A 72,089-nucleotide genomic window follows, 5' to 3' on the forward strand; every position below is an offset into this window, starting at 1 on the left:
TGTCATATATAGGACTGCACAATGACCTCATGCTGGTGGCAGAACAGCAGTATTCAGCCATCAGCAAGAACAAGACATTTGCAACATGGTCATAGCCAACAATTCCATCAGGCTAAGAGAGATTTGTATTTATTTTATTTTTTATTTAACCTTTATTTATCTTGGCAATTCAGTTAAGAAAAAATTCTTATTTACAATGACGGCCTACCAAAAGGCAAAAGGCCTCCTGCGGGGACGGGGACCTTGGATTAAAATAAATAAATACAATATAAATATAGGACAAAAAGACATCACAACAAGAGAGACAACAGAACACTACATAAAGAGAGACCTAAAGACAACTACATAACATGGTAGCAACACATGACAACACAGCATGGTAGCAACACAACATAACAACAACATGGCAGCAACACAACATGGTAGCAGCACAAAACATGGTACAAACATGATTGGGCACAGACAACAGCACAAAGGGCAAGACGGTAGAGACAACAATACGTCACACAAAGCAGCCACAACTATCAGTAAGAGTGTCCATGATTGAGTCTTTGAATGAAGAGATTGAGATAGAACTGTCCAGTTTGAGTGTTTGTTGCAGCTCGTTCCAGTCGCCAGCTGCAGCGAACTGAAAAGAGGAGCCACCCAGGGATGTGTTTGCTTTGGGGACCTTTAACAGAATGTGACAGATTTTTTTTTTTTAAATGACTATGAAACAATTCTACAAGGTGCCATTTGAGAGGAATAGTGACAGAATGAAGGAGCTGTGGTACCAGTATGTCCAGGTAAAACATTGGTGTCAACATGGTATATTGTAATGGGAGTTCTATTGTACTTCAATGATGCCTGTATATACTTCTTGAAGTTGTAGATACCCATAAGAGAAGAAAACATTTATTCTTCACTAAACTGTCTGATTCTAGAATAGACTATGCAAAACTAACTTTATATTTTATTTCTGTGTTACTATATAGAGAATAATGGAGCTGGAAGAACATGAAATGACTCGCATTCTTGTTTTTGTGGAGAGGCTGGGTTCAATCTGGCCAAAGGCAGGAGATGTGGCCGCAATCTCATTGGACACCAAGCCACAATTGCCACACCAGGCCAACGTGGGGACAATATTACAATGTGTGCTGCCGTTTCTGAGAATGGTGTGAGCACACATATTCCACACATTGGGCCCTATAACACTCAACTTATCCTGGCCTTCCTAAATACACTTTACAGAGACCTAATAACAGAACACGAAAGAGGTTTAGTTAGACCAGGTTTGACAAATTATGTAATTGTGTGGGGTAATGTCAGCTTCCACCAAACCAACATTGTTAGGGAATGGTTTGCTGCGTATGAAAGGATAACAGCGGAGTTCCTTCCACTATACTCCCCATTCCTGAATCCAATAAAAGAGTTTTGTTTAGCATAGAGGTGGAAAGTATATGACTATCGGGCACACTTCATTTTAATTTTGGTGGCATTGGCCAATTTACTGACACAATAACTAGGTTTTGAAGCATGAATTAAATGTTTCGGGTGAGTTACTACATTTTGCAGACATGCAATAGAGTTGTGATGTCCCATAAAACAGTTGTGACAATTGCACTTACAGTTTAGAGAATGTTAAGAAAAATGAACCAAAGTGATTGAGAAAAACTGTAAATCCCCTTCCCCTCAATTTCCCTTCTCTCTTTCTCCAACCCTCTTCTCTCCTTTCTGCTGATCGTCTTGCGCCGAGCCAGATTCTGTACTGCAGCTGAATGAGCCGAACATACACCTGGATGCAACCACAGCAAAGTGAGGGACTGACTACTAGTAATGAAGTCATGTCTTCTGTGGCACACACACAGTCACCTGCGCCAGTGAGACAGACACTCAGCAGCGAGACAGCCTGATGGTTGGAACAAGGAGGCTTTTAAAAATAGTGAGCTCAGAGATCAGATGAACTAGTGGTACTAATATTCTGGGAAACTCAGAGCTCTGAGAAATAGCTTCTGGAGAATGTGTGTTTGTGTGTGTGCGTGTCAATTCTTGGGCTGGGACCTGCAGAATGTGACCCATGTGTACAATGTGTGTGTGTATGTTTCCCTCTTCTCCCTATAACATGTTTTTCAGTGTGGAGTTTACATTGAACCGTCAAATGTCAAGGCACCGTCATGAAATAAATGATTATACTATATTAGCCCCCATCTCTCTCCATGGCCATTCAATCAGCCAGATAACTGATTCCAAATGTCAACGTCTGCCATTATCACGCACGCCCGTAGAAATTCCTACTCCTCTTCAGTGAAAGAGCGCATTGTGAATCAAACAAACACTGCCTACTCGCCGAGTTGAGAAAAAAAAGAAGGGGAAAAAGGATAGGAGAAAGTGGGTGGTTGAGTCAGTGGCTGAGCGCTCCCGTCCCACTCCGTAGATATCACCGTGCTCTACCGACTCCCGCCGGATCAGTGACTGATCGCGCGCTGGACCAAAGAAGTGAGGCGCGAGAGGCGGGGTTTATGCAAATGAGGCGCAGTGAGGAGACGCTCGAGCTTCAGTGAGGCACTTTGTGAACACCACTTCTTATGATCTTTCGTCGATATAAAATCATCGCAACATGGCCTCAAAGTGCCCCAAGTGTGACAAGACTGTGTATTTTGGTAAGTTACTTGGATTTCCTGACTCTACTCTAGTTTGTGCACATGGTTCGTTGAGATTTATTCGCGAAATGACACCCGTGGGAAAGGATGCAAAGACCGTAACCTGCCACAGCTAGGCTAGCCACGTTATTATGTAGGACATGTCCTTACCCAAAATCACGACATTTGTGTTTAGGCCTACAAGTTGGCACAGTTTGGCATTGTTTACAATAGCTAGCTAACGTTACTGTCGTCATTACTAATTATCAAGGAGGACCAGCTTATCTAAGTAGTAGTAAGTCTCTGCTTTGATGTCAAAAAATAACTAACGCTAGATAATATATCAAGTAAGTTAAATGGCTGGATTTGTAAATGTACTATACTCAATAGATGATTTTCTAAATCCTACATGGTCCTTTAGTGTTCAGCCTGGCACGTTCCTGACAATTCTAACGTTTAGAACAACAGTTTAATGGACAAATCCTATGCAGTGTAAATACTGGAATGATAGTAGAGGATTGGACTAGCTAACGTTAGTGTCTGAAGAACATCCATTCAATCTCACAATAACATCCTTGCCAAAATATGGGACATTTGTATGTATGCATTAAAAAATTTGTTACATTTTTTATCCCAAAATATTAGATGAATCGCTCAGTTGACACAGAACTAGGACATAGCAGTAGTACATTTGTTGTGCTTGGGATATATATGCCTATGGCAGCTTTGGAGGGTGCCGCTCAGTCAGTGTCCTTGCTCACTCACTCAGTGCCAAGTGTGTGATAATGCCATATGCTGAAAATACTCAATATGAAGGGAGGCAGTGTAGCCTAATTTGGTGGTCAAGCTGTTTCAGATGTACCAAACCTGCTGTTCTGTCAACCATATGCCCAGTCTGGACCACAAAGATATCAAACAACTACTTTGGTAGTGTAGAACTGTGATTTACACACACACACACACACACCCACAAGTTTGTCATGATTAAATCAATCACCTGATCGACGTGTGTGTGCTTGTGTTTTGCTGTCATCATGGAAAAACACAGTTATTCCTGGCTAGTTCACATCCTATCTCTAACTACATCACACACACACGCGACATCTAGCACAGTGCTTGAAGTGGTCATGGGTTGCAAATCAATTAAGTGGACACGCCTGTTATATAATAACAGGCAGTGCACATGGCAGCTGCTCCTCATCCTATGGGCCAATAGGGCTGTGACGGGCATGGCATTTTGGATGACAGTTATTGGTCTACCAAATAACCGTGGTTATCGCAATTACCATTTGGATAACTAAACCAAAACAATTTGAAAGAAAAAAATAAATATTTTATAGACATTTTCTCTTCTCTTCTGCGCCTGACTGTATGTGCTGCTGCTGCAGGGAGGCATTTCCTAGGCAAGCAAAGACTGGTTTGCTAAAACACCTTGCTTGTTTCAGCAAGGTGCAACAAAGTTTCATCACGTTGTAGAGTCCATGTTACCTCAGAAATGGACTCAACAGCACAAACGCCCGGGCGTCCCGTCGTCAGTCAGTTGTGCGTTCCTCACAACAACAACAAAAAACGTTTTTTTTAAACCGTTAAGACTGTTATTTTATTTTCATGACGGTCTTCATCCAAAACCGTTGGTTATACGGTAATTGTGCCAGCCACACTCCCTCAAGTCAGACAACTAGAAGCATACAGGTGTAGGATCCTCATTTGAGCCAGTTTGCTGGAAATGTTCATTATTATGTGAATTGAAATTAATGGTCATTTTTGTAGGGCTGATACATTTTTTTGTAATTTGATTTTCCCTTCCAAACGTCTGAAGCCTTTTTTTAAACCTCAAATGCACTGGAACAGTGGTCACCAACTGGTCGTTCCCGATTGACTGGTCAATTTCCAAGGCATTCCTAGTCAATCGCCAAACATTTCTGTAAAAAAACAACAATGATAAAGCCTTGCTTTCCTTTTTGTTTTGTTTTTGTCTCGTGCTGTTGCCTGTAGGTGCATCCGATTCAGCTGTCCTGCGCGCCAGATCGGCAAATTCTTCCCATTTTTAATCATTTCATGTGTCTGAGGGTACAAACTCTGCCTTCCCGGCAGGCCCGGAGAGCAAATCAAGTGCACTATAGGCCTACCGCTGGCCAATCGGATGGCTCAGATTAACGTGTCTGCAGTAGCGTGCCAGGCTTGAAAGAAAGCTACAGCAAAGTTTATACTGTGATATTTCAAACCTTTTAAAACCCATGACTAGAGAGACTGTCAACGAACACAGCAAAGTGCTGCTGTTTTTAATGACTGAGTTCATGTTTAAGTTCTTACTCAACACTGTCAACATTTTTTATTCAACACTTTTCTAGGCTATTAAAATGTGCGTTCTTCCAACACTGCAGCAGTAATGAATGAGTAGGTAAGTGTAGCTATAGGCTTGCATTGTTATCATTAGAGGCTTGGGTCTTTATTAATATCGGGGAATATAGTTTGTAGGAGTAACAACATGAATTTGTGCATGAGGCAGGAATAATGCGGTGCGACTTGAGTTTCGCCATCAGCTGGAAGACGGTGACCCTTTTTGGTCAGCGGAGGAAAGGGAGTACGGAGGGACGTTGAGAGGCGGACCCTCAGTCTGCTGCTCTCTCCCTCCCTCCTCTGAGACTGAACATCAGATGAAGGCACCATCAGCCCAGTAAAGTATTTAAATGTATGCTCACTCAGCTGTGCCTCACAAGTAATACAACAACGGATATATTACCGGTGTGATCATATAGCCTAGCTCAAATTTTTACATATAAAAAAATAAAAATGCTCTGAACAACAATGCATTGGCAGCGCAATTCAAGCAAAGCCAATATGAGGGGCTAATATATTGGTCTTACAGCACAAACCTCATTGATACAGTACTGTTTTTAGTAGGTTAATGTTGCGTAGGCTTACATTTGTCTAAGTCATGTTAAAAAAATCTGAGCAGTACATCTCGGCTTGCATTTTGACTCAGAAAGTGATTTTGACTTAGAAAAGGTTGATGACTGCACTACAAACTTTAAATGTACTGCATTGCAGGAAGGTTCTTCTGCGAAAGTGTGAACAAATTAACATCTTACATCTGTACAGCAGGCAAATAAGATTTGAGATGAGCACCAAGTAATACATTAATACTGGCAATTTTCTAATCTCAGCAGTAATTGATTGCTCCGCATTTATTTATAATTTTTTAATGAAACACACAGAAACAGGGAAACAGACAGACACACACAATGCGAGCACACAGGGGAAGGGAAACAGCCTATTGAAGTTATTTTTACTGGGACTGCGTGTGGTGGGGTGAAGTGTTCACATCACAGTTGGGTGGAGTGCTGCCTCCTGCCTGGAGCATGCAAGTTTATCTGAAGTGCAGAATGGGGTTGGTGCTGGGGTTATGTGAACAGCTGATGCTGGGGTTATGTAAACAGCTGATGCTGGGGTTATGTAAACAGCTGATGCTGGGGTTATGTAAACAGCTGATGCTGGGGTTATGTAAACAGCTGATGCTGGGGTTATGTGAACAGCTGATGCTGGGGTTATGTGAACAGCTGATGCTGGGGTTATGTGAACAGTTGATGCTGGGGTTATGTGAACAGTTTGTTTTTTATTTATTTAACCTTTATTTAACTAGGCAAGTCAGTTAAGAACAAATTCTTATTTACAATGACTGCCTAGGAACAATGGGTTAACTGCCTTGTTCAGGGGAAAAACAATAGATTTCTACATTGTCAGCTTGGGGATTCGATCTAGCAACCTTTCAGTTACTGACCCAACACTCTAGGCTACCTGCCACCCCATGTAGAGGATATGTGAACACAACAGTTGATTCTGGGGATACAGTAGCTGTAACTGACAGCAGTCAGTCAGTGACTAGCCTCAGTGGTTTGCTTCAGAAGTCAGAATGGGAGAGTGGGTGAGTGAGTGAGTAACTAACTATAGCAGGGATGGGCAATGGGGGTGGGGGCCACAACAAATCTGAACTCACCATGAGGGTCTGCAGTGGCTTGCGGGTCTGTGTACCCATATCCATACTCACACATGCAGTCAGCCGGCCCCCCACCTTGCGAGCAGAACATTTTAGTGGCCCCCTTTTTGACAGCGGAAAGAAGAGATCTTTTCATGCAATTCTACTAATTTTGAGAACATGTTGCAGTTTTAAATCAAGTTTGCTGCAATTCCACACATTTTGCCATGGGGCAGAGATACATTGTTTTTATATATATATATATATCTAATTCCCTGCAATTCTGCTAATTTTGCCAAAGGGTGGAGAGAAATGTTGGCCCATGGTTATTACAAGTTTAGATAGCTGGCTAGACTAATTTACCTATTTAAAAAAAATGTTTGCTGACATGGGCTAATTGAGTGACTGTCAATTAACTGCTGATGCAAAACAACATTTATAAATTGCACCTTGTGTATTCTACTATTCTAACTCTCAACATCAAGTTAAGAACCCGACCTAATAACCTAACCCAAAACATTTTTGGATTGTTCTTATTTGGGAGCGGGGACAGGTAAAATTGATCCGCGGGCCTACAAAAGCTCCACGGGCCTATTGATCTGCGGGCCTACAAAAAGTAACAGTTTTACTGGGAATAGTTGACGCTGTGGCTAGTCAGAACAGTCAGTGATGAGACTTGTGTGGTTTTGTCTGCATCATAAGTGATTATTGGAGATTATACAACGGGTGGGTCTAATCCTGAATGCTGATTGGTTAAAACTGCATTCCAGCCAGTGTCTATTCCACAAGGTACCACCGGCTAAATCTATGACATTAAAATGCCTCTTTACTCTGTTCCATCTGACTGTGCAATCCACTGTCTAATCAGCCCAGTCAGGCAAGTTATAAACTTGATCTCCACTTTAAAAATCATCTAGACATGATCTCAATTTTCTTTTAGACTAACATTTAGTTTTCAACAGCAGAGATTTTTATGAACCTTGCAGTCTGTCTCCCCGACATTTGCGACATTGTTTCAGTATTCAAATTCGATCTCCAGCTGTCCCATAGTAATGAAAGAGTCGGGATGAGACAGAAAGGCAGGCAGAATTTCTCAGCCAGTTGAAGTAATGAATCAGCTAGCATCATTTTTATGGAAATATACAGTGCCTTCGGGAAGTATTCAGACCCCTTGACTTTTTCCACATTTTATTACGTTACAGCCTTTATTCTAAAATTGATTAGCAATCTACACACAATAACCCATAAAGACAAAGCGAACACAGGTTTTTAGAAAATGTATAAAATCAGAAATACCTTATTTACATAAGTATTCAGACCCTTGGCTATGAGACTTGAAATTGAGCTCAGGTGCATCCTGTTTCCTTTGATCCATCCTTGAGATGTTTCTACAACTTGATTGGAGACCAGCTGTGGTAAATTCAATTAATTGGACATGACACCTGTCTGTATAAGGTCCCACAGTTGACAGTGCATGTCAGAGCAAAAACCAAGCCATGAGGTAGAAGGAATTGTCCATAGAGCTCCGAGAGGCACAGATTGTGTTGATGTACAGATCTGGGGAAGGGTACCAAAACATTTCTGTAACATTGAAGGTCCCCAAGACCAAATGTTTGGAACCACCAAGACTCTTCCTAGGGCAGAAGGGCCTTGGTCAGGGAGGTGACCAACAACCCGATGGTCACTCTGACAGAGCTCTAGAGTTCCTCTGTGGAGATGGGAGAACCTTCCAGAAGGATAACCATCTCAGCAGCACTCCACCAATCAGGCCTTTATGGTAGAGTAGCCAGACGGAAGCCACTCCTCAGTAAAAGGCACATGACAACCCGCTTGGAGTTTGCTTAAAGGCACCTAAATACTCTCAGGACCATGAGAAACAAGATTCTCTGGTCTGATGAAACCAAGATTGAAGTCTTTGGCCTGAATGCCAAGTGTCAAGTCTTGAGGAAACCTGGCACCATCCCCATGGTGAAGCAAGGTGGTGGCAGCATTATGCTGTGGGGATGTTTTTCAGTGGCAGGGACTGGGAGACTAGTCAGGATCGAGGCAACGATGAACAGAGCAAAGGACAGAGATCCTTGATTAGAACTTGCTCCAGAGCGCTCTGGACCTCAGACTGGGGGCGACGGTTCACCTTCCAACAGGACAACAACCCTAAGCACACTGCCAACACAACGCAGGAGTGGCTTCGGAATGTCCTTGAGTTGCCCAGCCAGAGGCCGAACTTGAACCCAATCGAACATCCCTGGAGATACCTGAAAATAGTTGTGCAGCAACGCTCCCTATCCAACCTGACAGAGCTTGGGAGGATCTGCAGAGAAGAATGGGAGAAACTCAAATACAGGTGTGCCAATCTTGTAGTGTCATACCAAAGAAGACTCAAGGCTGTAATTGCTGCCAAAGGTGCTTTAACAAAGCACTGAGTAAAGGATCTGAATGCTTATGTAATGGTGATATTTCAGTTTTTTATTTTAATACATTTGCTAAAATTTCTAAAAAACCTATTTTTGCTTTGTCATTATGGGGTATTGTGTATAGATTGAGGGGAAAAAACGATTGAATCCATTTTAGAATAAGGCTGTAAAATAACCAAATGTGGAAAAAATCAAGGGATGTGAATACTTTCCGAAGGCACTGTACAAAGAAATGTAAATTGAAAAAGGGTAAAACGAAATGAAGTGCAACTAGTTTGTTGTCTTTCTTGCTGCAGTTTGAGGTGATTGTGTTAGCTGTGTTGTTGGCTACCTCCTCTGAACAACAGTGTCCTGATGACTGAGCACATTCTCAATGCCAGGCGAAATCACACCTCATTACCTCATTAGCTCATTGTTATGGATGTATCCAAATAAATTCCACTAGAAAACAGCTTTAACAAATTCAAATGTGGCTACGTTGCTGTTATTCTGGCTGCACTTTTTTGACATGACTGTAAGTTAGTCGTAAGAACATTGTCAGCCAGTATGGCAATTGACAATTTAGAATGAACGACTGGGTCGCGTCCATAGATACAGGACAAAAAGACTGAACATCTGGGTCGCGTCTCTGGCAACCAAACCGATAGAACGAACGACCAGCCAGCTTGAGTAGCAACCCTAGATTTGTGTCGGGACTGTATTTTGTGGAAGGATGAAATAGTATGAATAAATGAATCAAAATATGAAAATATGTTAATTATTGTTTAAATATTTTGGTAACCCATTGTATAAAAATGATAATGATCTCGAAGCCAGTGTTTGGAGGCTATATTGGCATCCTCCTAACAACACCCGTGCCTATATATCCTCCAAACAACAGCTACTCTGGCATTATCACTTAAGTGAGTAAGTGATGCAGTCTAGTCTGGGCGAGGCAGTTGGAACATCAGGTGGACTTCACAAAGGAATTCTAGAATGCAACTGTGTAGAACGAGCTGGACTTGCTGCCTGGTTACAATACCACCTAGACAACTCTCTTTAACCACCTTACCTGACTCACTTTAGCTGGAAGCGATTGCTGCTACTGAATGTGCTGCATGGATTCAAGCAGCATGGTGGTTGACATGCGCTTTATCAATTAGGCCTACTATGCACCTTGTGTCCTACTATGGAGAATGGCTATGCCAAAGAAAATTATAAAATCCATTTGGAAAAGCATCATCTTAGCTCAAGCATTTCTACATTGAATTCTATGTTTGCCAGTATATATTTGGCATTGCCATCTGTAGAAAAGGACCCGCCTTGCCTTAATTGGCATTGCCCAATATTGGAACAGCGGGCATTTTATCTATACCTATTTCTTTCTTTCATTCTTTTTTAAATTCTCTCTCTTTCTTGATACTATATAGACTGTCGTTTTAAACCCTTGGTGGTAAGCCACTGTCTGGAATGGAAACTTTTGCTTTGAAAGGAAGTGTTTTATTATTTTCCATTTGTTCTTTATTGGGCTGCTGTTGGCAGATGGTGACATTTAGTCGCCAGTAACTTAATACACATGTTGACTGTGTTAGTGCCGTTTTAAAGCCTTTACAATCATCTTATTTCAAATGTATTTTTGGTGTTAAATCTCTGCTTAGCTTGTGTCTCTACTTATTCATAGTGTTTCTATCCCATGAAGAGAATCTGTACCAGATTAAAGAATCAAGAGTATAAAGTAGAGTGTTGTTTAGCCTATATTTAGGATTCTCACGAATTTAAGCTAACTTAATGAAATCCAAATACATCCATAATAAAACCTTAGCACAAGTGTAGGCAGAGTAAGAATGCAGAATGTCCCTTGGGTTAGCCTAGGTCAGGTTGACTGCTTCTTCACTCGTTGCCGAGAACTCTTAACTCCCAGAGTGCATGGTGCACATCTGTCAGAAGAGAGTTCTAGTGTTCCAACTGCTGCAGCTCTACCGATGTAAAACTGTATTGGAAATGCACAGGGACTATTGATTGACGTGACTAGGACAGAGACCCACAGGGAATTGTGTGTGTGTGTTTGTGAGTGCGTGCATTGTGGCACGGCTCAGTAAACCAAATGTGGACCTGAAATAGGCTAAGTGGGCCAATATAATGGCAGGCAGCATCACTTGTGCACAGCATGATAAGTGAAAAACTAGGAAGTGAATGATGCTGTGCTGCCATGACTCTATTCTATGTTAAATCTCTCTCTCCATCCCGTAACAATGTGCATATTGCCAAAGCATATAATTCCACACACACAATTCCCTGTGGGTCTCTGTCCTTAAGTGATTCATTTACAATATTAACATAATTGAAATAATTATCATTAAGATTGTCAATGGGACAATCAGGAACAACAATAATCAAGGGTAAACAAATCCATACAATGGACAAAAGGAATGGCATAGAGGACATGCAGGTTGGTTGTTCTGTCAGACACTGACCCTTCTTTTATGGCAGGCTGCAATGTAGTGCGCTGCCAACCCACAGCTCTATGCGTCATCCACCAACAGGACGGGTAGCCTATCCTCATCAGAGAGGTCTTTGAGCCTCTCTCTCTCTATCCCTCTACATCTCTTTATCCCTCTCTTAAAAAAAAAATCATTCTCTTTCTAAACCCAGGCCTTAAATTCCTCTCCTGAATCTAAATGAGGGGGCAGGGGGAGCGAGGCGGGATGGGGCGAGTGGAGGGGAGTTGATTGACATGGCTTGGTCTTTATTTAAAGCGAGCCTCAAAGTGCCTCCTGCATTATAATGAGTAGCAACACCTCTATTCACACAAGTCTCTTTCTGTATTTTTCTGTGTATAGTAGCTACATGCATTTGTCCTTTCAGGTTGCTAGAATACCTTAGTCCTCCTCTTAGACAGGCTCTCAGGGCAGAAGAGAAGGATACCCTATTTCCCACACCGTAGGCTACACACTCATACACACACTGACAGACACACACTGAAACACACACACCGTACACACACAATCTGCTCTTTCTCCCTGTTCATGGTGGAGTACCCTGTTTACCACTTGGCTGCCCCTGGGGCTGACTGAATGCTCCACATTAGGCCTAGGCTACGTTATGTAATGTAATTTCTTGATTCGGTGCCTCATGTGGCATTGGGTTGCATAATAACCCTCAGAGCCCCTGTGAAACTATAGCTGGTCAAGGAAGGGCCCTGTTGTCTATCTGTTTGCCTCTTCCAGTCACAGTTTGATCTTCTAACAGAGATAACACTATTGCGTCCCAATGGCACCCGATTCCCTATGTATGCACTACTTTTGACCACTGCACATAGGGAAGTAGTGCACTGTATAGGGTGCCATTTGGGACACACTATGCTGTGCCCTTAAAATGTTGGTTCCCGAGTGGCACAGCGGTCTAAGGCACTGCACCTCAGTGCTAGAGGCGTCACTACAGACACCCTGGTTCAAATCCAAGCTGTATCACAACCGGCCATGATTGGGAGTCCCATAGGGCGGAGCACAATTCGTCCTGGTTTGGTCGGTGTAGGCCGTCATTGTAAATAAGAATTTGTTCTTAACTTACTTGCCTTGTTAAATAAAGGTTCAATAAAACAGACGGTCGGTGCCTTTCTCAGTTCTTAATAATCAAATGGGTCAGTCACAGACGGGTGCATGGGACTCAAGCAGAAAAATTTGATTATACTCCGTTAATCTGCAAAGGGAAATCTCTTTGGGATACTAACATGCATAGTAGAAAACCAAAATATAGAATAAATACCTTTTACAGTGCACACTGATACTCTCTAATCTCTATGGTTCCTTAGGATATGATCCTTAAATAGAACTGATGTTTAGGCCTAATTATTTTTTTAAATTATTATTATTATATATCTACACTACCGTTTAAAAGTTTGGGGTTATTTCGAAATGTCCTTGTTTTTGAAAGAAAAGCTATTTTTTTGTCCAAGAAAGTAAAAGTGCAATATGTGCTATGTAAAAAAGCTAACGTTTCAGTTCCTTGCTCAGAACATATGAAAGCTGGTGGTTCCTTTTAACATGAGTCTTCAATATTCCCAGGTAAGAAGTTTTAGGTTGTAGTTAGTATAGGACTATTTCCCTCCATACCATTTGTATTTCATTAACCTTTGACCATTGACTGTTCTTATTGGCACTTTAGTATTGCCAGTGTAACAGTATAGCTTCCGTCCCTCTCCTTGCTCCTCCCTGGGCTCGAACCAGCAACACAGCGACAACAGCCACCATCGAAGCAGCATTACCCATGCAGAGCAAGGGAAACAACCACCCCTTGGCTCAGAGCGAGTGAAGTTTGAAACGCTATTAGCGCGCGCCAACTAGCTAGCCATTTCACTTCGGTTACACCAGCCTCATCTCGGGAATTGATAGGCTTGAAGTCATAAACAGCGCAATGTTGACACTCAAGCAATGCTTGACACTCTGGCAAAACGCACAAAAGTGCTGTTTGAATGAATGTTTACGCGCCTGCTTCTGCCTACCACCGCTCAGTCAGATACTTAGATACTTGTATGCTTGTAGGCTCAGTCAGATTATGTGCAATGCAGGACACGCTAGATAATATCTAGTAATATCATCAACCATGTGTAGTTAACTAGTGATTATGATTGATTGTTTTTTATAAGATAAGTTTAATGCTAGCTAGCAACTTACCTTGGCTTACTGCATTCGCGTAACAGGCAGTCAGTCTCCTTGTGGAGTGCAACGAGAGAGAGGCAGGTCGTTATTGCATTGGACTAGTTAACTGTAAGGTTGCAAGTTTGGATCCCCCGAGCTGACAAGGTGAAAATCTGTCGTTCTGCCCCTGAACGAGGCAGTTAACCCACCGTTCCTAGGCCGTCATTGAAAATAAGAATGTGTTCTTCACTGACTTGCCTAGTTAAATAAAGGTATAAAAATACAAAAAAATCGGCAAATCGTCGCCCAAAAATACCGATTTCCGATTTTTATGTAAACTTGAAATCGGCCCTAATTTATCGGCCATTCCGATTAATCGGTCAACCTCTAGTCTCAGCGTCAGCTGTGAAGAGTCGACTCCGGGATGCTGGCCTTCTAGGCAGATTTCCTCTGTCCAGTGTCTGTGTTCTTTTGTCCATCTTTATCTTTTCTTTTTATTGGCCAGTCTGAGATATGGCTTTTTCTTTGCAACTCTGCCTAGAAGGCCAGCATCCCGGCGGCAGGTAGCCTAGTGATTAGAGCATTGTACTAGTAGCCACAAGGTTACAAGATCGAATCCCCGAGCTGACAAGGTAAACATCTGTCGTTCTGCCCCTGAACAAGGCAGTTAACCCACTGTTCCTAGGCCGTCATTGAAAATAAGAATTTGTTCTTAACTGACTTGCCTAAATTAAGGTAAAATCAAATCCCAGAGTCACCTCTTCACTTCTTTAATCAGCACAACAGTTTTCAGCTGTGCTAACATAATTGCAAAAGGATTCTCTAATGATCAATTAGCCTTTTATAATGACACATTTGAATTAGCTAACACAACGTACCATTGGTACATAGGAGTGAGGGTTGCTGATAATGGGCCTCTGTACGCCTATGTAGATATTCCATTCAAAATCTGCCGTTTCCACCATTAATAATGTCTACACTGTATTTATGATCAATTTGATGTTATTTTAATGGACCAAAAAATTGCTTTTCTTTCAAAAACAAGGACATTTTCTAAGTGAACCCAAACTTTTGAACGGTAGTGTATATTTTTTTATATTAAGACATCCAATCTGACTGCAGTGAAGCCGCTCTAATTTGGTTTTGGTCTAGGTGCAGAAAATCATTCATTTACACCCCCCTACCCCTTTTATCTTCCTTAGCCAATTCAGCTGAACACTACCAACTTGTGTAGTGAACTCAACGCGTCTGAGAGACCCTTTTATTTAAGCACTTACTGTGCTCGCTCTGTGACTCTGTGAAGGTGATGTGAATTACAAATAGCATTTGGTTCCACAAGTAAACAGCGGCCAGACCACAGGTGCAAAGTAACCTGCATACAGTACAATAGGCATCCCAAATGGCACCCTATTCCCTAAATAGCACCCTACTATTATCCAGAGCCCTATGGGCCCTGATCAAAAGTGGTGCACTATGTAGGAAACAGGTTGCCATTTGGGCCACATGCTACATCATTAGCAGTAAGTCACACAGTCCTGTACTAGGCATTTCAGCCTAGTACTTCTCTGAGAGCTATGTTGACCTACATGTAGCCTAGACTCTCCAGTTCAGAACACAATGTCCTGGCTGGTTAGTGGTTGCAGATGAGTTGGAGCTGAGGGTGAGAGGCTGTCTTCCATATTTAACCCAACCCCTCGGAATCAAAGAGGAGCGGAGGGCTGTCTTAATCGACATCCACATTATCGGGGTCAGCGGGTTAACTGCCTTGCTCAGGGGCAGAACGGCAGATTTTTACATTGTCAGCTCGTGGATACGATCCAGCAACCTATCAGTTACTGGCCCAACGCTCCTACCCGCCAGGCTACCTGCCACCCCGAAAGGTGAACAAGGCAAGGCAGAGAGGCTATGAAAATGGTGCTTTCCTCTTGACCAGTACAGACTAGTGTTGCACGGTACCACAGTAATATCACGGTACCAAGACATCATGATACTTATGATACCAACATCTTCAAGTACCGTTTCATATGATACTACCACATTTTTCAGCCCTACAGATCGAAAGAACCCGCTGGCGCCTGTTAGAGAATGTTGATATACTCAGTTTGGTTTATACATTCAGTTGAATTGAAACAACAGCCACTAGTCTCTTGTATGTATGGGTCCACTTCACTATCTACTTCACTTCCATGCCCACATCACATGTGGCATCTGTAATCAGCCAGCCCCATCCCCTACCAGCCCACTCTCACAGCTTCTCTCTGTCCACTCTTCATGTACATCTATTCCTCCCATCAGTGTAAAAATAAATAGAATTTAGCAGTGATGGCGAGCGGGGATGCAGACAGACCCTGATGAGTCTTCTGTTGTACATGAGTTATACATTTGTTACATTGGAACAGCACAGGGCAAAGCAAGCCGTGTTGATATATTGTATAATTTCATCACCTGTTATAACCAAGATCACAGGCCCAGAGTAGACTTTGCAAGTTGACTGACATGCAGCCTCTGTTTGTCAGAGGGGGAATATGGAGCACTGTTTCGCGACGGGCATGTTTACAGCTTTACAGCAAAGAAAACGTCTCGTCTCTAGTGGAAGCGGTAAAAACAATATGACCCATATTACCAGAGATGTCTTTTTTTACTTTCTATCGGGATTCGCACACATTTGATATAATTTCACAAACCATGTCGCCGGCCATTTTAAAATAATCCTGCAAATTTTTGGTTTGATAACAAACAACGTTGTTCAGTCATGTCACCTAGCTAGCTAACAACTTGGTAATGTAACTTGACAGTAGGTTTAGGCTCATTTGATTGGCACAGGAAGAAAGGAAAAGAGTCTGCTACTCGTGAGATGTGCTTCAAAGGTAGGATTCATATAGGCCTAATGTAAGCCTAAACTGTATCACAAATCAATTTCTTTCTGGTGCTCCTTAAATTTAGTTTGTGGCCTAACGTATTAAATGTTGGGAGCAATGTTTGTGGGAATCCCTACTGTTAACTAGTGACCGGCGAAGGGGCGTACACGTCGGCTTGCCTGAAGACCATTTTTTGGTGTGCACGAACAGCCAATAAAACCCTTGCCGAGGATCAAAACGAAAAACGCCACAAAATGTCATCATAATATATGCATCAACTGTTCTAAAATGTTGCGGATGGGAAGCATATTGATTTCTGTGCGTAAAAATGAGCACGGGACCGGAGTGATTTTTATCAGGATGGGACAGGAAACTTCCCGGGTTCTAGAACTGTTGCAGGATCAGGATATTTAGGGACAAAATTGGACAGGACAAGATGGGAAGAATGAATTTTCACTCCCGTGTCAACCTGAATATGATCCTATGTAGTAGCAGCACATCACATAATTTTGAACAAACAAAACACGTTATTGAATCACAGACTTTCGGACTTTCTGTATTGCTAGCAGTGTAGCACTTACCCCATCTTGACCCACTAATGAAAGGTCATCCCCATCACCCTCATGATGTGGTAGTTAACAAGATCAACACTGTTGATGATGTGTGAAATCCTAAAGGACAGCTAGCCTGTTAAAAACAATGGTAAGGTTTTACATTTAGGTATAGCCAGTGGGCAGTGTGAGTTCTGATGACAGCTGAACAAAACATATTTTGCTTCTACTGCTGAGAAGCAGACAGAGGTCAGAAAGCGATTGATATGCCTGATACTGTACCTGTCCTGTCCTGTATAAGCAGCTTAGCTGTGCTTTGAGCTCCTGTGGTGAGCTAAGCTCTCCTCTTCAGTCTGTGGTTCCTTTGATCTCCTCTGTATAGTAAATATGGTCTTATCTTTTATCTGGCTGAAATATGTGAAATAACTCTTGTGACGCTATCCCTTACGCTCTGTTGGCAACCTGGTTTAACCCTAGGATGGAGGTGTGCTTGTGTTAACCCTTTGTTAGTAGCCTGGTTTAACCCTAGGATGGAGGTGACGGAGGTGTTTAACCCCCTGTCGGCAGCCTGGCTTAACCCTAGGATGGAGGTGTGCTTGTGTTAACCCCTCCTATGTTACCTCATCCTTTTGACTCAGGACGACTACATCTGGATGAGCCATTTTTGTAACAAAGCAAACCTACAGTTGACAATGTTCACAGTGTGGGTAAAACTTGACTGTAAGGGGCTGTAAGGTGCATGTGAGGCCACAGCAACTGTTCACAGAACTGTTCTATCATAGACACACATCATTCACAACCTTCTCTCCCAGGGAACATGGGAGTCATAAGGATGGATCTAATAGAATCAGCGTTGAGGAAAAATTGTTTCTGAAAACATGACAAGCCCGATATGAGATTAGCCATGTGATAGACTATATCTCAAAGGGGAAGTGCTGTTTCTACGCTGCTATCAGTGATACAGGTTTAGCAGAAAGTCGTCTCTGTGATTCGGTTACGTATTTTGTTTGTTCAAAATGATGTGATGTGCTGCTACTTAGGATCATGTTCGGCAGGGAAGCCGTTAGGTCTACTGTGAGAGCGTTATTCTTTGGACAGTTAAGTTCTCTAGCCATAGTGGGGTCTCTGTCTGTCTCTGTGTCTGTGTTTCTGTGTGTGCGTGCGAGCAAGCCCAGGCGCTTATGGTCTGTGAAAACAGGGAGTGTAATTACGCCAGACATTAGCGGTGTGGGGAAATTATAAGAGGGAACTAGTAATTTAGCAAGGAGGTCTACAGGGGGAAGGCTTCTAATGGGCAAGTGTCCCAAACGGCTTAATTACAGCAGTTTAATTATCAACAACGAGCCAGAAGCACCAAAACACCATTACTCTCACATGTGACCCACACACAAACACAGCACACACATATTCAATGTTTTTTCTTTATTGTACTATTTTCTACATTGTAGAATAATAAACTAAATAACACATATCATGTAGTAGCCAAAACAGTGTTCAAATCACAATATATTTGAGATTCTTCAAATGGCCACCCTTTACCTTGATGACAGCTTTGCAAACTCTTGGCATTCTCACCACCAGCTTCACCTGAAATGCTTTTCCAACCATCTTGAAAGAGTTCCCACATATGCCGAGCACTTGTTGGCTGCTATTCCTTCACTCTGCGGTCCGACTCATCCCAAACCATCTCAATTTGGTTAAGGTCAGGGGATTGTGGAGGCCAGGTCATCTGATGGAGCACTCCATCACTCTCCTCTTTGGTAAAATAGCCCTGTCCTGTTGAAAAACAAATTATAGTTCCACTAAGCCCAAACCAGATGGGATGGCGTATTGCTGCAGAAGGGTGTGGTAGCCATGCTGGTTAAGTGTGCCTTGAATTTTTTTTTAATTAGACAGTGTCTAATTAATTAATCAGTGCTTTACGGTGGGAAATACACATGCAGAGATCATCCGTGTCTCACAAAGACACGGCGGTCGGAACCAAAAATCTCAAATTTAGACTCGAGGCCAAAGGACACATTTCCATTACTCGTGTATCTTGGCCCAAGCAAGTCTCTTCTTTTTATTGGTGTCCTTTTAGTACTGTTTTTTTTGCAGCAATTCAACCATGAAGGCCTGATTTACGCAGTCTCCTTTGATCAGTTGATGTTGAGATGTGTCTGTTACTTAAACTTTGTGAAGCATTTATTTGGGCTGCGATTTCTGAGGCTGGTAACTCTAATGAACTTCTCATCTGCAGCAGAGGTAACTCTGGGGCTTCCATTCCTGTGGCGGTCCTCATGAGAGCCAGTTTAATCATAGCGCTTGATGGTTTTTGCGACTGCACTTGAAGAAACTTTAAAAATTCTTGACATTTTTTGTATTGACTGACCTTCATGTTTTAAAGTAATGATGGGCTGTCGTTTCTCTTTGCTTATTTGAGCTGTTCTTGCCATAATATGGACTTGGTCTTTTACCAAATAGGCCTATCCTCTGTATACACCCCATTCCTTGTCACAACACAACTGATTAGCTAAAACGCATTAAGAAGGAAAGAAATTCCACAAATTAACTTTTAAGAAGGCACACCTGTTCATTGAAATGCATGTGGAGAGAATGCCAAGAGTGCAAAGCTGTCATCAAGGCAAAGGGTGGCTATTTGAAGAATCTCAAATATAAAATATATTTTGATTGAACACTTTTTTTGGTTACTACATGATTCCATGTGTGTTATTTCATAGTTTTGATGTCTTCACTATTATTGTACAATGTAGAAAATAGTACAAAATAAAGAAACACCCTTGAATGAGTAGCTTCATTCAAGGGTGTTGAGACAGGAAAAACTTTTGAGAACTTTTGACCGGTAGTGTATGCAATACGCATGCTGCACCCACACATCTCTGTGGCGGTTAAACAAAGTCTGAGAAGTCATCACAGACAAATAATCACTAGACTACTCCGCCTTGGACAACACTGACACAACTACCAGCATGCAACAGTACTGCCACAGGAACGGAAAGGAATGTCCAGTGGGACAGTGTTGCTACCTCGTATATAGACCTCTTATCATACTATAACTGGATTAAAATTGTACTGAAATCCACTCAGAAGGAAGACAACATATTGACTTCTGCCCTCACATATCTGATAGCGTTTACCTCAAACAACTATTACCATTTAACGACTGGTTAGATAGAAGCAATCTATGAAGGATTGTATGAGTGGATGTGTGTGTATGTGTTGCAATTTAGGTGTCATTTATGTAGGCCTACAGTAGCTGCCTTATATTGATAAAGCCTAACATAGGGCCCTTTACATGGTTTGCCTGATTCCATTTAGTTTTTTCTCAAATACTGTTTTCTCCGTTTCATTTTTCCAGGTTCCCGATAACAAAATGATGATAATGGTTTTCGCTCTCAAAATCACACTTTTTAAATATAAAAGCATGTTCTAAGTCCACAACAATGCTTAAACCACATCATGAGACTTTTGAGGTCTGGGAAAAATAGAAGAAATGTGGCTTTTGAGGTGTAGTTAGGCTACCCTTTAATCCAAGTTCGCACCAGCAAGAGACCATTGTTTGGTTAGCGATGTTTTTGTGGCGCTCATGTGATTGCATAGTTTGCAAAGCAAATGGCCACTGAATAGATGCATATAATCATGATATCATTCTGCCAGGTAGGCACAGGTTACTTTGTAGTTCACATTTAATTGAGAAGGTTTTTGGGAAAGCTTTTCCATCTCTGCTAGCAGAAGGTTGTCATTAGCATCATCGCTAACGGCTGTATAAAGTGTAGACATGCGCCTGCATCACATACAACACACAGAGACAGGTGCATTCCTGTGCCGTTTCTGGAAGTTTGCGGAAAACATGAATCACTGATGCATTTTGTTCATGTTTTATGATTAACTCGAGCAAATTAATGCGTTTTCTAATACGTTCAATACACTTAGTTGATGTCTTAAGTTCAATACATTTTTGAATTTTGTTAAATTCCGTTTTAATGTCTGGATTCCGTGACTTTGTTCGGGTTCTCTACAACGTGGATTTTATAGGGTCCTACTAATATTCCTGTCAGAAGTTATTAACCTCTATAACATAGACGTCAATATACTTGTAATACAGTCAGGTTTGGGGTAAAATCTATTTAAATTCAGTCAATTCCAAAAGTAAACTGACATTTCTATTTCAATTCAAATTTTCCTCATTAAAAAGCAATTGAATTGGAATTGACCCCAACCCTGAATACAGTATATAAATTGTGTTTTTCATTGAATGTAAAGTATTTACATTTGTACTGTAGGTTAAATATTTCAAAATTACGGTTGGTTGGTTGGACTAATTTCTACATCAGCTGTCATGTGGACCCATCTGTTCTTCAGCCCCTCAACACTGTAAGCCCCCACTCTCTCCTCCATTTCCCTTTCCTGTCCCATCCCCCCCATCCATCCCTTCTCCTTTCCCCTATCCACTCCAGCTGAGTACACACAGGCATTTGTAGTCTACTCCGTTGTAACTATTGCAACGCTCTTTTGATAATGGCATGTCCCATTAACCAACATGCACCTGACTCCTGAGGGCTGAGGGGCCTATAGGGGCAGTGATAACAGAGAGAGAGAGTTTGTTTGTGTGTAAGACAGAGACAAAGGGCACAAACATACCGCAAAACAAACAACCATCCTCCCACCTCCTCCCCTCTCCAGCAGCAGACAGGAAGGAACAACATTCAGCCTGTGTTCCCCCTCTGCATCCTCTCTCCATTCTGCTCTTTTTCAATTGAATACACACAACACCCCAAGGCCAAATGGCCTTTGCTGTGGTTAAGACAATGGCTATTCAACATTCACACAATCCCATGGCAAAGGTTGGCATTCTACATCTACATCCACTAACATCATTCACCGGACCCTGGCTTTGAATGTGGTTTGATTTGTGAGGTAGCAGTTACATTCAACACTAGGGTCAAAGTCACTCTCAGACACTTGGTTTCTTGTTGCACATACATTATAACATATTTTCAGCATCCAGCTCTTTAAAATCTGAATTCCAAATCTACCCTAGGACCACAGCCATTATGGTGATACTGTAGCTGTCTATCTTTATTTAATGCTTTCTGATTGGCTGTGTGGTATATACATGTTGTATATACAGCAGTTGGCTTCCACCCCTCTAATCTTCTCAGATCTACAGAAGTGGCTAGAGAGTAAAGGGTTGATTTGGCATTCAGCATTAGATGTGTCCCTCTGTGGGGTGTGATTGGTACAGCCTCTGGGACACATGTGTTTGGGTCAGCTCCTGCTCCCTCAGGCTGGCTGATGCAACACCAGTGAAACTATAGCCCAACTTCCCTTCAATTCCCTGGCTCTGGAGGTCGTCTGTCGCCTCAGTCAAGGCGAGGTTTCCTCTCTCGCTCTCTCCCGCTCTCTCTCTCTGTCCGTCTTTATCCTTGTCAGCGTCCCTCCCTGAATTTAACAACCTTGTGAATTGGGCTTGCTGACGTAAATGTTCTCTCCAGGCTGCAGCCTGGAGCAAAGTGGATAAGTTAAAATACTGGCATCCCGTCTGTCTGTATTAGTGTTGTCACGATACCAACATTTTACTAACAATACAATACCAGGTCAAGTATCACGGTGGGGAAAAAATCTGTGATCTTAGCGTCCTGTTCGCTCCGTCCCCCGGACACTTGTTCCCATTTTCTAAATGTTCTGCTCATGTGCTACGGAAATGTCTGTCACTGAAATTCACACTTCTACTCAATACAACGCATTGAATTTAACGTCACACTGTTCAGTGTACAATAGAATACTGCATAGAATGGCTGATTTGCTCATATTTGCTAAGGCCTACCTGTAGCCGATGTGAGCAAGACCTTTAAACAGGTCAACATTCACAAGGCTGCGGGCCAGACGGATTACCAGGAAGGTGTACTCAGAACATGCGCGGCATTGAGGGACCAACTGGCAAGTGTCATCACTGACATTTTCAACCTCTCCCTGACCAAGTCTGTAATACCTACATGTTTCAAGCAGACCACCATAGTCCCTGTGCCCAAGAAAGCGAAGGTAACCGGCCTGAATGACTACCGGCCCGTAGCACTCACGTCGGTAGCCATGAAGTGCTTTGAAAGCCTGGTCATGGCTCACATCAACACCATCATCCCGGAAACCCTAGACCCACTCCAATTCGAATACCGCCCCAACAGATCCATGGATGATGCAATCTCAATCGCACTCCACACTGACCTTTCCCACCTGGACAAAAGGTACACCTATGTGAGAATGCTGTTCATTGACTACAGCTCAGCGTTAAACACCATAGTGCCCACAAAGCTCATCACTAAGCTACGGACCCGGGGACTAAACAACTCCTTCAGCAACTGAATCCTGGACTTCCTGACGAGCCGCCCCCAAGTGGTAAGGTTAGGCAACAACACATCTGCCACGCTGATCCTCAACACCGGGGCCCCTCAGGGGTGCGTGCTTAGTCCCCTCCTGTACTCCCTGTTCACCCACAACACCATTATTAAGTTTGCTGACGACACAACAGTGGTAGGCCTGACCACTGACAACTATGTGACAGCCTATAGGGAGGAGATCAGAGACAACAACCTCTCCCTCAACGTGAGCATGACAAAGGAGCTGATTGTGCACTACAGGAAAAGGAGGGCAGAGCACGCCCCCATTCACATCGACAGGCTGTAGTGGAGCGTATTGAGAGATTCAAGTTTCTTGGTGTCCACATCATCAAAATACTATCATGGTCCAAACACACCAAAGACGCCTTTTTTTTCCCCTCAGGAGACTGAAAAGATTTGGCATGGGTCCCGAGATCATCAAAAAGTTCTACAGATGCACCATCGTGAGCATCCAGACCGGTTGCATCACCGTCTGGTATGGCAACTGCTTGGCATCCGACTGTAAGGCGCTACAGAGGGTAGTGCGTACAGCTCAGTACATCACTGGGGCCTATGCTTCCTGCCATCCAGGACCTATATACTAAGCGGTGTCAGAAATTGTCAAAGACTCCAGTCACGCAAGCCACTGTTCTCTCTGCTACCGCACAGCAAGCGGTACTGGAGCGCAAAGTCTAGATCTAAAAGGCTCCTTAAAGGCTTTTACCCCTCAGCCATAAGACTGCTGAACAGTTAATCAAATGGCCACCCGGACTATTTGCATTGACCCCCCCCCCTTATTTTCTTGTGTAATTTAATGTTTTTTATTTATTTTTTACTTTAGTTTATTTTGGAAATATTTTCTTAACTCTATTTTAATTCAACTGCATTGTTGGCTAAGGGATTGTAAGTAAGCATTTCACGGTAAGGTCTACACCTGTTGTATTCAGCACATGTGACAAATAAAATTTGATTTGGCTGGAGGAATGGGAGGAAGGAATATACACTGCTCAAAGAAATAAAGGGAACACTAAAATAACACATCCTAGATCTGAATGAATTAAATATTCTTATTAAATACTTTTTTCTTTACATAGTTGAATGTGCTGACAACAAAATCACACAAAAATGATCAATGGAAATCAAAATTTACCAACCCATGGAGGTCTGGATTTGGAGTCACACTCAAAATTAAAGTGGAATACCACACTACTTAAAACAAGTCAAACTGAGGCTCAGTAGTGTGTGTGGCCTCCACGTGCCTGTATGACCTCCCTACAACGCCTGGGTATACTCCTGATAAGGTGGCGGATGGTCTCCTGAGGGATCTCCTCCCAGACCTGGACTAAAGCATGGATGGGAGCGAGACATGATGACCCAGATGTGCTCAATTGGATTCAGGTTTAGGGAACGGGCGGGCCAGTCCATAGCATCAATGCCTTCCTCTTACAGGAACTGCTGACACACTCCAGCCACATGAGGTCTAGCATTGTCTTGCATTAGGAGGAACCCAGGACCAACCACACCAGCATATGGTCTCACAAGGGGTCTGAGGATCTCATCTCGGTACCTAATGGCAGTCAGGCTACCTCTGGCGAGCACATGGAGGGCTATGCGGCCCCCCAAAGAAATGCCACCCCACACCATGACTGACCCACCGCCAAACCGGTCATGCTTCAGGATGTTGCAGGCAGCAGAACGTTATCCACGGCGTCTCCAGACTCTGTCACGTCTGTCACATGTGCTCAGTGTGTACCTGCTTTCATCAGTGACGAGCACATGGCGCCAGTGGCGAATTTGCCAATCTTGGTGTTCTCTGGCAAATGCCAAACGTCCTGCACGGTGTTGGGCTGTAAGCACAACCCTCACTTGTGGACGTCGGGCCCTCATTACCACCCTCATGGAGTCTGTTTCTGACCGTTTGAGCAGACACATGCACATTTGTGGCCTGCTCCAGGTCATTTTACAGGGCTCTCGCAGTGCTCCTCCTTGCACAAAGGCGGAGGTAGCGGTCCTGCTGCTGGGTTGTTGCCCTCCTACGGCCTCCTCCACGTCTCCTGATGTACTGGCCTGTCTCCTGGTAGAGCCTCCATGCTCTGGAAACTACGCTGACAGACACAGCAAACCGTCTTGCCACAGCTCGCATTGATGAGCCATCCTGGATGAGCTGCACTACCTGAGCCACTTGTGTGGGTTGTAGACTCCGTCTCATACTACCACTAGAGTGAAAGCACCGCCAGCATTCAAAAGTGACCAAAACATCAGCCAGGAAGCATAGGAACTGAGAAGTGGTCTGTGGTCCCCACCTGCAGAACCACTCCTTTATTGGGGGTGTCTTGCTAATTGCCTATCATTTCTATTCCATTTGCACAGCAGCATGTGAAATGTATTGTCAATCAGTGTTGCTTCCTATGTGGACAGTTTGATTTCACAGAAGTGTGATTGACTTGGAGTTGCATTGTGTTGTTTAAGTGTTCCCTTTATTTTTTTGAGCAGTGTACATGCATACTGATCTGCATGTCATTGTGTCAGTAAGGGAAAACACGGCATGAAACCTTCTACTCTTCAGTTAAAACACACACACACACTCTCCTTCCTTTCCTCACACACTCTGTCTCCCTCTCTCATACTAAACACACATTAATTTGTTGTCATTCAACGAAACACGACTCGTTTTCATGCAAATTTTTTCAAGTACTGCACCAAACATTTTAGTTAGATGTAAAATTGCGTGACTAAGATCTCCTCTGCAAAAATGTAAACTCAAGAAATCTGTCATTAATTTTAGCTGAATTAATGAATTCTGACTATTTTGAAGTGTATACAAGCTACGGCATCTTAAGATGGACAAACAGTACTGTTGCTGCTTTTTCTCATTTTTCAAGCGAAGATCTGTAAAGGGAGTACTCGAGCACACTCGTTCGATTCGGCTAGGCGATGCATGCGGAAGCCTTTAGCTGCTTCTCTGTCTGTCCCCGCTCTGCTGCAGCATCGCATTAGAGGAAACTAGGGGTGTACCGATGTCGGCATACTCATATTCGTAATCGTATCCGTTTTATCACAGTTGATACTCGTAATCGGATTTACTCATGATCAGAAAACCCGTAAGTGTGCTTTAAATGCCGGTAAAGACTATTTCTCAAGTGTGCAGGACACATGGCTTTCGACCTTCGTCTCTCCTGAGCCCATACGGGAGTTGTAGCGATGAGACAAGATAGTAACTACTAACAATTCACTGTGAGTGAGTGAAACAGCCATGCATGTGTCTGTCTGTGGAAATGAGAGCAGAGGAAGAGTGGCTTGTTCTAATCCAATCGCTGCAGCAAGCTCAACCGATTACCCCGCCCGTTTCAATACAGACAGACGAACTAGCCAATGGCTGTTTAGAGCTTCACACTGTTTGAGTGAAAGAGAAGCATGCTGGCAGCTGATTTAAAAAATTTTTTTTTACTGATGTCTTATTCGGAAAATTCTCCATATTCGTTATGATACTCGTTTTGTCCGAGTACTCGGCACACCAAGACTGTTCTCAGGGCAAGCCTGGTTGTAGGTTGATAATGTTTGCGTTGCATCAGGGACAATATTAGCATTTTACCCTAACCCTTTTCTTAACCTAATTATCCTAACCTCCCACGTTAATTATCCTAACCTGCTTCGAAAAGTCACTTCTGCTAGTCAAAATCGGCAGATTTGCCCTGAGAACAGTCTTGGTTTCCACTAATGCGATACAGCTGCTTTGTGTGTGAGTAGCCATAGCAACTGCTCCATTTGGCTGCTGCTCAGCGCTCATGAGACAGTTGCCTATACACAGCAGATAACAACCACATTAAGAGATTTTGGCAATGAAGGCAGCCCTTGTACTTTTCTAGAGTCGGATGAACTCATGGATATGGACATGTGTAATTGTGTACGCCTCTGCGTGCATCTGAGGTAAAGTCGTGACTGGCTACAACTGGAGCGAGTCAAGAGAGTGAACCGAAGAAAGGGGAGGGGGAAATGGCTATTTATTTTGTAAAGATTTTAATAAGGTATACTATATTAGGCCTACACAATTTTTTTGTATGAAATGCTCCACACATTACATATTTATAACCCCCCACCCCTTCTCCCCCCCCAAAAAGCTCATAACTATTCCTGTACTGCCCAATCCTGTAGACTGTCTATCCTGTCCTGTCCAGAACTTGACTATAGAACTTCACGGAATCCCACAGGAATGAGAGTCAGCCGTTACTGGGTGTTATTATTCAGAGTTACAGTTGCATTCAAATATATTGTAGGGCCCTATAGTTTTTGCGAAAAACTAAACGCAATCAGGTGAAAAAAAGAACCGATTTTTATAGGGCCAAAATATTGGCACCCTTGCACTTTTCTTAAATAATTCCCTATTTCTTCTCAAATAAGTTCAAATTGAAAAAAACATTTGGTCCCCACACCTTATTGGATTTTTAACATTGCAGAACCAATTTTAATTTTGTTGACTTAAGTTTAAACAATTTGTTTAGAAAATAAAGACATGGCATGGACAAAACTATTGGCACCCGGAGCTAGTACTTTGTTGCACAGCCTTTGGCCAATATAACTTTAGACAAACTCTTCTTGTAGCCATCAATGTGCTTGCTGCAACTTTCTACTCGCTGTCCACTCCAGAACAGTTGTCCAGTGTTTCTTCTTGAACCATTCCTAGATGTGTTTTGATATGTTTGGGATTGTTATCCTGCTGGAAGACCCACAACCTTCATTGGAGACCTGGTGTTTGGACACTTGGTTGAACATCAGACCCCAAAACACCTCATAATCTGCTGATTTCATGATGTCTTGCACACGTGCAAGGTCCCCAGTGCCAGAGGCAGCAAAGAAATGCCACAGAATTCAAAGAACATAACACCCTCACTACAATCAAACATGGGGGAGGTTGGATAATGCTGTGGGGTTGCTTTGCTGCCTCTGAAACTGGGGGGATTGAATGTGTGCAAGACATCATGAAATCAGATGATTATCAAGGTGTTATGGAGTGCAATGTTCAACCCAGTGTCTCTTTTGAAGGTTATGGGTCTTCCAGCAAGACAACAACCCAAAACACATCAAAAGCACCCTGGAATGGTTCAAGAAGAAACACTGGACTGTTCTGGAGTCGCCAGCGAAGAGTCCAGATGTGAATCGCATCCAGAACCAATGGCAAGATCAGAATCATAATAATAAATAACGCCTTTTAGCAGACGCTTTATCCAAATTGACTGTCATGCATGCATTCATTTTATGTATGGGTGGTGCCGGGAATCGAACCCACTACTGTGGCTTTACACGCGTCATGCTCTACCAACTGAGCTACAAAGGACCAAAACAGTAGTTAGTGGAGGGTACCCCTCAAACATTGATGAATTAGAGCAGTTTGATGCTGAAAAGTGGGCAAAATTCAAGCTCATTGGTGGCTCCAAGAAGCGATTGTTGGCAGTTATCTTCGCCAAAGGGTATGCAACCAAAAAAAATGTGTCTTTGTTTTCTGAATTAAAATTGGAAACTTAAGCTTACAAGAATTAAATTGTTTCTGCAATGTTGAAAATCCAATAACAGGTTCTGGAGAACCAAAGTATATATAATTGTTTTCTATTTATTTGAGAAGAAATAGAGAATTATTTAAGAAATGTGCAAGGGTGCCAATATTGTATGTTCTCTAGCCATAGTAGGAAAGGTTCACACTGTGTGTGTTTGTGCCTCCAGTCTCTCATGCTGGATAATGGTATGCGTGTGTGTGGTATCGTATAGGGGGAGTGGTTAGCTGGAGGATAGCCAGCGGATAGACAGCCGGACCATCCCCCTACACTGCAACACACACACACACACACTATAACTCACACACTCATAACCCAGACACCCCTTTTAACAACTTCTCTCCTCTTACAATAATAACATCCATTTAAACTGAAGAGCTGTTTATTTGTTCAGTTTATCACCTAACCCTCATACAATGACAGAGGGCTGGCCTACCCTTCTGTCCCTCTGCACGCACAACACGCACACACACAAACACACAATGACAGAGGACTGGCTGGCTGGCATTATAGCCTCTTCATGTCCCTCCTATCCCACTCATAAATTCTCTTTGGACACTGTCACTGTTCAGTCAGAAATCATTGATTTAGAGGCTAATCTGTGATTTGGGGGAATTTCCCCTGACCCCTGTAACTATTATCACTGGTGATATGTTCAGGTTAGGCCGTGTTATGTTGTGTTTGTGGGAGGTCCAACTGTAGTTACTGTCTATATCCTCCTTTTGTTTTAGTGCAGTTGACAGTGAAACTGTCTTGGAGACAAAATGAACAGCCTCGTCGGAAGTCAGTCGCTGAGCTGAGGGGGATCTGAAACAATCCTTCTGAAACAATCCTGCTCACTCCAGGTGGAGAAGCGAGGGAGGGAGAAATGGGGCGATAATGGAGGTACTGTAGGAAGCGGCCTGACGTCCGGCTGATTGTGGCCTGCCATGATTAGAGAAGGTTTTTCCTGTAGTGAAGTTAGCTGGACCATTGTCTGAGGGAGGGAGAGGGAGGTGGGTATAATTGGAAACTTGGCTATAATTAGGACCACTCCTGTCTGGGGAAGTGTCTGGTCTGGTCTGGGAGAGAGACTAAGACTGGTGAAAGGGGATAGAAATGGGGTGGATGAGGAGGAGTGGGGTTAGGGGGGAATCAGGGGGATGAGGGGGGTATAGAGAGAGAGGAAGGGGGAGGAGAGGAGGGATATTAAGGGATCTGGGCTAGCTGTTGACACCCTTCTGTCCAGCTGTACTCGGCCTCGTGCATATGCCATCTGTCTGTGTGATGATGACATTATTACAGCAGCGTCCTGTATAGTGCACTAGCACCCTCAGATATTATCCTAATGCTCCTTTCTCTGAGCTCTGAGGAGGCAAGAGAAGAATCAGTGGAGTGAACACAGAATCATTCTACTGTAAAGCAATGACCTACATTCTCTAAGGAAATTAAAGTTACAGCCTTCTGAGAGATAAGGATGCCTAGTCATTGATTTCAGTGAAATGCCTCATTATTTAAGCGTATTTACACTCTTGACGTCTTCTCGTCCTCGCTCGCACGCTCTCTCTCTCCTCTCACACTATCTCCTCTCTCTCATCTCTCTCTCTCTAGCTGAGAAGGTGTCATCTCTGGGGAAGGACTGGCATAAGTTCTGTCTGAAGTGTGGCCGCTGTAACAAAACCCTGAACGCAGGGGGACATGCTGAGGTGAGCGATAATCAATGATGTCTATAGGCTCACAGGCATAGGATCAATCCCTATAGGTCCACGAGGTATAACCTAATCAGGAAAACCAAGTTTTATATTGACTGATTGACACACACAGACACTCACTCACACACTCACACTACATCCAGATAAGGTTGAAGTCAGAGGTTTACGTACGCCTTAGCTAAATACATTTAAACTCAGTTTTTCACAATTCCTGACATTTAATCCTAGTAATAATTCCCTGTTATAGGTCAGGTAGGATCACCACTTTATTTTAAGAATGTGAAATGTCAGAATAATAGTAGAGAGTGATTTATTTCAGCTTTTATTCAATTCACCACATTCCCAGTGGGTCACAAGTTTACATACACTCAATTAGTATTTGGTAGCAGTGCCTTTAAATTGTTTTTTTTTGTAACAGTATTTTTATTGGAATTTCACAATTTTCACCCATATTAAGAGATACAACAACAGAGACAAAGCACACAGAACAAAAACAAGAAAAACAGCACCCACTTACACATATCTACGTGCATATATATATATACACACATACATACATACACATACATACACACACATACATATACCCATGCATATACACACACATACGCATACATACACGCACGCACACACACACATATACACACCCATACATACGTACACCATTTTCCTCTTCCCGCTCTGTGCTTCTCTCACCCCATCACCATCATTGCGTCTCTCAATACATACAATTTAAACAAACTTACAAACAGAAATTAAACAAAAAAGCTCAGTTTAAACCAAGAGGTTAGGTTCCACACATGGAACGTACAGTGTAGTTCTGAAATACATAGATCCCCGCCATTCTAAGAGAATCCTTACAGCATAATAGCTGATACCTCAGGTTCTAGGTAATTTAGATAAGGTTCCCATACTTTGTAGAACTGGTCTGTTTTAGAATGCAATGTACATGTCAGATATTCCAGAGGCACCCATTCAAATAGTATCTTATGCCAATCTTTAATAGAAGGAACCTTATCACTAATCCACTGTAAAAGGATGTTTTTCCTCGCTGCGAAGGTAAGGATGTTGTAAAGCCTCCTTTTACCGACAGAAGTAACATGCCTACTAGGGAGACCTAACAGTAAAGAAACTGGGTCCAATTCTAGATCAACCCCTAGGATCTTTTCAATTTCTTGCAGAACACCAGACCAGTATCTTTGTATTTTGGTACATGACCATAAACAATGTGTTAGGGTGCCTGTATGAGTTTTGCATTTAAGACACTGAGGGGAAGAGGAAGTGGGGCTAAAAGCATGTCTGCGATTTGGGGATATATGCAATCTGTGTATTATTCTTAATTGGATTGCTCTAGTACGGTTACATATATATATTGTTTTTGCATATCTCCAAATGTCCTCCCACATCTCTTCGTCAATAGTAACAGACAATTCTTTCTCCCACACTTGTTTCACCCTCTGTGTGTTGACAGCAGAAAAGGACCTTAAAGTATCATAAAACAGACTTACAGACATTTTCCTTTGTGGGAAAAAAAGCATTCTTTCAATGACAGACACATCAGGGTTACCAATTAAGGTGGTGCTCTTCAGAATATAATGTCTTACTTGTAGGAAGCTGAAAAAGTCCTGCTTTGGGAGTCGATATTTCTCGACCATCTGCTCAAATGACAACAAAATCTTATCAGCAAATAAGTCATTTAGCCTGCGTATGCCCTTATTAAGCCATAAGTTAAAGCCAGCATCCAGCAATCCTGGACTGAAATCTGGGTTGTTAAGAATTGGGGTAAGAGCAGAGGTTAGTTTGGACCTTCCCAGGAAGCGTTGAACTGACCTCCATACTTTGAGTGTGTTAAGTGTAACGGGATTATTGCAGTGATCTTCTACAGACTTGAAACTTCTGAAAAATAAAAGATCCTGTAAGGGGTATTTTGAAAGAGAAGTCTCAATGTCTAACCAAATAGAGGAGTCATCATTTGTGATCCAGTCAGAAATATAACAAAGGTGGGCACACCATTGATAGAACCTGATATTGGGCAGGTCCAAGCCGCCCATAGGACTTGGCAGCTGCAATATTGCCATCTTAAGTCTTGGCTTGCGTTTACTCCATATAAAGGAACTTAGCCATCCATTTACATCCTTTATTACCTTATTGGAGAGTAATACTGGGATCATTTGTATTGGGTAAAGTAGTCTAGGTAAAATGTTCATTTTCAAGAGGGATATTCTACCCAACCAAGAAATCGGGAGAGAGTTCCAGCGATCCAGATCCTGTCTTATTGTATCAAACAAGGGAACAAAATTGGCTTTGTACATTAGCTGGAATTTAGGAGTTACAAATATACCCAGATACATGAAACCTGAGGGAGACCATTTAAAAGGGAAGGGGGGAGAAGTATTAGGTACAGAGTGTAGGGTACCAAGTGGCATAGCCTCTGACTTAGTAAGGTTAATCTTGTAGCCTGAGAATTCGCTGAATAATTCAATAATATTAATAAGAGATGTAATTGAAGTCTCGGGACTAGAGATGAATATCAGGACATCATCAGCATGCAAGCTTATTTTATGGTGAACATCACCAATAAGCAGCCCCTGTATAGCAGGCGTTACCCTGATGGCCTCGGCTAGTGGTTCCATAACGAGTGCAAAGAGGAGGGGGATAAAGGACAGCCCTGTCTGGTACCTCTGTGTATAGAGAAGCTATTTGACCGTAGCCCATTAGTAAGGACAGCAGCCTGAGGATCATCATATAAAACTTTCACCCATTTTATAAAGTTGTCCCCCAGACCAAATTTATTTAGAGCAAATAATAGGTAAGACCACTCCACACGATCAAATGCTTTCTCAGCATCTAGGAGAGCACAAGACCATCCACAGCACTTTGTTGGTAGGCTTGAATTACATTAAGAAGCCGCCTGACATTGTTGCATGACTTACGGCCCCTAATGAAGCCAGTTTGGTCTCCTTTCACAATTAGTGGCAGTGAGTCCTCTAATCTTGTGGCTAGAATTTTAGAAAGCAATTTTCTATCCACATTCAGAAGGGAAATTGGTCTGTATGAGGAACAAGACTCTGGACATTTTCCCTTTTTGAGAATAAGTGAAATGTTGGCTTCTCTCAGCGTTTGAGGGAGTTGGTCATTTGAAAATGAGTGGTTAAACATATCACGCAATGGCTCAAGGATCAGGCCATGGAACTCTTTATAGAACTCACTACAAAACCCGTCTGGTCCTGGGGCCTTACCATTTTGCAGATTCTTAATTGCGAACATTATCTCTTCCTTGGTAATAGGGGCATTAAGGAGGGACCTCTGCTCTTCGGAGATAGTAGGGAGCTCAATCTTACAAAAGAAGTTCTCCATTAATTTGGGTGCATCCTTTGGCAGTTCTGAGGCATAAAGGTTTGTATAAAATTTCTTAAATGAGTCACTTATCAATTTATTTTCATATAAATGATTACCATCAGAATCAGTAATAGTAGCAATTGACTGAGAGTCAGCCCTCTTTTTAGATAGGTATGCCAAGTACTTTCCTGGCTTATCGCCATGTTCTAATAGCTTTTGCCTGACAAATCTCATTTTCTTTTCAGCGTCCTGTGTTAGGAGAGAGTCTAACGTTGATCTAATGACTGATATTTCCTTTAATAGGGCAGGAGTGGGCGTTTTAATGTAGTCCTTCTCTTTAGTTCCTAATTCAACCTCTAACATTTTTTGCTTTTCCCGCTTTTTCCGTCTCTTAGTAGCTGTGTATGACATAATCAGACCCCTGGCATACGCTTTACAGGTCTCCCAAAGGAGCAAGGGGTTATCTGTTGATTGAGAGTTAATAGAGAAAAATGCTTTAAACTCTGTTATAAAATATGATGTGAATGTATGGTCTTTAAGAATGGTTGTGTTCAACCTCCAATGTCTTGACCGATTGAATGCCCCGTTGAGTTTTATGTCCAGGATCACCTCAGCATGATCAGATATGACTATGCTTCCTATCCTAGCGGATAAAACAGACTGCAAAGACGTCTTGGGCATAAAAAAATAATCTATTCTAGTCTGACATCCATGAGGTGCAGAGAAAAAAGTGAACTCTCTGTTGGAGGGATGGAAAGCTCTCCAGACATCCGCTCCTTATCATCCAAATGAGTTTTTTGCAACAGGGCAATATCAATATTTTCTTTTTTCAAAAAAGACAGTACTTTCTTCCTTTTAATGGGGTTATGGCTCCCTCTAATGTTCCACGTACATACACGCAGTCTGTTATCTGCCATTGTATCTTGACCATTCAATATCCAGAATGGATCCTACTGTAAAAGTGGGGTGGCACCTTTTTCCATGTGTTGAACTCTCCTCTATCCCACTGAGCATAAACAAAAAATATGAACCCTGAACTCGAACTATACTAAACCCAAAAATTAAACATGTAAAAATCCAAAAGGGGGTTTTCCCACTAGCTAACATGCAGGGGATTTCAACTCTCCAATGTAGACTCTTAAGTCCGCATTGCCGCTCAATAGCCTCATCCTTTATATATATGGAAAAGAAAATCAATAGAAGAAGATTGAGGCTCTTCCACCTAAAACCAAGCCTGGGCACCAATATGGATTCACACATATCTCAGCCTGAGCTATAGCGGCTATTACTTTAGCAAGAAAAATAATAAAGATACGAATATTACTGAGCCGGAGTAGGTGAGGACTCACACCACTGTTTCATGATCAGATTCAACCAAAAATAAACAAAGTTATTCAATGCTGTGGAGGTGCAGCTTAAAGTTATTTACCCGAGAGAGTCAATAAACGCAGCAGCCTCTTCAGGTGTGTAGAGCTTTTAGGTGATCCGTTGACCATAATCTTCAATGTGGCCGGGTACAACAGTGCGTAGTCCATCTTCATTCTCCTGAGTCGAGCCTTCGCCTCATCAAACGCTTTGCGTCTTCGTACAACCGCTGTGGAATAATCATTGAAGAATGAGACCTTTGGACCTTTATGTTGACTACCATCAGAGCCGATGTTTCTAGCCGCATCCATGACGCGCTGCTTGTCGGTGAAGTTGTGGAACTTTATAACCACCGGCCGTGGGCGCTGATTGGGACCGGGTATCGGTGCTTGAGAGCGATGGGCTCTGTCCAGCTTCACACGACCAGCCTTAGTGTCCATTTGTAGGTAGCCAGGGATCCATTCCTCAAAGAATTTTACTGAACGTGTCCCTTCAGAATTTTCCGGGAGTCCCACAACACGAATATTGCATCTGCGTCCTCGATTATCCAAGTCGTCAATGTGCTCCGCCATTTCGCGCACCTGTTTCTCAAGTGCTTTTATCTTAGCGTCCATAGATGTAGTTGAAGTTTCCACTGCAGCAATTCTCCCTTCCGCCTCAACAACACGTTTCACAACGCTCTGTATTTCTGCTGAATGGCCTGCTATTGCTTCCAAGACCGTTCTTATCTTAGCATCGATCACTTTAGTAATGTTATCAGTCATCTTTTGAATCATCAGGTCCATTGTGCCTGGATCCGCAATGGTGTTAGCTTCGCTAACGTTAGCTAGCTCCTCATGCACATCCACAGGGGTGGTGGTTTTGGTCGACTTCTTAGTAGTTCTATTGGGCATGTTGTCGGAGATTTTTGCGAAATAGTCGTCAAGACTCATTATATGGTAACTTATTTAGCCAATTCTACCACTTTTTCAAGCTAGGAGATTAATGTAAGAATATAAATTTACGAATGCCACGATAGCTTGCTGAAACACCGTGTTCTCTCTACGGCGCCATTTTGTCCCCCCCCTTTAAATTGTTTAACTTGGGTCAAATGTTTCAGGTAGCCTTCCACAAGCTTCCCACAATAGGTTGGGTGAATTTTGGCCCATTCCTCCTGACAGAGCTGGTGTAACTGAGTCAGGTTTGTAGACCTTGCTCGCACATGCTTTTTCAGTTCTGCCCACACATTTTCTATAGGATTGAGGTCAGGTATTTGTGATGGCCACTCCAATACCTTGACTTTGTTGTCCTTAAAGCCATTTTGCCACAACTTTGGAAGTATGCTTGGAGTCATTGTCCATTTGGAAGACCCATTTGCAACCAAGCTTTAACTTCCTGACTGATGTCTTGAGATGTTGCTTAAATATGTCCACATCATTTTCCACCCTCATGATGCCATCTATTTTGTGAAGTGCACCAGTCTCTCCTGCAGCAAAGCGCCCCCGCAACATGATGCTGCCACCCCCGTGATTCACAGTTGGGATGGTGTTCTTCGGCTTGCAAGCCTCCCCCTTTTTCCTCCAAACATTACGATGGTTATTATGGCCAAACAGTTCTATTTTTGTTTCATCAGACGAAAGGATATTTCTCCAAATAGTACTATTTTTGTTCCCATGTGCAGTTGCAAACCGTAGTCTGGCTTTTTTATGGCGGTTTTGGAGCAGTGGCTTCTACCTTGCTGTGTGGCCTTTCAGGTTATATCTACCACACGGAACCCCACTAATCCTACCAACGGAAACGCACGAGGTGGCTAATAACAGACCTCCATCCTATGTTAGCTTGCTACCGATGGCCTGGCTAGCTGTCTAAATCGCCGTGACCCCAACCAACCTCACTACTCAGTGGACCCTTTTGATCACTCGACTACGCATGCCTCTCCTTAATGTGAATATGCCTTGTCCATTGCTGTTCTGGTTAGTGTTTATTGGCTTATTTCACTGTAGAGCCTCTAGTCCTGCTCACTATACCTTATCCAACCTATTAGTTCCACCACCTACACATGCAATGACATCTCCTGGTTTCAATGATGTTTCTAGAGACAATCTCTCTCATCATCACTCAATACCTAGGTTTACCTCCACTGTATTCACATCCTACCATACCTTTGTCTGTACATTATACCTTGAAGCTATTTTTTCGCCCCCAGAAATCCCCTTTTACTCTCTGTTCTAGACGACCACTTCTTATTGCTTTTAGCCGTACCCTTATCCTACTGTTCCTCTGACGATGTAGAGGTGAATCCAGGCCCTGCAGTGCCTAGCTCCACTCCTATTCCCCAGGCGCTCTCTTTTGATGACTTCTGTAACCGTAATAGCCTTGGTTTCATGCATGTTAACATTAGAAGCCTCCTCCCTAAGTTTGTTCTATTCACTGCTTTAGCACACTCTGCCAACCCGGATGTTCTAGCTGTGTCTGAATCCTGGCTTAGGAAGACCACCAAAAATTCTGAAATTTTCATCCCAAACTACAACATTTTCAAACAAGATAGAACTACCAAAGGGGGCGGTGTTACAATCTACTGCAACGATAGCTTGCAGAGTTCTGTCCTCCTCCCAGCTGCCCACTGCACTGAAGATAAGAAACACTGTCACCACTAATAAATCCACCATAATTGAGAATTTCAATAAGCATTTTTCTACAGCTGGCCATGCTTTCCACCTGGCTACTCCTACCCCGGTCAACAGCACTGCACCCCCCACAGCAACTCGCCCACGCCTTCCCCATTTCTCCTTCTCCCAAATCCAGTCAGCTGATGTTCTGAAAGAGCTGCAAAATCTGGACCCCTACAAATCAGCCGGGCTAGACAATCTGGACCCTTTCTTTCTAAAATTATCTGCCGAAATTGTTGCCACCCCTATTACTAGCCTGTTCAACCTCTCTTTCGTGTCGTCTGAGATTCCCAAAGATTGGAAAGCAGCTGCGGTCATCCCCCTCTTCAAAGGGGGGAGACAATCTTGACCCAAACTGCTACAGACCTATATCTATCCTACCTTGCCTTTCTAAGGTCTTCGAAAGCCAAGTCAACAAACAGATTACCGACCATTTTGAATCTCACCATACCTTCTCTGCTATGCAATCTGGTTTCAGAGCTGGTCATGGGTGCACCTCAGCCACGCTCAAGGTCCTAAACGATATCTTAACCGCCATCGATAAGAAACATTACTGTGCAGCCGTATTCATTGATCTGGCCAAGGCTTTTGACTCTGTCAATCACCACATCCTCATCGGCAGACTCGACAGCCTTGGTTTCTCAAATGATTGCCTCGCCTGGTTCACCAACTACTTCTCTGATAGAGTTCAGTGTGTCAAATCGGAGGGTCTGCTGTCCGGACCTCTGGCAGTCTCTTTGGGGGTGCCACAGGGTTCAATTCTTGGACCGACTCTCTTCTCTGTATACATCAATGATGTTGCTCTTGCTGCTGGTGAGTCTCTGATCCACCTCTACGCAGACGACACCATTCTGTATACTTTTGGCCCTTCTTTGGACACTGTTAACAACCCTCCAGGCAAGCTTCAATGCCATACAACTCTCCTTCCGCGGCCTCCAATTGCTCTTAAATACAAGTAAAACTAAATGCATGCTCTTCAACCGATCGCTGCCTGCACCTGCCCGCCTGTCCAACATCACTATTCTGGACGGCTCTGACTTAGAATACGTGGACAACTACAAATACCTAGGTGTCTGGTTAGACTGTAAACTCTCCTATCTTCAGTGCAGTGGGCAGCTGGGAGGAGGTGTTCTTATTCTCCATGGACTTTACAGTGTCCCAGAACTTTTTTGAGTTAGTGTTGCAGGAAGCAAATTTCTGCTTGAAAAAGCTAGCCTTGGCTTTTCTAACTGCCTGTGTATAATGGTTTCTAGCTTCCCTGAACAGCTGCATATCACGGGGGCAGTTCGATGCTAATACAGAACGCCATAGGATGTTTTTGTGTTGGTTAAGGGCAGTCAGGTCTGGGGAGAACCAAGGGCTATATCTGTTCCTGGTTCTAAATTTCTTGAATGGGGCATGTTTATTTAACTCACCAGCAGCAAGAGCGACCTCATTGATGTATACAGAGAAGAGAGTCGGTCCAAGAATTGAACCCTGTGGCACCCCCATAGAGACTGCCAGAGGTCCGGACAGCAGACCCTCCGATTTGACACACTGAACTCTATCAGAGAAGTAGTTGGTGAACCAGGCGAGGCAATCATTTGAGAAACCAAGGCTGTCGAGTCTGCCGATGAGGATGTGGTGATTGACAGAGTCAAAAGCCTTGGCCAGATCAATGAATACGTTTATTGAAATTCTCAATTATGGTTGATTTATCAGTGGTGACAGTGTTTCCTATCTTCAGTGCAGTGGGCAGCTGGGAGGAGGTGTTCTTATTCTCCATGGACTTTACAGTGTCCCAGAACTTTTTTGAGTTAGTGTTGCAGGAAGCAAATTTCTGCTTGAAAAAGCTAGCCTTGGCTTTTCTAACTGCCTGTGTATAATGGTTTCTAGCTTCCCTGAACAGCTGCATATCACGGGGGCAGTTCGATGCTAATGCAGAACGCCATAGGATGTTTTTGTGTTGGTTAAGGGCAGTCAGGTCTGGGGAGAACCAAGGGCTATATCTGTTCCTGGTTCTAAATTTCTTGAATGGGGCATGTTTATTTAAGATGGTTAGGAAGGCATTTAAAAAAAATATCCAGGCATCCTCTACTGACGGGATGAGATCAATATCCTTCCAGGATACCCCGGCCAGGTCGATTAGAAAAGCCTGCTCGCTGAAGTGTTTCAGGGAACGTTTTACAGTGATGAGTGGAGGTCGTTTGACCGCTGACCCATTACGGATGCAGGCAATGAGGCAGTGATCGCTGAGATCTTGGTTGAAGACAGCAGAGGTGTATTTAGAGGGGAAGTTGGTTAGGATGATATCTATGAGGGTGCCCGTGTTTAAGGCTTTGGGGAGGTACCTGGTAGGTTCATTGATAATTTGTGTGAGATTGAAGGCATCAAGTTTAGATTGTAGGATGGCTGGGGTGTTAAGCATGTTCCAGTTTAGGTCGCCTAGCAGCACGAGCTCTGAAGATAGATGGGGGGCAATCAGTTCACATATGGTGTCCAGAGCACAGCTGGGGGCAGAGGGTGGTCTATAGCAGGCGGCAACGGTGAGAGACTTGTTTTTAGAGAGGTGGATTTTTAAAAGTAGAAGTTCAAATTGTTTGGGTACAGACCTGGATAGTAGGACAGAACTCTGCAGGCTATCTTTGCAGTAGATTGCAACACCGCCCCCTTTGGCAGTTCTATCTTGTCTGAAAATGTTGTCGTTTGGAATTAAAATTTCTGAATTTTTGGTGGTCTTCCTAAGCCAGGATTCAGACACAGCTAGAACATCCGGGTTGGCAGAGTGTGCTAAAGCAGTGAATAGAACAAACATAGGGAGGAGGCTTCTAATGTTAACATGCATGAAACCAAGGCTATTACGGTTACAGAAGTCGTCAAAAGAGAGCGCCTGGGGAATAGGAGTGGAGCTAGGCACTGCAGGGCCTGGATTCACCTCTACATCGCCAGAGGAACATAGGAGGAGTAGAATAAGGGTGCGGCTAAAAGCAATAAGAATTGGTCGTCTAGAACGTCTGGAACAGAGAGTAAAAGGAGGTTTCTGGGGGCGATAAAATAGCATCAAGGTATAATGTACAGACAAAGGTATGGTAGGATGTGAATACAGTGGAGGTAAACCTAGGTATTGAGTGATGAAGAGAGAGATATTGCCTCTAGAAACATCATTGAAACCAGGAGATGTCATTGCATGTGTGGGTGGTGGAACTAATAGGTTGGATAAGGTATAGTGAGCAGGACTAGAGGCTCTACAGTGAAATAAGCCAATAAACACTAACCAGAACAGCAATGGACAAGACATATTGACATTAAGGAGATGCATGCTTAGTCGAGTGATCAAAAGGGTCCAGTGAGTGGAGAGGTTGGTTGGGGGTCACGGCGATTTAGACAGCTAGCCGGGCCATCGGTAGCAAGCTAGCATAGGATGGAGGTCTGTTGTTAGCCACCTCTTGCGTTCCGTCAGTAGATTAGTGGGGTTCCGTGTGGTAGAGGGGATTAATCCAAATCACACAACAACAACAAAAATAAAAACAATAGATATAGTTATAGAGGCCCAAGAAGAAAACATAATGATAATAAAAATAAATACATTTTCCGATTGTCTATTCAGATAGCAGCCGGTAAGACAGCTAACGGTTAGCAGGCCGCAGATGGGCGTTCAGGTAACGTCGCGACGGAGGAGCCAGCCAGATCTCCTTCGGGTAGATAACGTCTCCAATCCAAAGTTAAATCTAGAATTGGCTTCCTATTTCGCAACAAAGCATCCTTCACTCATGCTGCCAAACATACCCTTGTAAAACTGACCATCCTACCAATCCTTGACTTCGGCGATGTCATTTACAAAATAGCCTCCAATACCCTACTCAACAAATTGGATGCAGTCTATCACAGTTGAATCCATTTTGTCACCAAAGCCCCATATACTACCCACCATTGCAACCTGTACGCTCTCGTTGGCTGGCCCTCGCTTCATACTCGTAGCCAAACCCACTGGCTCCATGTCATCTACAAGACCCTGCTAGGTAAAGTCCCCCCTTATCTCAGCTCGCTGGTCACCATAGCATCACCCATCTGTAGCACGCGCTCCAGCAGCAGGTATATCTCTCTGGTCACCCCCAAAACCAATTCTTTCTTTGGCCGCCTCTCCTTCCAGTTCTCTGCTGCCAATGACTGGAACGAACTACAAAATCTCTGAAACTGGAAACACTTATCTCCCTCACTAGCTTTAAGCACCAACTGTCAGAGCAGCTCACAGATTACTGCACCTGTACATAGCCCACCTATAATTTAGCCCAAACAACTACCCCTTTCCCTACTGTATTTATTTTATTTATTTATTTATTTTGCTCCTTTGCACCCCATTATTTTTATTTCTACTTTGCACATTCTTCCACTGCAAATCTACCATTCCAGTGTTTTACTTGCTATATTGTATTTACTTTGCCACCGTGGCCTTTTTTTTGCCTTTACCTCCCTTATCTCACCTCATTTGCTCACATCGTATATAGACTTGTTTATACTGTATTATTGACTGTATGTTTGTTTTACTCCATGTGTAACTCTGTGTCGTTGTATGTGTCAAACTGCTTTGCTTTATCTTGGCCAGGTCGCAATTGTAAATGAGAACTTGTTCTCAATTTGCCTACCTGGTTAAATAAAGGTGAAAAAAAAGGACTCGTTTTACTTTGGATATAGATACTTCTGTACCTGTTTCCTCCAGCATCTTTACAAGGTCCTTTGCTATTGTTCTGGGATTGATTTGCACTTTTCACATCAAAGTACGTTCATCTCTAGGAGACAGAATGCGTCTCCTTCCTGAGCGGTATAACGGCTGTGTGGTTCCATGGTGTTTATACTTGCGTACTATTGTTTGTACAGATGAACGTGCTACCTTCAGGCGTTTGGAAATTGCTCCCAAGGATGAACCAGACTTGTGGAGGTCTACAATGTTTTTCCTGAGGTCTTGGCTGATTTCTTTTGATTTTCCCATGATGTCAAGCAAAGAGGCACTGAGTTTGAAGGTAGGCCTTGAAATACATCCACAGGTACACCTCCAATTGACTCTAATTATGTCAATTAGCCTATCAGAATCTTCTAAAGCCTTCACATAATTTTCTGGAATTTTCCAAGCTGTTTAAGTCAACTTAGTGTATGTAAACATCTGACCCACTGGAATTGTGATGTGAAATAATCTGTCTGTAAACAATTGTTGGAAAAACTACTTGTCATGCATAGAGTAGATGTCCTAACCGACTTGCCAAACCTATTGTTTGTTACAAAGAAATTTGTGGAGTGGTTGAAAAACGAGTTTTAATGACTCCAACCTAAGTGTATGTGAACTTCTGACTTCAACTGTAGATCAGTAGCTCTCAAGACGACATTACCATCAACGTTCTATAGGCCTAGAGCTTAGCCTACAGCTGAACTCTGTAGATGTGCTGCCTGTGTCCTTGCTGAAGGTTAGCTGTGACTTCATGACCTAGCCAGCCAGCCCATAGAAATACCAGTACAATGTATTATAAAACTGTTCTATTTCATTCAATGAGTCAGCCATTCTATTTTCACCATGTCTGTGTTTTATAATGAATACAATATATCACCGCCAAGTCCTCTCATATCTCCTCCATACACTCTTAGTATGACTCAGTATGACTCAGCACTGGTCCCTGGGCCTGGATCAGAACAGAAAGGAAGGAGAGGTGTACATGCAGCCTTTTTCATGACCTAGCAGTCAACCATTCTATTTCCACCTTGTCTGTACATGAAGACTGAATATCCCCTTCAGTCATCCCTAAAGAAATGTCCTCTCACTTCCAACTGCGTTTATTTTCAGCAAACTTAACATGTATAAATATTTGTATGAACATAACAAGATTCAACAACTGAGACATAAACTGAACAAGTTCCACAGACATGTGACTAACAGAAATTTAATAATGTGTCCCTGAACAAAGGTGGGGGGTCAAAAGTAACAGTCAGTATCTGGTGTGGCCACCATCTGCATTAAGTACTGCAGTGCATCTCCTCCTCATGGACTGAACCAGTTTTTCCAGTTCTTGATGTGAGATGTTACCCAACTCTTCCACCAAGGCACCTGCAAGTTCCCAGACATTTCTAGGGGGAATGGCCCTAGCCCTCACCCTCCGATCTAACTGGTTCCAGATGTGCTCAATGGGATTGAGATCCGGGCACTTCACTGGCCATGGCAGAACACTGGCATTCCTGTCTTGCAGGAAATCACGCACAGAACGAGCAGTATGGTTGGTGGTATTGTCATGCTGGAGGGTCATGTCAGGATGAGCCTGTAGGAAGGGTACCACATGAGGGAGGAGGATGTCTTCCCTGTAACGCACAGCGTTGAGATTGCCTGCAATGACAACCAGCTCAGTCTGATGCTCTGACACACTGCCCCAGACCATGACTGACCTTCCACCTCCAAATCGATCCCGCTCCAGAGTACAGGCCTCGGTGTAACGCTCATTCCTTCGACGATGAGCACGAATCCGACCATCACCCCTGGTGAGACAAAACCGCGGCTCGTCAGTGAAGAGCACTTTTTGCCAGTCCTGTCTGGTCCAGCGACGGTGAGTTTGTGCCCATAGGCGACGTTGTTGCCGGTGATGTCTGGTGAGAACCTGCCTTACATCAGGCCTACAAGCCCTCAGTCCAGCCTCTCTCAGCTATTGCGGACAGTCTGAGAACTAATGGAGGGATTGTGCGTTCCCGGTGTAACTCGGGCAGTTGTTGTTGCCATCCTGTGCCTGTCTCACAGGTGTGATGTTCGGATGTACCAATCCTGTGCAGGTGTTGTTACACTTGGTCTGCCACTGCAAGGACGATCAGCTGTCCATCCTGTCTCCCTGTAGCGCTGTCTTAGACATCTCACAGTACGGACATTGCGATTTATTGCCCTGGCCACATCTGCAGTCCTCATGCCTCCTTGCAGCATGCCTATGGCACGTTCACGCAGATGAGCAGGGACCCTGGGCATCTTTCTCTTGGTGTTTGTCAGAGTCAGTAGAAAGGCCTCTTTGGTGTTCTACGTTTTCATAACTGTGACCATAATTGCCTACCGTCTGTAAGCTGTTAGTGTCTTAACGACTGTTCCACAGGTGAATGTTCATTTAATTGAACAAGCATGGGAAACGGTGTTTAAACCCTTTACAATGAAGATCTGTGAAGTTATTTGGATTTTTACGAATTATCTTTGAAAGACAGGGTCCTGAAAATGGGACGTTTCTTTTTTTGCTGAGTTTATAATGGCGCCGGAGGGGATGGGTGCCGTTTTATGGGCTCCTTAACAACTGTTCTATTTTGTTATTTTTTTCCCATGGTTTGTAACTTATTTTTTACATAAAGTTGATGCTACCGTCTCTTATGACCGAAAAGAGCTTCTGGATATCAGAACAGCGATTACTGACCTCGAACTGGACGAAGATCTGTTCTTTTAATGAGTCCTACACAAAGAATATACTGCTTTCCGGAGACCAGGCCCAAATCCCTGCCATTCACGTGAAGAAAAGGCGGAGATACAGAGGGAGAAGGTCGGTTCTATTGGCCAACGTGCAATCACTGGAAAACAAACTGGATGATCTATGATCGAGACTGGCCTACCAACGGGACATTAAACACTATAATATCTTATGTTTCACTGAGTCGCGGCTGAATGACGACACGGATAATATAGAGCTGGCTGGGTTTTCCGTGCATCGGCAGGACAGAGCAGCTATGTCTGGTAAGGCGAAGGGTATGGTGTGTGTCTATTTGTCAATAACTGCTGGTGCGCGATGTCTCATATAAAGTAAGTGTTGCTCGCCTGAGGTAGAGTGCCTTATCATAAGCTGTAGACCGCATTATTTACCAAGAGAGTTGTCATCTACAGTTGAAGTCGGAAGTTTACATACACCTTTGCCAAATACATTTAAACTCAGTTTTTCACGATTCCTGACATTCAATCCTAGTAAAAATTCCCTGTCTTATGTCAGTTAGGATCACCACTTTATTTTAAGAATGTGAAATAATATAGAGAGAATGATGGATTTATTTCAGCTTTTATTTCTTTCATCACATTCCCAGTGGGTCAGAAGTTTACATACACTCAATTAGTATTTGGGAGCATTGCCTTTAAATTGTTTAACTTGGGTCAAATGTTTCGGGTAGCCTTCCAAAAGCTTCCCACAATAAGTTGGGTGAATTTTGGCCCATTGCTCCTGACAGAGCTGGTGTAACTGAGTCAGGTTTGTAGGCCTCCTTGCTCGCACACATTTTTTCAGTTCTGCTCACAAATTTTCTATAGCATGAGGTCAGGGCTTTGTGATGGCCACTCCCATACCTTGACTTTGTTGTCCTTAAGCCATTTTGCCACAACTTTGGAAGTATGCTTGGGGTCATTGTCCATTTGGAAGACCCATTTGCAACCAAGCTTTAACTTCCTGACTGATGTCCTGAGATGTTGCTTCAATATATCCACATAATTTTCCATTCTCATGATGCTCATGGACGAGGAAGGCCGATCAGACCCCATTAACATCGACGGGGCAGTAGTGGAGTGGATTGAGAGTTTCAAGTTCCTTGGTGTCCACATCACCAACAAACTATCACAGTCCAAACATACCAAGACAGTTGTGAAGAGGACACCTTTTCCCCCTCAGGAGACTGAAAACATTTGGCATGGGTCCCCAGATCCTCAAAAAGTTATACAGCTGCCCATCGAGAGCATCACCGCCTGGTATGGCAACTGCTTGGCATCCGACTGTAAGGCGATACAGAGGGTGGCCCAATACATCACTGGAGCCAAGCTTCCTGCCATCCAGGACTTATATATATACTAGGCAGTGTCAGAAGAAGGCCCAAAAAATTGTCAAAGGACTCCAGTCACCCAAGTCATAGACTGTTCTCTCTGCTACAGCATGGCAAGCGGTACCGGAGCACCAAGTCTAGGTCCAAAAGGCTCCTTAACAGCTTCTACCCTCAAGCCATAAGACTGTTGAACAATTAATCCAATGGCCACCTGGACTATTTACATTGACCCACCCCCCCCACCCCTTTTGTTTTTACATAGCTGCTACTCATTGTTTATTATCTATGCATAGTCACTTTACCCCTACCTGTACAAATTATCCCCGCACATTGACTGGGTACCAGTACCCCCTGTATATAGCCTTGTTATTGTTATGTAATTTTATTGTGTTACTTTTTACTTAACACTTTCTTGAACTGCATTGTTGGTTAAGGGCTTGTAAGTAAGCATTTCACGGTAGTCGGCGTATGTGACAAATAACATTTCATTTGATATTGGTTATGTCAGTGTGAAACAGCCCTGTCCCTTGGTCTGGATTATAACAGAACAGGAAGGAAAGAAGGATGTGAATTCTGCAGCTTTATATGACACAAAATCACACAAGCTATTCCCCACCCACCTCAGACCAGACGCTAGCCAGTCGTCAGTAGATACTAGATGCAGTCCTAGCCTGGGTTGTTTAATCTCTCTCTCATCATTACATCATATAAATGTTCTTTCTCCATGTCCTCTCCACAATTTCCCTCCAGACCTCATGGACAGGCAGCAGATCAGACACACATGATTTAGATGTACTCTAGTCCATCCTCTCCATTGACAGCACATCCCAAATCCAACCAGCAGCCTTAGGCTAGGCTACATTGCCATGGTGAGTGCATGGCTGTGGTCGGAAAAGTCTGTACCCCATCATCATGGAACTGAAGGGATGATTCAGAGATGGAGTGGGGGGGGTTAGTAGTGTACTATAAGAAAAGACAAGGAATGTAGTCCGTGTGCTATGAGGAGATCCCATGCACAGTACAGCAGAGGTCAGGGTCTCTATAAGCAGAGGACAGGGGAATAACGATGGGGGAGATGGCACCACTGCCCCCTGGGGCTCCATAGATGGCAGAGTCATAAGGTCATCAGTATACTTCCCATCCGAAACTGTAATGAACAGTTTGTGCATTTGTTATGATGACATATTGTAATGTTTTTGTTTGTTTTGGTCTTCTGCAAGGTTTTTTTCAGCTGTTCGTGCACACTAATACTTTTTTTCAAGGCAAGCTGAAGTTCAGTTCAGGCTGAAGTTGAAGTTCAGTCTATGCCCCTTCGTTGGTCATTGGTCAACAGTAGTGATTCTTGCAATTTGAGAGACGACTTGATTTCACGCACATTTTTTCACTTGGGAAATACTGCAATATCTTAGATTAATTCTGACTATTTTGTGGAAGTGTATACTGGCTACGGCGCCTCAAGATGGACAAAGATGGACACTGGCTACGGCGCCTCAAGATGGACAAAGATGGACAAGGCTGTTGCATCTTTTTCTCTCTTTTTTAAGTGAAGGTTTTTTTTTAAGGGAGTATGCGAGTTCGGCTAGCCGCCAGCCAACTGTAGCTTACAGAAGCCTTTAGCAAGCCTCCATAGTACACATTATGCACACACACACAGGCCAAGCCTTCATCCTGGCTCTATCCAAGGAGGAGGTCATAACTCTGTTACGACACACAGAGAACCTTCCAAGATCATGTTTGTACTAATCTCCCTCACCATGGGTCCTGATACAGGTATACAGTTGATAATGGGCCTGGGTCTTACCACACAAAGGCCAAGGGAGCAGGATGAGCGGTGGTGGTGTGTCTGTGTGTGTGTGTGTGTCTCACGAGGAAGGGGGTTGTATGAGATCAGATTCGGGGTCAGGGAAAGACTAGGGCTGTGACGGTCATGGATTTTGGATGGCGGTAGTTGGCCAGCCAAATGATTGCAGTCACCGTAATAACTGTTCGGATAGCGAAAAAAGAAACACGGTCATTTTCTACTCTCCTCCACTCCTGACTGCATGTGCCGCCATAGAATGAATAGAACTGGTGTCTCAATTCATGTCAATGATGGCATAATGGGTGGACTGGCGGCCATTGCGATTCTACTAATAGGAGCAAAGCAGGAAGCAAAAGGAGGACGTAAAAGCAGGAAGTGTACCCATCAACACGTGTGGTGGTTTGTTGATTCAACTCAACTGACATTACTTAAAATACATTCCATTGCATGAGGCGCATCAGTTAATATGGGGCCTTTTTTTTAACTAGGCAAGTCAGTTAAGAACAAATTCTTATTTACAATGGCAGCCTACCCTGGCCAAACCCGGACGATGCTGGGCCAATTGTGCGCTGCCCTATGGGACTCCCAATCACAACCGGTTGTGATACAGCCTGGAATTGAACCAGGGTCTGTAGTTATGCCTCTAGCACTGAGATGCAGTGCTTTAGACCGCTGTGCCACTCAGCAGCCCTTATTCAGCACAGTCAATAATTTGATCAGCACTTTTATAAGCCATAAAGTGTGCATTCTCCCTATTTCCACTCACACTACAACCAGCACTGCAGCTGCAATTAATGAGTGTAGCAAAGTGTTTCCATAAGTTTGCATTGTTATTATAAGCGGCTTGTCTTTTATAACATAGAGGAATATTTCACTTTCTCTGGTCATAGAAGTTGTCGCGCCCTGGCCTTAGTTATCTTTGTTTTCTGTATTATTTTGGTTAGGTCAGGGTGTGACATGGGGGATTTATGTGTTTTGTCTGGTCTAGGGGTTTGTATGTTTATGGGGTGTTTTCTGGTCTAGGTGATTATGTAAGTCTATGGTTGCCTAGATTGGTTCTCAATTAGAGGCAGGTGTTTATCGTTGTCTCTGATTGGGAACCATATTTAGGCAGCCATGGGTATTTTGTGGGTGGTTGTCTTCTGTCTTTGTGTCTATGCACCAGATAGGACTGTTTAGTTTTTTTCCTATTTGTTGTTTGTATTTTGTAGTGTTCATGTTTATTGTCCTTATTAAACATGTTGAACACTAACCACGCTGCATTTTGGTCCTCCTCTCCTTCAACGGAAGAAAACCGTTACAGAAGTAACATCATTAATTGGTGCATGAGGCAGAAATGGATGTGGGAAAATTGGAAAGGCAAATGTCTCCTCCTTTTTGTGTCTGGGAAGTGAGTGGGCTAGGCTCTGGGCTCTGGACTGGGATAGGTTGATCCATCTTTAGGGTACTCATACTGCAGTGAATTATAACCACACACTGGGCTGGGTAATCTATCTTTCAGGTCTTACTGGTCCTGCTGTAGGGAAATACAACCAGAACTGTGAGGGGACCAGAGCTGTCTAGTGGACACAATGAAGCCCTTTGTGCTGGACCTTCCCTCCTGACAAACCCATCAGTGCCTATTAGTCAGAAAGAGAGAGACTAATATTACCAGAACTTTTACTGTATAGGCCCCATAGATGTTACAACCCCTGCGGATCTGTGTCTGTCTAACACACACACACTGTGTCTGCCTGTCTGTTTCTAGCTCCTGTTACAGCACTACATGTACTTCCTGTCATGGGTAATACATTATAGATAGTTGAGAAGAGAAACAGGCTGTTTTCTACTCTGGGTTTCTGAGTGGAATAAGAAGCCACGTGGGTGTGAAGGGATTGTGCGACTAAAGCAGTTTGTTCCCACAGTCGGCATTGGCACGTGGCCTTGTGCTGTGGCGTTGGTACCATAGCCTCCTTCATCCCCCTCTGCCTATCCACTTTGGCTGTATCTCAATTCATCCACTCTCTTCCCATCCTACTCACTGTATTGGAGGAGACCTTTTTTGACCTTTTTCTCCAATCCATTTTGTCAAGGCGGCAAGGAGAGAAATGGAATGGCGGAAAGATTAGTTAGGAAAGAGCTCTGGACTGGATGTCTTCTCTCTGGCCCAGGCTCTGATCCCTCTGCTGCCTGTCCATGCTGTTACATGACCATTTGATATGACCACTGACAACTATTACATGACCACCATCATCCCAGCATGCATTAGGAGGGACATAAGGTCCTAACAGACCCATCTCTAAGCCTTCGACTGACCTCTGTCATCCTACAAGGCCCATACTCACCTATCCTGGGTAGGATTGCAAAAATCTGTGGGGGGCTCCTGTTTAGAACTCCTGGAATCATGAGGGAATAAACAGGAAATCTGGAATCCTCCAACCAGGATTTCTGGGAATTTGGGGAAAGTTACCAGCATTTTGCAACCCTAAACTGGGTCATGTTCAGTACGTTTCCGAATGATTTCCACCTACTGAATAGGACCCTGATGTGAGGTGTTTGATTAATCAACAGTACTGGTCTCCTGTTTACAACCACAACTGATACCTGGGCTGGAACATTGTGACACATTAGAAAATGGAGATCAAGCCAGACTGACTTTCTTTCTCCCTTTCTCTTTCTCAGGAGGCTGTGGTGTTTTTTTTTCTCTGTCTCTCTCCTACACACACGCACACACAATCCAATAACCTTTTTTTCCAAAGATGCATGAGTCTGGCTAGAAGATGGAAATTGCCAAGCTATGGTTGTCAGTCTTGTGAGGTTTGGGCTTATAAATGTCATTTACTCACCGTCAGTCATTCTTCTTCTCTTTATTCCCTGTCTACAGCATGATGGGAAGCCCTTCTGCCACAAACCATGCTATGCTGCCCTCTTTGGTCCAAAAGGTTAAGTACATCTTATTATTGTCATAAGGCATACATTAGATCAGGATGGCAATTCCATGGTAACAGAATGATGCTCAAATGTTTTACTTTAAAGTGTATGTCATACCAAAAACAATGTTTGCAAAGTTTAACAAACTATACAACTCTATGCACAAGGACAACTTTTAACAATTTCAACTGAAAACTTTCCAAAAACACATTCACTTGAAGAAAAGTGCGGACGCAAAGTTTGGTAACAGAATGACGGCACAAACAACGCAAACCGTCATTCTGTTACCAAACTTTGCATCTGCACTGTTCTTCAAGTAAATGTGTTTTTGACAAATGTTCAGTGGAAGTTGTTAAAAGTAGTGTATAGAGTTGTGTGGTTAGGGGTATTCAAATCCTTCCCTACGAGGTCTGGAGACTGCTGTTTTTCTGTTCTCTTCTACACTACTGTTAAAAAGTTTGGGGTCACTTAGAAATGTCCTTGTTTTTGAAAGTATAGCTAATTGTTTGTCCATTTAAAATAACATCAAATTGATCAGAAATACAGTGTAGACATTGTTAATGTTGTAAATGACTGGTGGAGCTGGAAACTGCAGATTTTTTTATGGAATATCTACATAGGTGTACAGAGGCCCATTATCAGCAACCATCACTTCTGTGCTCCAATGGCACGTTGTGTTAGCTAATCCAAGCTTATTATTTTCAAAGGCTAATCGATCATTAGAAAACCCTTTTGAAATTGTTAGCACAGCTGAAAACTGTTGTTCTGATTTAAAGAAGCAATAAAACTGGCCTTCTTTACAATAGTTGAGTATCTGGAGCATCAGCATTTGTGGGTTCGATTACAGGCTCAAAATGGCCAGAAACAAAGAACTTTCTTCTGAAACTCATCAGTCTATTCTTGTTCTGAGAAATTAAGGCTATTTCATGTGAGAAATTGCCAAGAAACTGAAGATCTCGTACAACGCTTTGTACTACTCCCTTCAGAGAACAGCGCACTGGCTCTAACCAGAATAGAAAGAGGAGTGGGAGGCCCCAGTGCACAACTGAGCAAGAGGACAAGTATATTAGAGTGTCTAGTTTCAGAAACAGACGCCTTACAAGACCTCAACTGGCAGCTTCATTAAATAGTACCCGCAAAGCACCAGTCTCAATGTCAACAGTGAAGAGGCAACTCCGGGATGCTGGCAGTCTAGGCAGTTGCAAAGAAAAAGCCATATCTCAGACTGGCCAATAAAATGAAAAGATTAAGATGGGCAAAAGAACACAGACACTGGACAGAGGAAGATTGGAAAAAAGTGTTATGGACAGACAAATCTAAGTTTGAGGTGTTCGGATCACAAAGAAGAACATTCGTGAGACGCAGAAAAAATGAAAAGACGCTGGAAGAGTGCTTGACGCCAAATGTCAAGCATGGTGGAGGCAATGTGATGGTCTGGGGGTGCTTTGGTGGTGGTAAAGTTGGAGATTTGTACAGGGTAAAAGGGATCTTGAAGAAGGAAGGCTATCACTCCATTTTGCAATGCCATACCATACCCTGTGGAAGGCACTTAATTGGAACCAATTTCCTCCTACAACAGGACAATGGCCCAAAGCACAGCTCCAAACTATGCAATAACTATTTAGGGAAGAAGCAGTCAGCTGGTATTCTGTCTATAATGGAGTGGCCAGCAGTCACCCGATCTCAACCCTATTGAGCTGTTGTGGGAGCAGCCTGACCTTTATGGTACCTAAGAAGTGCCTATCAAGCCAATCCAACTTGTGGGAGGTGCTTCAGGAAGCATGGGGTGAAATCTCTTCAGATTACCTCAACAAATTGACAACTAAAATGCCAAAGGTCTGCAAGGCTATAATTGCTGGCTGTAAAATAACTACCTCATGAAGCTGGTTGAGAGAATGCCAAGCGTGTGTAAAGCTGTCATCAAGGCAAAGGGTGGCTACTTTGAAGAACCTCAAATATAAATAATATTTTGATTTGTTTATCACTTTTTTTGGTTACGACATGATTCTATCTGTATTTTTTTCATAGTTTTGATGTCTTCACTATTATTTTACCATTTATAAAATAGTACAAAATAAAGAAAAACCCTTGAATTAGTAGGTGTGTCCAAACTGGTCTGAATCTAAACTCTGACTTCTCTCTACCCTATGACCACTGAAGGTGTGAACATTGGCGGAGCAGGGTCCTATGTGTATGAAGCCCCCGTCAGCAATAACCTAGCCTCTACTGACTTGAACGCCCCCCCCAAGCCTGCTGAGGAAAAGAAAGTGTTTGTACCCAGGGCACCTGTCAAAGGTACATGCTAGTGTGTGTGTGTGTGTGCGCGTTCTTTCGCGCATGCATGTGTATGTGTCCACATATGTAACTGAAGACATGGGAAAAGTTGTGAAATAGTGAAAGTAGCTGCCTACAGATCTGAGTTTGATAGAAAGGGGAAGTAGACTTGGTCTTCCTGCTGACTCAGTGATGAGACCTACTATACAGGCCAGGCTCACACCAGGGATGGTCCCAGTGGACTTTCTCAAGCTGTTCACACTGCGTTTTCCCACAGTTGCAGACCAGAGGCTATACTAGTGTGTGTGTGTGTGTGTGTGTGTGTGTGTGTGTGTGTGCAGCTATCTGCTGGTGAACTCTCTTTCTGACTCTTCTGTTTCTTTACAGCTTCCAGCATCACCACCTTCTCTGGTGAGGCCAACCTGTGTCCCAGGTGCAGCAAGAAGGTCTACTTTGGTAAGTAGCCATGGCACACTACCAGGCTCAGAATAAACTGTTAGGTGTTAGATTACAACTGGGCCTGTCGTGCAGTTGCCATGGTAACGTGTCCTGTGTGTCTTTTCCTTTTGAATGACATTTGAGCATTTCCGACACACCTGCCGCTGAGGTCATTGATTTCTAAGTTATTGTGTGTGTGTATGGCAGCTGAGAAGGTGACGTCCCTGGGGAAGGACTGGCATCGGCCCTGTCTCCGCTGTGAGAGGTGCAGCAAGACCCTGGCCGCCGGCAGCCACGCAGAGGTAGGAGAGATGAGGGGAGGGAGAAAGGGATGACGAGGGGTGTGAAAGAGGCAGGAAATTTAAACAGGAAGGGGCCAGCTGCAAAAAAACAATCAATGTTCAAGGGAATCCATCTGAGCACGGCACAACACAGAATCACTGAACTACGAATCATCTTGGATCCTAAATAACTGCTCATTATGTTATCAAGATTAGGGAGTCTACACAGCACCTTGCTCAAGCCGGTTTTCTTGAATGCACCTGAATGGCATAAATGCGTCATAATTAGGATGTTCTGAATGAATACATGGTATGATTGCACATTTTCATACAGTGTCTTTTGTGTTATAACAGCATAATGGCCAGCCATACTGCCACAAGCCATGCTATGCTTGTCTCTTTGGACCCAAAGGTAGGTGCTTGTCTTTACTCAACCACTAGGTGGTGGTGTTGTCCATAAATATTAGCTATACTTTAACAATAGCCTATGCTGGGTGTTATAGCTGTTAAAAGAAACTGCTTATATTGCACTTCCTACATAAAAGTGACGCAAAACCACCAAAAGAAAATAAGTGATTTGTTATACTGTAACACATTTTCAGCATTTGATACTGATGCCTGTTTGTTTGTGGTGTTCTTGTGTCTCCAGGAGTGAACACTGGAGGTGTTGGCAGCTACATCTATGAGAAGGAGGTCAGCACAGAGGCCCAGCCCTGAGCTACTGCGGTCTCAGGTCCCCAGCCTCAACCTAAGCTCTCCAATACTAATACCACAATCCAACACAGTATTATTAACACTAGGCTTTAGCCCCTATAGCTCCTTCTATAAGCAGCCCTGAGAGATCCAAGGCCTCTCTTCCAGCTCCTCCCATTTAACCCCTGACCCCAAATATTTCACCACCTGGCCCAGCCCACCTCAGCCTCCTAGCACTGCAGTCCTCTAATATACACTAATATATATACACTAATATACATATACACTGACCAAAAGTATGTGGACACCTGTTAGTCGATTCCAAAATCATGGGCATTAATATGGAGTTGGTCCCTCCTTTGCTGCCACAGCAGCCCCCACTCTTCTGGGAAGGCTTTCCACTAGATGTTGGAACATTGCTGCAGGGACTTGCTTCCATTCAGCCACAAAAGTATTAGTGAGGTCAGGCCCTGATGTTGGGTGATTAGGCCTGGCTCGCAGTCTGTGTTCCAATTCATCCCAAAGGTGTTTGATGGGGTTGAGGTCAGGACTCTGTGCAGGCCAGTCAAGTTCTTTTACACCGACCTCGACAAACCATTTCTGTACGGACCTCGCTTTGTGCACGGGGGCATTGTCATGCTGAAACAGGCAAGGGCCTTCCCCAAACTGTTGCCTCAATGTTGGAAGCACAGAATCGTATGCAATGAATGTTATAGTATGCTGTAGCGTTAAGATTTCCCTTCACTGAAACTAAGGGGCCTAGCCCGAATCATCAAAAACATTGGGGCAGGTAGCTTTTTCCTGGCATTCGTCCGTTGGAACTGCAAGATGGTGAAGCATGATTCATCACTCCAGAAAACGCGTTTCCACTGCTCCAGAGCCCAATGGCGGCGAGCTTTACACCACTCCAGCTGATGCTCGGCATTGCACATGGTGATCTTAGGCTTGTGTGCAGCTGCTCTGCGATGTAAACCCATTTCATGAAGCTCCTGACGAACAGTTATTGTGCTGACGTTGCTTCCAGAGGCAGTTTGGAACTCAGTAGTGAGTGTTGAAAATGAGGACAGACTATTTTTACACGCTTCAGCTTTCGGCGGTCCTGTTCTGTGAACTTGTGTGACCTACCGCTTGTTGCTCCTCAACGTTTCCACTTTACAATAACAGCACTTACAGTTGACTGGGGCAGCTCTAGCAGGGCAGAAATGTGACGATTTGACTTGTAGGAAAGGTGGCATCCTATGACGGTGCCACGTTGAAAGTCACTGAGGTCTCCAATATTTGTCTATGGAGAGTGCATGGCTGTGTGCTCGATTGTATACACCGGTCAGCAATGGGTGTGGCTGAAATAGCCACATCCACTAATTTGAAGGCGTGTCCACATACTTTTGTATATATAGTGTAGCTTGACGCTTCCCAAACACTTTATTAAATTACATTTTATTTACGCTTTAAAAAGAAAAAATAATTTATGGAACACAATTTAGCCCTGAGAGGGTTCTTCATATTACTGTATGGAGCTACCATTCTCTCTCCCCACTGAAACATAAGTTCTTCACCTTTTATGAGTTCATGATTAGTTTATGTCATGTTTATGTATATTTACGAGCGTGGATATAAGCACATTATAACCCCATATACAATGTTACTTTAAGAACTGCAATAAAACATTTTTTTATTTAACTTTAAGTACCCCTAACGCGGCCTTTGAGGGGGAGTTTAGAGACGAGACCAGGTGAAATAGGTCATATGATCCCTGTCTGTAACGTAACAAATATATTTCCTCAGATTAGTGATACATGGTGTTTTTAGGGGTGTTGCGTTGTCATGGTAACATGCTGACAGGCATGCAGGTGTACCTGGGAGAGAGGGAGTAGTCTAGCTGCAGGTGCAGGTGGTGCTGTTTCAGGACAGGAGCACCACTTTAAATCCCTCCTGCTAGATTTATGGGTTAAGACCTAGATTTATACAGTTTTGGCCGCAGACTACATTCCTGATCAAATGGATGATATAAAAAAAAGTATCTGGGGTTTAAGTTCCAGAAAGAGTCTGGATCATTTTAAAAGATGGTATTTTAGGGTTGTGGGTCAATAAGGGTAGCCAGGTTCATGATCTGTTTGTACTGTTTTGCCTATGGTCATTGCACGTCAATGGATACCATAGTATCCACACAGCACATACACATCTGGAACCAGGCTATTATGAGGATCCTGTTACTGGGTTGACATGGTACAGTAGATTGTTTATGCACAGTACTGCATTGGGTTCCAGACATGGAAATCATTTTAAATTGGGTTTGAAATAAACAGGATGTGTTTATTCATTTGTTAAGAATAAGAAGACTATACCAGTAAAATTGCATAAGGAAAGTGCATTGTACTACGGCTATGGGACAAATGAATGAAGGAAGGAAAAGAAGCTGGGGCAACATAAACTTGTAGGATATAGAGTGATGACCATCGGTAAGCTGTACAATTCGATATGGTCAGAATGTTACTGTAGTAAGAAACCCTTGATGTATTTCTACCTGAGATTTCTATGAGCTAACTGAAGTATTATACCTTAGTAGGAGGTAGCCAATAGAAACACAGGTGAATCTGAAATGGCACCCTGTTCCCTGTTTAGTGCACTAATTCTGAACAGGGCTCCCGTCAAAAGTATTGCACTATGTAGGGAATAGGATGCCATTTGGGGACAAACACAGAGTAACTGAAACACTGCAGACAAAGCATTATGTTAGAATGTGCTTTAGTATATATATATATATATATATATATATATATATATAAAATAGGACTGTTGTGATGATTTGATTATAATGATCTGTTATGAACTGTTTTGTGTAGTAAGGCTTGATTAAAACACTGTTTGTAGAGAAATAAAATGGCTGCACTTCAGTCCTGCTGCTTCCTCTTTTTAATCCCTTAATTAAACTTTCTATATATACTGTTGATCTGATCTCCTGTGGTTTGTGTGTGTGGGGGGGGGGGGTTATCCCAGAGCATATAAATATACTGTACATCTTTACATTTACAGTGCCTTCAGAATGTATTCATACCCCTTGATTTATGCCACAAGTTGTTGTGTTACAGCCTCAATTCAAAATTGATTAAATACGTATTTTTTTCTTCCATCTACACACAATACCCCATAATGACAAAGTGAAAACATGTTTTTAGAAATGTATTGAAGATGAAATACATAATGTCATTTACATAAGTATTCACACCGCTGAGTCAGTACTTTGTAGAAGGACCTTTGGCGGCGATAACAGCTTTGATTCGTCTTGGGTATGTCTGTATCAGCTTTGCACATCTGGATTTGGGGATTTTCTCCCATTCTTCCTTGCAGATTTTCTCAAGCACTGTTAAGTTAGATGGGGAGTGGTGACCGGCTATCTTTGTCTTTTCACAGATTTTCAATGGGATACAAGTCTGGGCTTTGGCTGTGCCAATCAATGACTTTCACAATCTTGTTCTGAAGCAATTCCAGCGTTGTTTTGGCTATGTGGTTAGGGTCATTGTCCTGTTGGAATGTAAATCTTCACCCCAGTCTAAGGTCGTTTGCATTCTGAAGCAGGTTCTCTTCAGGGATTTGCCTATATTTTGGCTCCATTGTTCCCTCTATCCTTACCAGTCTCCCAGTCCCTGCCACTGAAAAGCCTCCCCATAACATGTTGCTGCCACCTCCATGCTTCACGGTAGGGATGGTGTTAGACGGGTGATGAGCTGTGCCTGGTGATAGCGCTTTGCATTCAAGCCAAAGAGTTACATTTTTGTCTCATCAGGCCACAATTTTTCATGTGCCTTTTTGCAAACTGCAAGTGTGTTACGTCCTTGTATATTACCAAGGTGATCTCTCCTTACAATAAACACATGTCACGGTGGTTCGCTACGCTGTGTCATGAGATCATCTGTCATTAGTTTTAAAGTAAACTATTGCATGCTAGACTGGGCAGAGTCAAACATTTCAAGGAACACAGAGACATGTGTGCGTGCGCACACCTTCACACATAAACACACAACTGGGTATGAATGGAAAACAATCAGGGGTTAGAGTGATTACTTATTAATAGTTGCTCGTGCCCTGCCCACACCGTGTATGGAGACAAGGTACCCATACACACACAGTCAATACAACAGAACAGACCATGTAACTCATGATAACCTTTGACCAACCCCACCCTGTAGTCTGAGCTGAGATCAACTCTTCATAAACCTATGAACAATCAGGCCAAACCTGCTTCTTCATAATACATACCATTAGGATTTATTTGGACCTTATTCTGCTCTGGTTGTGTGGGATGTTTGTTGTGTGAATGTCACAATACACACACACACAACATTACTTCCATTACCCCAGGAATCAGCTTCTGTCTGTTAACAAAGGCTTGGACGCTATGGACATGTTATGCATGTGTAGTGGGGCAGTGGAGGCTGCTGAGGGGAGGACGGCTCATAATAGTGGCTGGAACGGAGCAAATGAAATGGTATTGAACACCTGGAAACCATGTGTTTGATGTATTTAATTCCATCCCGCATATTCTACTCCAGCCATTACCACAAGCCTGTCCTCCCCAATTAAAGTGCCACCAACCTCCTGTGTGATGGTATGAACAGTAATTCTGTTTACTGCGTGCTACTGCCTGCTATTGTTTGTAAGGTTTACTGACTTCTTTAGTATGCGTGGGCTGGTTCTGATGATTTACAGTCATAATGCCTTTAAGTTAAAAACACACACACACACACACTGTACCTCAGGTAGCAGTCCCTCAAGATGTACCCAGGCCCAGACCTAGCTCCTTGTGTGAAGGCAGGGGACTCCCCCAAGCTCCCCTCAGGGCAGTGGACTCCCCCCAGCTCCCCTCAGGGCAGTGGACTATCCCCAGCTCCCCTCAGGGCAGTGGACTCCCCCAGCTCCCCTCAGGGCAGTGGACTATCCCCAGCTCCCCTCAGGGCAGTGGACTCCCCCAGCTCCCCTCAGGGCAGTGGACTCCCCCCAGCTCCCCCCAGGGCAGTGGACTCCCCCCAGCTCCACTCAAAGCAGGGGAGGTCCAGGTGTCTGTCCACATGGTCTAAACTGTACAGTATGTGAGATTTGGGCATCTGGTCCAGAACAAGTAGTTACATTCCTACTTTACAACATAATGCCATTCATTGCACAGTAGAGAGGGATGTGAATGTGTTTAATTGTGATTATGTTCATTTGCTAGTCCCAGGTTTAATTGCTCACTAATACGGAGGTCCTCATTAAAACCCACTGGAGGATAGGAGCAAGAATGAAGCAGGCCTGGGTTCAAAGGGTATTTGTTCTCTTTCAAATATTTTGAGTGTTTGATTGAGCGTGCCTGAGTGGCAAGCGGACAGGGTTTACCCCTTGGGATTAATCTGTTGAGTCTATTGTGTCAGGCAAAATCAAAATCAACCGTAGCTAAAGCATTCGAATAAAACAAATCCTATTTGACCCCCAGTCTGGAGTGTAACTTGTATTGCTTGTGTCAGCCAGGCTTTAGTCTGGTGAGGACAGGAAGTCTTACAGCCAACCAGGCTCATCATCATACCGCTGCTACCTGGGGGCCAGAGCCTTTCTCCCTGGACCATCTGATGAATGATTCAGAGTGTGGAGAAGTTAAAGAGTGCTGCTGGCTGCCTGGCAGAGTGCTTATGGCAGCTGAGACCTCCCCTCTATACTTCATCCTTATGAGCAAATTGCAACAGGCCCTATTTATACACATCTGCTGAAGTGTGTTGCACACATTCCAGATGCATCCAGCAGCCATAATCATCCCAAGGTCTGCCCTGTCACTGGACGGAGGGATAGGAAGGAAGCAAGAGAGAGGGATGGGAGGATGGAGGGAAAGGAGGGATGAGAGGGGTGGGAATATCTGAAGCTGCCATGCATATTCAATTGTGGAAACCAGGTCCAGATTTGACTGTAACCGCCATTGCTCATCCATCCCTGAATTGCTAGCGCACGCACACACACACACACACACACACACACACACACACACACACACACACACACACACACACACACACACACACACACACACACACACACACACACACACACACACACACACACACACACACACACACACACACACACACACATCCTTCCAACACGGGCCTGTAGGATGCACAGTGAATGATTATGGATCTCTGTTGAAGACAGTCAGCCTCTTTACACAATTGATACGTTAAAGAGGGGACTGGTTCATGCTTCATGGTTTACAAAAAGCACTCCCTGAGTTGCCATTCCTCAAGACAAGAGTCCATATTTGGCACGTTCTGGAGTTACACACTCAATTCTTTATAATGTAGCGTGTTCCGAACGGGTTCCAGAGGTGGTGTAGTCAGTGTTTTGTTCTCGGAGTGAGAAACATGGGACTTAGCAACTCTCACGCAAGAGCGTTCATGTACAGTTTAGTCCAGCTGGAGAGAGAATTATTATTCCTCCTACAGACCATTATTGCAATTTTAAGTCCAAGTGAACATGGTAGCTGCTAACACCTGGTATTGCAATCGTTCAATGTATCTGTTCCATAAGCTGTCACTGCAATTTCATACTGTACAGAGGGAAAATGATCATTCAGTATATATTTCTGCCCTCCCAGCCAATCCTTGGACAAACGGACAAAATTATACATAATGACTCAATTATGGTGCCCAAAGTGCAGATATGTCTGTCTGTGAAGTGGAAAAAGTAGAAATAAAAATGGAGTCAGTACTGTAATGAGTCTTCATTTCTCCACTTCGGGAATTGGCTTAAGAAAGTGAAAAAGCCTATGGTTGCTTTGCATCTACTTTATACCGCGAGATCACAGTAACACTTCAGTTACCAGATGCGCTAGAGAGCCTGGAAACTCTGAGCAACACATGAACCATGTTAAAACAACTCAAATAATAGACAAACAAATTCCCGTTAAAAACGTCAGGGCACTTTGAAATCAAAAAACAATCTTATAGAGAGACGCTTACACACCGATGTTGAGTTGAAACGTGCTGGGCAAAGGGGTATTTGCGTGGGTACGTGCGTCTGTCAGGCGTGCATGCCTGCGTGTGTGTTACAGAGCTTTTAGAATTGGCCGAGTCCACTTCTTTTAAATGAATTCCATGACTCAGTGACTCTGAGTGCGTCTGATAACGTCTTAAAGAATTTGTCCTTTCCAATAGTATTGTGTTTTACTGATGGAAACTTGAGAAATATCCTGCCATAAAACAGTGAAGTTGAAGCCTCTGAGTCTCCGCCTGCCTGCGTTTGTAATCTTGCTGAGTTGTAGAGTTGCTCTTTCTTATTCAACAGTTCTGAGCCTGATGCCCTCTCACTAGTACAATGCCATAGCTTGGGAGTCCTAAAGCAGTAGGCTTCTTATCAATTGACCCAAACAGATGTGTGTTGTCCCATACCTCATTCTGCAGACAATAGGAACGCCTCATATGAGATCTCCACTCTGCACTACGCATTTCTTCACATTATCCAACATAAGTAGGGGCTACAGCCCTCAAACTCAAATCTGGGCCTTGAAGCCAGTTCCACTGCTTTTTCCATTCATCACCTCTAATCAGGGACTGATTTGGACCTGGGAAACCAGGTGGGTACAATGAATTATCAGGTAGAACAGAAAAGTAGCAGTAGTCCTGACCTCTTGGGTAAAATTTGACTATGAGTAGGGTAAGTGTCAAGACACTACATTATTCTAGCTTTCCCCATTGAAGGTTTTCTTACTATCTTTCCATCATGTATCACACCTTTGCTATTAGACAACTACTGATTCACGTTGAGACAGCAGTTTCCTGTTATTACTCTGACTTGCATCCTGAGTCATTGTGCACAGACCAGATTCACCACATGAACTAATCTGACTCCAGACTACAAAAACGGCACCCTCTCTTTATAGTGCACTATTTTCTGACTTGGGCCCATAGGGCTCTCGTCAAAAGTAGTGCACTAAGTAGGGTATAGGGTGCCATTTGGGACACTGTTTCTGACTTTAGAGCACAAGCACACTGCAGGTTTCACTTTCAAAGTATAAAAAAACGAGAAGGGTTACATGACTACTGTGGTGGCAGTTAGCAGTCTGTCCTCCCTGCGTTGAAAGCTTATTGCCATGAAGAGGGAGAGAGAGAGAGAGACAGAGAGAGAACGCAACATTCTGCTTCGAAAAGTACAGACCCTGTTCTCCCCCATTCGTCTAAAATTATTTGGAAAAACCTATTTGGTCTTTTGTCATTCTGTGGAACTTTACGAGTTGTTTTGACGTGGTTGGCACGGAGAGAAGTATGTTAAAATATTCCAACCACAACTGAAGTCAATTTGTATATTTTATCTGAGTGAGCATGTGCATGGAATTTGTATATTCAGCTTCTATTTTCATTGTGGTTACCAGTTAGGGGAAGATTAGGGATAAGAGAAGGGATGGGAGGGAAATGCACCATTTCACAGATGTTGTTACTGATCACCCCTCCTCCCCCACCCCTCCTTCTCTCTCCTCCCCCCTCCTTCCCCCCTCCTCTCTGTGACCAGTTGGGCATGCCTAGCTGTCTGTGGTATGGCTTAGTGGAGAGTGACACTGAAGGTCTTTGTTCAAGAGGAGAGGGTGAGAGCAAGGGAGAGAGGGAGAGGAAAGAGAGAGAGAGGGGGGAGAGGGGGGAGAGGAGAGAGAGAGAGAAAGAGAGAGAGAGAGAGAGAGAGAGAGGGAGAGGAGAGGAGAGAGAGGCAGAGACAGAGAGAGTTCCGCGCCGGCCGGTTGTCGGGTGTCTGTTGGGTCTTGTTTGTGTCTGTTACTGTGGTAACAGCGGTGGGTCAGTCGGTCCTGTGACAGCGGATGGGAGGGAGGGAGGTTAGTGAGGTGGCTGCCAGCCAGCTGCTGGGTGATGGAGGGCGAACGGGCGGCTGGCCGTAACCGTGGAGTTGAGGTTGTTTCCTCAGAACAGGGTGTGGCAGCGGAGGCTACAAAGGCCACGAGGAAGTATCTGGCTTTCCCTTCTGGCCATGGGACAGATTGGGATAAATCCCAGACCCACCCTTCCGCTCCCTTTAAGACTCTGGTCCAGCCAGACCTCTCATCCTCCCTCTCTCCCTCCATCCTCCCTTCAGTACTTTGGTCCAGCTGTTTAGTGGACAGGGTGGGTGTGAGAAAGAGCAGAGGGCTGTGTCCCATGAATCATGTCTCTATGAGTGGATGGGCCTGGCCAATGGAAGTGGATAGGGACTTATTCAGAAGGATAATGTCAGAATGTTTGTATCATAGAAGTGGATAGGGGTGTTCTTTTCCCAAGGATAAGGTCATAATGTTTATATCACATTCCTATCACTTAATGTCAACGATAATTGCCTGGCCCACGGGTGTAGACAGGGACTTTTATCTATTAGAAACACTTCATGTCATAAACTGTCATTAGCTAAATGTTAACAATCGCCGACGTGTGACTTGGCGAAGGGTGTGAATCAAAGTAGAGTCAAAGTAGAATCAAAGTAGAGTGCCCATATATTTACTGCAATGTTGAACGATTTCTATTCCTGCTCTCGTCCATAATCCTGTGTCCACAACCTAGTCCAATTTGATTACTGACTGAGTTAGTGTTCAGTGCCAACTGCCAAGGCATGTGGACACTGACAATATAAGGGACAATTATCTATGGTTGGCCTGATGCCGATGTGATGTGTTCTGCTTTTTTCCCTTTTTCCTCTTGCATACTTGGAACACGGTTGTCTCGACTTCGGCTGAGGTCGGCTCCTCTCCTTGTTCGGGCGGCGTTCGGCGGTCGACGTCACCGGCTTTCTAGTCCTCGCCGATCCATGTTTCCTTTTTTGTTTTGTCTTGATTACGCACACCTGATTTCTATTCCCTTACTGTGTTCCTTATTTACCCTCTCGTCTACCTTTCTGTTTTGTCCGTGATTGTTTTGTGTTACCGTGTGTGTTGGAGGGTTTTCTCTTTACGTGATGTTTCCTTGTTGGAGATATTCCGTTTTTACATTTTTTTATTAATATTTTGAGTCAAGACTTTTGTGTTTTTCCCTCAAACCTGTGTCCTGTGCCTGACTCAGACAACGAACCCAGCACTTTGTTACAACGGCGGACATGTCCATTGCTCTGTATGTACCTACCAAGTGTCATAATGGGTGAGCGCCTAACTGAGACAGGAGAAATGTTATATACTATAAGTATACTGAAACCTTGGGCGTGTTCCTCTGCCCAGGTGTTGCTGATGATGCCTGCCAAATCATACAATGCCTGGATAGGTATTTTACGTATCACCTAACCACAGCATATGTTATAGCAATCTGTCAGTCGACGACACCGTCTATGATGTGGCACACAAACCGTTGGTTGACGCATGCCACGTCGGAGCGGGGGGAACGCAACCCTTGTAAAGTACAAGACCACGAGAAATGAATGAATTAGGAGAGAGTAAAACATTTTGAAAAAGAGTGTTTAATCAGAATTTAAGAACAAGTAAAGGAACAGAGAGGTTCTCGTATAACCCTCCGATCCACTAGTGGGAATAGAGAGCATCTCTGCTGTGTATTAAGGCTGATTCCTCTAGACAACACAAAGACAGAAAATAACACAAAATGGTGGTTCCCGAAAAGGAACTTCTTTGGTTGTTTGTTTTGGTTTAGTATGGTATGGAGGACGTTGTAGAATGCAGAGTTGCCTTCTTCTTGGTGTGGTTGGTGAACCTGCAAAGAAAGGAGAAAATGTTATGTTTGTATTTTGTTAAATAAAACAACAATCTCTTAATGTTTGTAGCATTTGTAAGGTTGGCGGTGAAGGTGAATGTATTGTCTGCATGTATTTGTTTTGTTTCTATATTAAGCTCTATTTGAATGGGAGTGATATCAATGGGGTTGGTCTATCTTTGGAATGAGTACACTGGCCTGTACCTGAGTGGCTCTACTTTGTGAATGTGTGGCTTTCAGCTCCTCCACGTCCAAAACCTGTTTGAGAGAGAGAGAGAGAGAGAGAGAGACAGAGACAGAGACAGAGACAGAGAGAGAGAGACAGAGACAGAGACAGAGACAGAGAGAGACAGAGAGAGAGACAGAGACAGAGACAGAGAGACAGAGACAGAGACAGAGAGAGAGACAGAGAGAGAGAGAGAGAGAGAGAGACAGAGACAGAGAGACAGAGAGACAGAGACAGAGAGACAGAGAGACAGAGACAGAGAGACAGAGAGACAGAGAGACAGAGAGACAGAGAGACAGAGAGAGAGAGAGACAGAGAGAGAGAGAGAGAGACAGAGAGAGAAAGACAGAGAGAGAGAGAGAGAGAGAGAGAGACAGAGACAGAGACAGAGAGAGAGAGAGAGAGAGAGAGACAGAGAGAGAGAGAGAGACAGAGAGAGAGAGAGACAGAGACAGAGACAGAGACAGAGACAGAGAGAGAGACAGAGAGACAGAGAGACAGAGAGACACAGAGACAGAGACAGAGAGACAGAGAGACAGAGAGACAGAGAGACAGAGAGACAGAGAGAGAGAGAGAGTGTGTGTATTGGCTCAGGAGACTGTATACTGTATGTCGGCCAAACATTTTGCGATTAAGTTTCAGGAGGAAATGGGAGCAGCGGAACCACAACAATGGAAACTCCAGTGGTCTCTGACCCCATTCCACAGCAGCCCTTCTAGAGCCACCACGTGGAACCGACAAGACCAGGCTATATGACCTCGGCTATGACTGCCGCTGTTCTTATTCCGACGGACAATTCCAACTATTTATCTCATTATGCGTCGAGGAACTAGCTTACTTTTTTAAAGCGAACGAGCGTGTTTGAGCAGATAGTTGGTAGGTTACCCATATCCAATGAGATAAACAGATAAGATGTTAGCATGATGACCACAATGTTATTTGTGGAAGCCTGAACCTCACCGAGGTGGGTATTGTAAAGGTTACAGTGAGCTCATTCAGTCACAGGTGCGTGTAAGGAGGACAGTGATCCTGGACTTTCCATACAGGATATAAGCGCCTGTATATCGGGCGATGTACGTACGCCGTGGCTCCCATGTCACTGAGCTCCACTTATCAATTGTTATCTTGTTCCATGTATTCTGAGCCCACAACATAGAAACACCCTAGGTAATATGGGTAATGGTAATATAATTATGATATCTTTACTGAGATAGATTGTTAAGGCACCTTGCACCAAGGGCCATTACAACAGGAATGAAGAAGAACTCACCTTTAGGCCCGAATAGTGCAGAGTAGCAGGGGTTGTTACAATAAGGCTTGCCATCGTGCTACAGCGAGAGAGAGAGAGAGAGAGAGATAGAGGGTACAAGTTGTATTAGTACCAGGCTGATTAAAAATAACGGCTTTTTGATTGTATCCAGACTTTCTACACAATCTGTGTGATAGGTCAAAAATTCTTATGAAAGATTTATGGACCAGAATGTGGGCTTAAAAACATGCTCCGGAATGACTACTAATACTTTTAAAACCTCCCGTTTTAGGCTGAATGTGTCAATGTGTCGTTCATTACAGGCATCAAATTCCTAGTGTGAAAGCGACTGTTTTTCCTCCATTTTCCCCCATGTGGGCCAGACCCCTAGCAATTTGAGTTCTAGCCAATGAGCTTCAGCCCCTCGCAATTTGCGTGACAGTTAGCAAGACACACACACACAGTAGAACGAGAGCGAGGTCAATGGCGTGGTGCAGATATCGCCACATATGTGACATAGTACCCATTTTTCAGAGACCACTTTTGGCTCGTGAGCGCAACTTTCAGAACTACTGGCCCAAAAAATAGAAAAGTACCGGGGAATCTCTTTAATGGTACTTTATGAGAAATATGATCTGTGATAAAGCAAACAAACATACAAATATTTTTTATTCACAATATCATTATTTTCATTGAAATATTTGTCAGCTAATAATCCAGTGTGAGAGGCATGTGAGGTGTGTGTGTGTGTGTGTGTGTTGTCTGACCTCTGCGTGTGATCCGGCCGACAGCGTTTTGCTGCACTTCTCACACTTCAGACAGGGCCTGTGCCAGTCCTTCCCCAGTGATGTCACTCTCTCCGCTGTGAGACAAAGAGATAAACAGACACGTTTAGCTAATGGACACGGCCCACTCACAACGACATGCATCCTCCCACATCGCACAGAGTGCCACCGTTCCAAACAGAGAGGGGCATTAGGGTCTGCAGAGGGTATGGATACTGTATGTGACTTGCAGGGCCATACTGGGGCTGCATTACAGAGGAACTGTGAGCTCCATGGTCAAACGCTACAGGTCTAGCCTAGGACCAGCACAGTGTTGATTTCCCTACCCACACACACAGATAACGCGTTACTCACAAGAACATTAGGAGGGTGTGGTGGTTGGCTGAGCCTCTGAGAGAGAGAGAGAGAGAGAGAGGGGAGACTCCCAACGGAATTTGCACTCCCTTCCCTCTTTCCCCTCCTTTTGGCATCATAAAAACCTGATAAAGAGAGTCTTTATATCCAGGCTGAACTGTGAGATTTGCAACAAACAGCCATCATGGCTGGCGATGGTCATTAAACAGGGAGGGAAGCCATAGTCATGTGTTTCAGGAGTTTTATGAGAAGAGGTTTTCAAGCTTGGAGGGCTGTGTCTGCTGAGACCTATCCCATGATGCAACGGGAGAGAGAGCCAAATAATAATTTACTGTGTCTGATGGGAGCCAAAACGCTGCTCAGTTCATGATACTGAACACACACACACACCAAACGCACGTACGCACACACATACGTGCACGAGCGCACATGGGCGTACGCACACACACACACACACACGCTCCATGCCAAACAAGAGGCCAACTCCCAAGCATTACGGACAGGAGGTGCACAGGGTACAAAACCACGCTCGTGAAGTTTCGTCATAAATAAACCCGAGAAAAAGACAACACACCGGAGAATAACTTTATTAGTACCATCTGTGGATACGAATGGACCTGAGGGTCGTGCTAAAGTCTTACTCAAGAAAAGATTTAAAGCAAATGTTTCAGCAATGAACGGCAGATCCACCATGGGAGCTCTTGCTTCACCTTTGGAATGACTGTAAGTTATTCTGAAGGTCTCTACGTATTTGCAGAATTGCATTTGACTACAGTGTATTACTGAGTTCATGCACAGTAGGCCTACGTATCATTGGGTATTACTTGTCAGGTCAGGGATTTAGTGTGCGTATGGATCCAACTGCTGTCTCCGTTGTTTTTTTGTTTTTTTCAATTATGTTGGAAGAAACGGAATAATAGGACCTGATTACACCACACTGAAACCAGGAAGACAGAGAACTAACCTAACCCAGTCAACTAGAATCAGTCAGTCAGTCAGTAGAGTCAGTCAGTGCAGTCAGTCAGGGAGTCTTACAGCATTCCAGCTGGCTCTGTAGAGGATGGGTGGAACACTCTGGGCCAACACTAATTACTGTACTTTACTTCCAATAACAAGGCATGGGGATCAGGAAACCGAGAAGGGACGTCCCGCTTCACTACGCTGGGCCAGACTATAATGGTGCTGCTGGGTCTTAGGTTGAGTTACAGTGTCAGAGGGTAACATAAGGAAAGCTGTTGGGTTTAACAGACCTTACTCCCACAGTGGCCGACACATGAACAAGGTCTATTCTGATGAAACGAGCAACATTCCTTCACTTCTGTTCTGACCACTGGCTATGACTAGTCAGGTCATTCCTAAGGCATCAGAGAGCTGTTGTCCGTCCGTCTGTCTGTGGGTGTGTGAATAAAGTGCATGCTGGTGTAATTGTCACTGGGGTGGGACTGACTGGGGTGTGTGTGTGTGTGTGGGAGAGAGACAGATGAGTTGATCTGCTGTCTGCATCAATTTGCTCATCACTGTGGAGCAATAATATGAATGGACTCCATCCAACACACACACACACACACACACACACACGCCCAGATGAGGAAGCATTCAACACATCATTCACCACATCCAACCCTCCAAAGAATGATGGACGGAAAAGTTCCCGCAGCCCTGTTTATCATCCTGTAAAATATGAACTAATATGACACCCGGCTGGGACACGTGTCAGGAAGTGAAGCACTTCTGTTTTCCCTCTTCCTGGTACATCGCCTCTCATTTTTCATTATTACTTCCACACGTTCTATGGCTGAAGCGAATGCAGGGTGCACCTACAGTAAACCTACACCTACAGCAGGCTATCACTTATATAAAGACTGTGAAGGAACGCTTCAGAGGTGCTGATGATGTAAACAAATCGTACATTCCCCATGCGTATCTAATCATTTGTTATTCCATGTCCTGACTGAGACAATGCAGTCCTTTGAGAAGCACTGTTCCATCTGAAACTGAACACTGGCACTGGATTGGTTCCGTTAGGATGACATCCGTTTTGGTTCCTGGGTAATTCTCTGCAGACTGTGACGGCCGGTGCCCCTCCTTAGCTCTTAAAGCTCAGACACACCGGTAGGATTGTCAAACGTTTTCCTGACGACAGTACGACTTAGAACTTCTGAACAGAGTGTTGGCAGTCAGTTTAGTTTGTGTTCACACAGCAAAGACCTTGGAAGCCGTCAGCCACTCAGCCTTGTTAAAATACTCCAAACCAGAAAGTGTCAGTAGCGTTGTTTGGCAATGGATATCTGTGCATATTACTTATGGTCTGGTTTCCGAGCTATCTGCGCTAATGTTACTATTTTGTAGAAAGCCCTTCTTTGATCCTAGCCAGATGGCCACATCTAGATAACAACCTAGCAAGATGATCAAGAAACAAATGAATTCACTCTCCATAATCCCATACTGCCAGTGCCAGCCCATAGCCACGTGTTTTGCTAACTAGCGCACGTTTGCATATTTTTAGCTAGCACAACATAGCTAGCTAGCTAAGTACACCGCACTAACTTGGCAGCTAACACAGGCAGCTGTTTCATGGAAACTAGCTAATTGAATTATAATTTCAATACAAGCTACGTGGGGGTAAGCTAGCTTGGAGGAAGTATCTAGTGTTGTGTGCATTGCGTCTGTGCACTTAGCTAGCTATCATCCCATAGCCCACATTGCATATGAAGTGTGACGGGATGTATGGAGAAAATGCCCTATTTTAAAAAATGTTCTATTGGTTGCCCCACGTGGGGGTTCGTGCTCTCTGATTGACTCTCTGATTGGCTCAAAGTCATTGGCCACTGACAAGCATTTCGTAGATTCGTCGCTACCAGGTTGGCACGCAGCAGATACTGCATTTGTTCTAGCAAGAGACGGATTGGCCTCCCACTGTGATAAGTACCTATAGGCAGTCTATTGGCAATGATATTCTCATGTGTTTCATGCTTCACTCTCTCTCTCCATCTTTCTCTCGCTCTCTCTCTCTGTCTCTCTCTGTCTCTCTGTTTCTCTCCCTTTGTCTCTGTCTCTCGTTCCAGGGATGGTGGATAAGTTTGATTGTTTTCCGCTCTCCCTCCCTCCCTCCCCCCTCCCCCTTTCTCTGGAAGCAGATGTACTTTCCCTCCATCAGTCCCTGACTCTGGCAGCAGTAGCATGATTGCTTCCATCTGACAGCTCAGCTACCACTGGGAGAGAGGGATGGGGTAGAGGAGAGGTGGGGGCTCTGGAGAGTTGAGATCGGGTGGGTAGAGAGAGGCAGTGAATAGGAAATAGGCCTGGTCGGGTAGTAAAACAGGGCTACAGTGGAACAGATCGTGAATGGTTCCGCCTTGATGATGGAGAGTCGCTGCACAAGCATTCCCAAGCAAGACAGTATACTGTAGCTTCTACCTTGAGCACAGCTATACAACTGATATGACAGAGAGAACTTTCTGAAACAACTATTTCAAAGACGTATTTATGAAAGAGAAAACTGATAGCACTCACTCGAGGTTTAAGAAAACATAGCTTAGTTTCAATGCCCTTTTGCCCTGAGACATTTTAATTCATGGCTGGAGAGAGACACAGAGGTGTTTTTTCACTGGGGCTTTTT

At 43.7% G+C, this 72,089-nt stretch overlaps 2 protein-coding genes across 3 annotated transcripts in view; one reads left to right on the forward strand and one right to left on the reverse strand.

Annotated features, from left to right (window-relative positions):
• The first annotated feature begins 2,414 nt into the window (after positions 1–2,414).
• crip2 (cysteine-rich protein 2) lies at positions 2,415–55,533 on the forward strand. Of its 2 annotated transcripts, XM_024436977.2 has the most exons (8): positions 2,425–2,639; positions 30,544–30,638; positions 51,436–51,493; positions 53,643–53,777; positions 54,144–54,212; positions 54,402–54,496; positions 54,830–54,887; positions 55,125–55,529. In XM_024436977.2, the coding sequence occupies exons 1-8, from the start codon at positions 2,597–2,599 to the stop codon at positions 55,190–55,192; spliced, it is 621 nt and encodes a 206-aa protein (XP_024292745.1). In that variant the 5' UTR covers positions 2,425–2,596; the 3' UTR covers positions 55,193–55,529. The 2 variants fall into 2 exon arrangements, with proteins under 2 accessions (XP_024292746.1, XP_024292745.1); XM_024436978.2 differs by lacking the exon at positions 30,544–30,638 and having other exon boundaries at positions 2,415–2,639; positions 55,125–55,533.
• A 10,055-nt stretch (positions 55,534–65,588) lies between these two features.
• Positions 65,589–72,089, reverse strand: part of crip1 (cysteine-rich protein 1) — a 7,806-nt gene continuing 1,305 nt past the window's right edge. Inside the window, exons 2-5 of the mRNA XM_024436979.1 lie at positions 68,099–68,193; positions 67,353–67,410; positions 66,061–66,114; positions 65,589–65,856 (exon numbers count right to left, since the gene is read on the reverse strand). Of these exons, the coding sequence (XP_024292747.1) occupies positions 66,071–66,114; positions 67,353–67,410; positions 68,099–68,193 (197 nt within the window). The 3' untranslated portion in view covers positions 65,589–65,856; positions 66,061–66,070. The remainder of the gene's footprint in view (positions 65,857–66,060; positions 66,115–67,352; positions 67,411–68,098; positions 68,194–72,089) is intronic.

The sequence above is a fragment of the Oncorhynchus tshawytscha genome, linkage group LG11 (assembly GCF_018296145.1).
Source record: "Oncorhynchus tshawytscha isolate Ot180627B linkage group LG11, Otsh_v2.0, whole genome shotgun sequence".
Taxonomy (NCBI): domain Eukaryota; kingdom Metazoa; phylum Chordata; class Actinopteri; order Salmoniformes; family Salmonidae; genus Oncorhynchus; species Oncorhynchus tshawytscha.

Excerpts from the sequence above, each read along its gene's own strand:
- crip2 (XM_024436977.2), top strand. The coding sequence starts at position 2,597 with ATGGCCTCAAAGTGCCCCAAGTGTGACAAGACTGTGTATTTTG. Across the intron at positions 54,497-54,829 it reads CCGCCGGCAGCCACGCAGAG|CATAATGGCCAGCCATACTG; the intron begins GTAGGAGAGATG and ends GTGTTATAACAG. Across the intron at positions 54,888-55,124 it reads TTGTCTCTTTGGACCCAAAG|GAGTGAACACTGGAGGTGTT; the intron begins GTAGGTGCTTGT and ends TTGTGTCTCCAG.